The 67,766-nt window shown below is 31.7% G+C and overlaps 3 protein-coding genes across 3 annotated transcripts; 1 reads left to right on the top strand and 2 right to left on the bottom strand.

The window, feature by feature from the left end:
• Nucleotides 1-7,498: 7,498 nt before the first annotated feature.
• Nucleotides 7,499-8,659, bottom strand: LOC139510440 (tripartite motif-containing protein 12A-like). The gene has a single exon (XM_071297023.1). It carries the CDS (start codon nt 8,657-8,659, stop codon nt 7,499-7,501), a length of 1,161 nt encoding a protein of 386 aa, XP_071153124.1.
• An 11,391-nt stretch (nt 8,660-20,050) lies between these two features.
• On the bottom strand, nt 20,051-26,861 carry LOC139511482 (uncharacterized). The gene is made up of 6 exons (XM_071298259.1): nt 26,541-26,861; nt 25,665-25,751; nt 23,627-24,426; nt 22,892-23,090; nt 22,131-22,250; nt 20,051-21,541 (listed from the first exon to the last, which is right to left on the bottom strand). Exons 1-6 carry the CDS (start codon nt 26,728-26,730, stop codon nt 20,760-20,762), a joined length of 2,178 nt encoding a protein of 725 aa, XP_071154360.1. The 5' UTR covers nt 26,731-26,861; the 3' UTR covers nt 20,051-20,759.
• A 12,965-nt stretch (nt 26,862-39,826) lies between these two features.
• On the top strand, nt 39,827-65,745 carry LOC139511495 (large neutral amino acids transporter small subunit 1-like). Its single transcript, XM_071298280.1, has 12 exons — nt 39,827-40,678; nt 44,121-44,246; nt 46,970-47,069; nt 50,473-50,517; nt 55,401-55,524; nt 55,990-56,093; nt 56,798-56,894; nt 57,247-57,396; nt 58,260-58,344; nt 59,585-59,677; nt 60,401-63,407; nt 63,747-65,745. Exons 1-11 carry the CDS (start codon nt 40,177-40,179, stop codon nt 60,496-60,498), a joined length of 1,524 nt encoding a protein of 507 aa, XP_071154381.1. The 5' UTR covers nt 39,827-40,176; the 3' UTR covers nt 60,499-63,407; nt 63,747-65,745.
• The last annotated feature ends 2,021 nt before the right edge of the window (nt 65,746-67,766 follow it).

The following is a 67,766-nucleotide window of genomic DNA, read 5'->3' as shown; positions in this document are numbered from 1 at the left end:
CATTAGACCTACAACGAATACGTTCTGACTACTGTCCACTGACAAACCTCTCTGATAAGTCATAGAACGATTCTTGAATGCCCAGAGTTCCTGTCCTGTCATACTACAGCAGTGTACTGTACTATTGTGAAAGTTTGTATAGTATATCCTGTCTATGCTTGTTGATAAATAAAGCACATGTGTAACATCGATATCAATTATAGTATATATCTTCCCTTCTAAGCCCATAATCACAAATGCCTTGATGGTCTACAATAACACACACTTTCTGGTCCTGATAAGATATTCCCCAGCAGTCGTCACTACATTCTACCTTCTTCCTCTCATTTTCTTTATTAGTGTTTATAATCTCCAAATATTTAGATACTTCATATGAAACAACAATACGGTCGGTATCAACTGCTGCAAGATCGAAAGGTCTGTGATCAACTAGAATGTCACGAATATGTTTACCATTGTTATTATATTCCATTAACATGCTTCCAGTATAGTCTGCAAATAAAATTCTGTAGTCTGATAAAATGATGCAGCCAGTTATTGGGACTACACATCCTTTGATATAAAACTTTTTGAACCATGCATTTGCTTTCTCGATGGAGATAACATCAGAAGAGGAACATGATTTATGTTCAGAAGCAATACAGGTTACACAAACTGCCATTTCGTGCTCCTTACAGTAAAGATCTAGCTTTTTACCATGAATCTCACAGTTCATTTTTATTGTAATGTCCTCAGATTTACGATAATCTTCCATCGAAATCATCGTGTGCTGTCTCAAAACTTTCATAGATTTGTGAGATTTCTCACATTCTTCACAAAATCCTTCTTCACAATTGGTACACCATAATTTTGCGTTATTTGTCTTGCCATCAAATTTACACGGTCCACACTGTACGTTCAATAAAGATGTCATACTTTTATTCTCTCCCCCTGTTAAAATATAAATTCAACAAATTAAAAGATGATGTTACTTAACTTAAGAAATGGTTATATCGGAATTGTTTGTAATTATATCTAAACTCAGAATTTATAAGAATTATCAAAACCATTAATTATTCACCTTACAACTACCAAATACATAAACGACCATCCTAAAAGATTATGTTTTGTTTTAACAGATACGCGTACAAATAATTAAGGGAGCAAACAGCAATTTCTCATACAATTTACTAAACTCACAGCATAATTTGAAATGCAAAAACAAATCGAAAACGAATTCTTCTTTGCTAAACACACTAAACGCATATATAAAATATGACTTAACCTATACTTCAATGTATGAAAAAAATTTGCCAGCTAATACCGTTGAAAAGAAAAATGCATGCATCATTCGTAAATATAGCTCAACATGCAGACTTCTTATACGTTCAGGTATTTCACATCCAATTTTTTATGGAAATATTCTTTATAAAGCACAAAAATGTCAGTATTCACCTCAGAAACTAACAAAACCTTTAAATAGACTTATCAAGAAGGGATATAGTTACGATACTGTTGTCAGGTCACTAAAGATTGCTTATTTTGGCGTTAATATTGATTCACTTATAGGGTCTTTGCATCGGAACTAAACACATTTATTAAAAAAAACAGTTGTTGGCATGACACGGGTTATGTTCTTCTCATATATGTTATGATGGTATGATACTAAACCCCTAACGGGAAGGATTGTGCCTGATATTCATATGATGAAATCATAATCTTTCAATCAGTTTAATTGAAGTCTGGAGCTGGCATGTCAGTTAACTGCTAGTAGTCTGTTTTTATTTATGTATTATTGTCATTTTGTTTATTTTCTTTGGTTACATCTTCTGACATCAGACTTGGACTTCTCTTGAATTGAATTTTAAATGTGCGTATTGTTATGCATTTGCTTTTCTACATTGGCTAGAGGTATAGGTGGAGGGTTGAAATCTCATAAACATGTTTAACCCCGCCGCATTTTTGCGCCTGTCCCAAGTCAGGAGCCTCTGGCCTTTGTTAGTCTTGTATTTTTTTAATTTTAGTTTCTTGTGTACAATTCGGAAATTAGTATGGCGTTCATTATCACTGAACTAGTATATATTTGTTTAGGAGGCCAGCTGAAGGACGCCTCCGGGTGCGGGAATGTCTCGCTACATTGAAGACCTGTTAGTGACCTTCTGCTGTTGTTTTTTCTATGGTCGGGTTGTTGTCTCTTTGACACATTCCCCATTTCCATTCTCAATTTTATAATTTGTTACATAATATATTATGTTTTATTGTTTTCATATCTTGTTTTATTTTTTGTATAGTGTGAAGACGCTTTTCGAATTTTTTTCAAGACATTTAGGTGAACTTTCCTTTGTTTTTTTTATGCCCCACCTACGATAGTAGAGGGGCATTGTGTTTTCTGGTATGTGGGTTCGTCCGTCCGTCCGTTTGTTCGTTATTCTATCTCTCTCGAGTTGAAGTTCAATCAACTTGAAACTTAGTACACATGTTCCCTTTAATATGATCTTTCTAATTTTAATTCCAAATTAGAGATCTGTTCCAAATTTCACGGTCCACTGAACATAGAAAATGAAAGTGCGAATGGGGCATCCGTGTACTTGGGACACATTCTTTGTATTTGTATTTGCCCCCCCCCCCTTTCTTAAGCATATAAAACACACATTCTCAACAGGAACACCAGTTACAGTCCCTTCCATTTGAGATGAACATTGTGAATACAATATAACTTTACCACATTAAAATTATCGATGAGAATTGTTATAGAATGTAAAACAAAAGAAATTCTTTATAGAAAAGATGAAAGTCAGATGGACCTTGATCTAGGCATAATTGTGGTCATGAGAAACGGACATTATGGTTTGTTACTATAGTTTTCTGTTAACCATCGGATCCACAAATGTTATCGGAATAATTAAAGACAAAAAAGACATTTTGGGGCCCATTATAGCTGGCTGTTAGGTATGAGTCAATGCTCCGTTTTGAATGTCATACTTTGACCTATAATTGATTACTTTTTATTCATTAAGACTTAGTTGGAAAGTTGTCTCATTGGCACTCAAACCACATCTTTCTATTTATATCAAGTACAGATGAGCACCATTGCACGTACTTGTGTAAGAAGACTTTCATTTTGCACACCCAATGTTGATGATTGTAATGAATCATTAATGATATAACGGGAAAGAAATCTACTAGCAACAACTTAACGTTGACAGCTGAACCATGCCGAGGTCAAGCAAACCCTGTCAGAAAAACATGTTCACCAACTACTATAATTTTCCTAATACTGTTAAAAAGATTTGCAGTTTCAGTGAAAATGGAACCATGAAAAGAGGGCCACGAACATGGAAGTACAAATGATAGACAGAAGTTTAAGACTATAATGCTATAATTCATATGATTCAATATTTGGGGGGACATATACTCAGGCATCGATACTTGAAGACCCTTCAAACTATGCTGATGAAATAATCAAACTTAATTTTAGATGACACATTTTCTGATGATAAACATTGTAGTACTTACTACCCTAAACAAGCAGAAGAGAAAAAAAAATACTAGTACCTTGTTCGTCGGTAGTTTGTCGCCTGAATTTCATGTGAGGTTTGCTAAGTTGACAGATAAATCATTCATACTATATTCCTCTGTTGCTGAGAAACGAATACAGTGGAATAAAGATCGATAGATATAAATCGATGTTTTGGACCTTATTAACGCGTGTTACACTACAATGTTATACCAATAACATTAAATCGATTTGGTCACAGGTACTCGGTTAGCATATTTTGTTAATGTTTTTTTTATTGTATTTTCTATCTATTTGCATTTAAGAATTGAATGCTTCTTTTTGTAACTTCATTGGGGTGTAAAAGCGTTGACCGAAGTACATTTTGTATGAAGCGAGGAAGCGCTTCATTCTAAAAATGTGCGCACGGTCAACGCTTTTACAACCCTATGAAGTTACAAAAAGATGCATTCAATACTTATAATTACATTTTTTAGCTAGGATAATTAAAACACGAATTTTTAAAATGTTTAAATTTAATTCTCCTGTGCACTTTATTGTGGGACCTCGTGTTATCATGGATGAGAAGTTTTATTGAGTGATACAATTGCTTACAGAATAACACGTGATGTGCAGTTAGCCACTCAGAATAACGTATTGTAATGAAACATACATCTAATGTAATTATTACTTTATAAACGTATTTGACGATGACATCAATATTTCTTTGTTTTCAAGCAATGTGCAGTTAACTATCCATATCCGTACACTGACAAATCCTATTCGTTCATTTTGAAATGTGAAAGCAGCGGTTAAATTCGAAACATTAAAACTAGTAATATTTGTTTAATAGATGGAAGTGTGATTCGAGCTGTTTCCTTATAATAAGACGATAACTATTCAACTCATGCTTTTAAAAATTTTAGTATGTTGCTTCTTTAGTTTAATATAAAGTTTTGTCCCTTTTGCCATTCGAGAGATATCCTTTATTGGTTAGAAAATTACTTGTTTTTATGCAATAACTTTGGAAATAATGGATTTATCTTGTTTAAATTGTACTATGGTGATCGTGCTAACAAAAATGTAAAATCACAAAAATACTGAACTCCGTGGAAAATTCAAAGGTCGACAACATCGAACGAATGGACAAAAACTGTCATATTCCTGACTTGGTAAAGGCATTTTCTTAAGTAGACAATAGTGGATTAAATAAATTAGACGTATTGATAGGTATTGAAGATATTGAAGATTTTCACTTTTTTTCGTTTGAAACCCGTATCTATTGCACATTACTGATTAGAATTGACATTTTATGACGATCAAATGTGAAACGTGGTAAGTCCGTTGCCGAAACCCGATTAATGCTGAAACGCCGGGAAAAAAACTATAAGACCGTTACCATTCTACACTGTTGTACCGCTTTAAAGTAGCGGGTACGTAATAATTTTGCATGTGACTAGATTATAAGAGCTACCAATACCGATGCAGTACGTTATTTTCATACTCAACAAGATGCATGTATAACAAGTAAAATAACCGAAAAAATAAAAGGTAATAATGTATAGAATGCACGTAACATCGAGAAACAAAAATTGTTTTATTATTTCTGTCTTAAGAACTTAAAAGAAGTGATATTTTGCTGCTTCTACACTAGGAGGGTAGTTTATAATGACTTCATGGTTCAGCTAGCAAGCAAGCTAACCAAAGATATTACCTTTGCCTACACACTCAATGGAATCGGCTTTAAATAATATCAATTTAATACTGTAATAAGACATTTGAGCATTGTTTTTTTCGGCTCCAATTTTTTTGGGGTATAAATTAATAATAAAACAACTAAAGCGTTGTTGCTTTCCAGATATGCACATTAATAATTAGTGGTTAATGTTTAACTGTACGTATTGCTGTTAGTGTGTGAATGCTTCATTGGCTAGGGGCATAGCAGGGGGGTTGATATCTCACAATATATCTATAATGGCTGTGGGTTTTTTTCTGAGTTTTTGGTATTTAAGCATGAAATGATGAATGACAAATGTGTTTTATTTTCATTGCTTACTTCAATTCCTTATGATTTATTGAAAACAGTCTAAACAGTACTATGAACGGCATGCGCATGGAGAGTTTACCTTTGAATATCTTTATCAGGAAAGTGTAAAGCGGAATATTGTAAAACCACCGATGTAGATGAACAGAAACAGTTCAAGAGTCATATGACACAAACATACTTTAAAATAACAGCCAAATCCATCTATAATTGTTCCTAGTGCGTTTCTCTGACTGTTTATGACGCCCTAATAAAAAATCCATTGCCGGTGATCTGATTGATGCTTTAGTCAGGAGGACATGATTTATTTTTTTTGTTGTGAGTCTAACTTTTAATAACTAAGAATACTTTATATAAGTTCCTTTTATCTATTGTTTTGAATTATCTGTATTCCTTGTCTGTTGAGTTAAGTGATTACCAAATGATTCTTTTTCCAGTTCGTTGTTATATGGTGTTCATAAACGCTAAACATCATTTTGATCCTGAAACTAAAGAGGACCTCTGAGTTTGAAAGCACGATCAAAATGTTCTCGATAATACAAAAACAAAGGTGACCACATACTGACAGTCAAAAATACAAATTACAATTCTCCAAAGAGGTTTCATAATTTATTCATTTTTTAAATGACAGTATATGTGATAAGCATGCAAGCTTTTGAAATAGCTATTGACAATCAGATGAAAGGATAATTTAAATTTAACTGAATTCATTTGATACTATATTATATATGTGCATCATGCTTTTGAAAGAAGTAAGAACTTTAAAATATACTAGTATCATTTTCTAATATTTTGGTTTTATACCCGAAATTAAAATACAAGATACGATAATAATTACTATCTCAAATTTCTGTTTTAAATGAGAAATAATAATGTTTCAAGCATAAGCTGACAACTACTGATAAATCAAATGGTGTTTGTAAAATACTTTCAATGAGTCATGAATATAAATCTTTGAGCTCTGATGTAGTGCAAAACTTGGAAGAACAAAATAAAAAATAGAAGTCAATCTTTTAATTTTATATGTATACCGGTTGTTAGTGCTAATTTAGTATCATCTTGCGAACCATTTTGGATGGTGTAATATTCATAGAGTCATAGTCTAACTCTTAGTAACCTCATGAAATTTTATGACATTGTAACTTGTACATCAAAGGAACAGAATATACAAAACTTGTTGAATTTAACGTTTCCGGTCAAAGGGTTTAGACAAATGCAAGTAAATATTCTCATCAAACAAATAGAAGCGTCAAAAAAAGGATATTCGATACGGTTAAATCATTATCGCATTTGTCCCCAACAAGTAATGCAAAGAGATGAAATGCGTATTCACATGCATGCTAAATTGGAATCAATATTTTAAGTGTTTTGTATATGAATTGTAAAACCTTACATGATTTCTCATTTTTGAAATCAGATTAAACTGTTCAATCGTTAAGAGTACGAGTCATTTCCAAAACCATAAGAATTTCAATCTGTTTTGTTTTTATGACACTTGATATATTGCAACGCTCCCTTTTTTATATCCCAAACATACAATCTTCTTTTCCTTGCAGTAATACACTGCTCCTGGTTTATCAAGTTCATCCTGATCAGTGAGCAAGACCTTACTACCTTTCCCGTCATGGTGTATCAGAGTCAGGTTGTTAGACGATTCACATGAAACAAATACGTTCTGCTCATAGTCTACTGATATACCTCTTGGCTGGGAAATAGACTGATCCTTAAAGACCCAAATTTCTTGTCCATGTATACTACAGCAGTGTACTGTGTTGTTTCCTTGATCTGTATAGTATATCCTATCGTTTGTCGTTGCTATATAATACACACTTGAAAGATTGGTATCAATTGTATTGAATTTTTCCCCATTCAAGTCCATAACCACTATGCCTCTGGTCCTGGTAAGATATTCCCCAGCAGTAACTACCACATGGTACCTTCTTTCTTTCATTATCATTATTTCTATTGATAATCTCCAATTATTGAAATGACCCATAAGTACCAGCAATACGGTCGGTTGCTACAGCTGTAAGATCGTATGGTTCATCAGAGACAGGAATTTCACGAATGTTGTTCCCATCGATATTGTATTCTATTAGTTTACCACTTCCAAAATAGTCTGCAATTATGATTCTGTTGTCCGGTAGTACAATGCAACCCGTAATTGATTTGGTTGGTTGTTTTAAATCAAACTTCTGTTTCAGCTGCAAACTGATATTACAAATATCTTGCAGTGTTCCATGTATCTGTATCTGAGCCTGATCGACCTTTGCGTCTTTTAATTCTAGACCAGCCTTTGTTTCAGTAACTTTGATTACTCCAAAACGCTTAACCTCTTTCAGTAAGGAGTTAATCATGGGATGTATCTCTATTGCTATTCTGTTATTCGTAGAATCTTTTATCTCTTCTTTAAGTGAACCCATTTTTTCAAGTATTTTTATGTTCAACTGATGCGTTCCAAGAAACACTTTTAAGTCAGACTTAAACCGTTTCATTTGCAGTGTCTGCTCTCTAATATTTACTATTTCTTTCTCTATTTGCTTCAATCTATTAAGAATTTTAGTGTATTTAAATGTACAATTTACATGCTTGGATGTCAAATCTAGAAGCAGATTTCTTTCGAGTTCATCCAGGTATGTATTTAGACACATTCGCGTGTCTTTAATCATTTTTCTAATTGCTTGTTCCTCTTTGTCCATAGTTTTCAATGCCATTTTTCGGTCGTTTATGCAATCCTTGGCATTTTCCAAAGATTTTGAAATTGTCTCTTCCAAGTCTGAGAGAGCAATTGATTTTTTTGCGTGTTGAGATGCTTCGTCGATGGAGATGACATCTGAAGAGGCACACGATTTGTGTTCAGATGAAATACAGATGACGCATACCGGAGTGTCGTGCTTTTTGCAGTATAGATCTAGCCTTTTACCATGAATCCCACAGTTCAAATTTACTGCGATATCATGTATTTGAAAATAGTCCTCAATCGAAATCATCTTATGATTTCTAGAAACGTTCATAGATTTATGAGATTTCTCACATTCTTCACAAAAGCCTTCTTCGCAGATGGCACACCATTTCTTTGCGTTCTTTTTCGTATCATCATATCCACAAGGACCACACTTTGTATTCAATTTAGAAACCATACTGCCATCCTATTCAAGTATATGATATTCTTTTAAATATAACAGTCATTGAAATTGCTTTAATAAGATACGGAGGCCAAAGAACGTTTTCCAGAAGTTTGGAAGTATTCAGTAAAGAATTAAATCCAAATTTCTGATATTATTTATAAAAATTTTGCCAAAATTAGCTGACAGAAGTTAGTTTTTCAAATGAGAAAATTAAACTGTAGTGTTATGCTTTGCCTTCGTAAAACGTAATTGCATTTAAATCGTGTATCCTCTGTTTAATTTTCAACATGTTGTTTGGGTTCTTGTCGAAATTGAGATTAAACATTCTGTAAACATAACTTTCATGTTTGAAAACATCAGCTTTTTCATGAAATATTTTTCTGCCATTTGAATGCATCATAATTGGCAAAAGAAAAGGCAATTTCAATTCTGCATAATTTAGTTAAGGATTATTATGTTGATAAAAAAAAGATAGAAAGTAACTGCTTCACAACTAGATGATGAAAACAAAAAGTTGTTCTCTAGTGTTGAATGCAAACATTTGTGCAAAATAGCAATGTGTCACAATATCACTTTCACTCCTTTATGGGTGGATTTTACATAGATAAAATATAAAATGTAAAAGCAATGAAAGAGGTTGTGAAATTTGATATATGATTTTTTGTGCTTCTATGTTAAACATTTAGTTGTTTTTTATTGTGATTAACATTATAACACCATGTTGGCTGCTATACCCCTATCTTTGACATTTATATCTATTGTGTCTGGGTTTTTTTCACGCATCGTTGTCAATATAAGGGAATTTGGTGCGACTGTCATACAAGTAAGAGGTTTAGCTAGCTATAAAACCAGATACAATCCACCATTTTCTACAAAAGAAAATGGCTGCACCAAGTCGCCTATATGGCAGTTGTGGACCATTCGGTTGATGTGTTTGAGCGTTTGGTTTTACAATTTGATTAGGGACTTTCCGTAACTTTTGTCGTAATTTTTTGTTTTCAATCGATCCTCATTGTTAATTTCTAGATGAAAGTCAAGATACGACGCCGACTGAACTCTATCTGTTGTATCTTTTATCTCTAGCTCGATGGGACAAATTCGTTCAACATATTCACCAAATTTTGAATTATTTAGTGAGAGAACATATAGCAGAAAGTAAAGTTAAAGGATACTGCTAACTTTTTTCTTTCTTCTTAAGAAGTTCCTGTATAAAATCAGCCTCATATAAGAATAAAACAAAAGCCGGCAAGAGGAGGTGCATAGTTGGTTCCCATGGGAATGCCGATTATTGACTCTAAATGGTGTAGTTCCTAAAAACAAAATACTACATTTACGATATAAGTTAGCATACACACTAATTCTAAGTTTCAATATACAGGCGATGTCATCTTACGAATTCAAAGTTCTATAAATATGTAGATCAAAAGTAAAATCACAAGAATACTATCCTCCGGAAACATTTCAAAACGGAAAGTCCCTAATCTAATGGCAAAAATAAATGATAAAACAAACGAATGAACAACAACTGTCATATTCCTGACTTGGTAAAAGCATTTTCAATTGTAGAAAATGGTTGTTTGAACCTAGTTTTATAGCGGTAAAGCTGTCACTTGTACGACAGTCGCATCAAATTCCATTATATTTACAACTATGCGTGAACAAAACACACATAATAGGTAAAATTGTCAAAATAGGGGTACAGCAGTCATCACTGTGTCATAATCCTAAATATATACCATCTAAATTGAAATATAGGATCTTGCATCAATTTAAAACATAGGAGTAAGGGATCAATATGGTGAATATCATTGGGAAAACAAACAAAGACTCGATATTATCATTGAGAGTGGCAATGTAAAACACTTGTTTTCTATGGGCTATGAATTTACCTGTTTAACTCACTGTTTTTTCTATGAATTTACAATTTGAAAGTAATGCTGGTCAATTTTGAACTTTCCATTTATGTAGCAAAAAGTAAAATCACAAAAATACTGAACTTAGAGGAAAATATAATCGGAAAGTTTATAATCACATGGCAAAACCAAATCAAAGCAACATATTCCAATTCTAGCAATCAAAGGATATGCCTTTTGTATGCAATTATAGGCAACCGTCAGCCTTCAAAAAGGTGAAAACGGCTATAAAAAGGTCACGACATGAATTAATGTGAAATGATTTAAACTAGGTTAATAACGGTCTTATTTAGCAAAAAATCAATCTATAAAAACAAATATCACGAAAATGAAGCAATGTTTTTTTTGTGCTGACATGAATTATCATTGATATTGTTATATTTATAAATTAACTGTTTACAAAATTTTGAATTTTTTGAAATAATAAGGCTTTTCTACCTCAGGCATAGATTACCGTAGCTGTATTTGGCAACACTTTTAGGAATTTTGGATCTCAATGCTCTTCAACTTTGTACTTTATTTGGCTTTTTTAACTTTTTAGAATTCGAGCGTCTCTGGTGGGTCTTTTGTGGACGAGGCGCGCGTCTGGCGTATATTCAAAATTTAGTCCTGGTATCTATGATGAGTTTATTTATAACAAAGTGAACGTTTCATTTGTATTAAATTCGCACAATATTCCATTATATTGACAACATTGTGTGAACAAAAGTAACAATTATAAAAAAAGGATTACAGCGGCTCGGTAATTATACATGTCGCCATTGTGTTATTGTGCTATGGTGATTTTTCATATTCTTGTATTTCATTTTTGCTTATGTGCTTTGTCTTATTGCCATTTTGTTCATCTTTGTTGACATATTTGTTTGTTTCTACAGTAAAAAAGATTTTCACAAACTATTTTTAAACTATTGAGGCATGCAAAAAGGATATTACAAAACAGTAAAGGTTAATAGTTTACAAATACAAATAAAACAACACTTTTTTCCATCGAAACTCTTAACTGATATATAAAACTCTATGTAAAGCACATGTATTGTAAAGAAGGAATTTTCTTGCAGACATTGTGATCAATGTAATATTGCATAGACCATTCCAACGACAAGATTCATCTTGAATAAATATTAGAAAAAAGAAAAAGGAATATATTGACTTTTATTCGACTGTCATACAACATGTACAAGTGAGATATTTAGCCAGCTATAAAACCAGGTTTATTTAATAATTTTCTACATAAGAAGATGCATGTACCAAGTCAGAAATATGACGGTTATCCATTGGTTTGATGTGATTGAGCTTTCGGTTTTGCCCTTAGATTATGGACTTTCCGTTTTGAACTTTAATCGTAGTTTGGTATTTTTTGTAATTTTACTTGTTAACAGTATGAATATATTTACCCTCCATCGTATTTTTTCATTTAACATCTAGTACAACTTACAATTGATGGTTCACATCTTTCTAAGCACAAGTATCTAGACACACTTCTTCCAAACAAACCATCTGGCCATAAATTAGCATCTTGTCTTTTGTCAAAGGTTCTGTCAATCTACAACATAAAATTGAGAATTATAATGGGGTACACATGTCAAAGAGACAACAACCCGACCAAAAAGCAAACAACAGCCGAAAACCACCAATGAGACTTGAACACAGCGAAAAAAATCCGCACTCGGAGGTGGTCCTCAGCTTGCCCCTCAAATCATTGTGTATTAATTCAGGTGAAAATGGACGTCACACTAAAATCAAAAACATGAAATGAACTAAAATTAAAACACATACAATACTTACTCATGCCATAGGCTCCTGACTTGGGACAGGCGCAAAAATGCGACGGGGTTAAACATGTTTTGTGCGATCTTTACCCTCTCCCCATGCCTGTAGCCAATGTAGAATAAAGAAACACATAGAAATAAGCACAATAAAGCTCAGTTTTAAAGATGTCGGAATAGATAACAAAAAAATGACATGATACATAAATCAACAAAGAACTACTAGCAGTTACTGACATGCCAGCTCTAGACCTAAAATAAACTGATTGAAAGATTATGTCGTCATCATATGAAAATCAAGTACAATGCCATCCGCTAGGGGTTTCGTATCTCACAACCATAAAATATATTAGAAGAACATAACCCATATAATGCCAGCAAATGGTTTTAGGATAAATGTGTTTATTTCCATTGCAAAGACCCTATGGGTGAATCAATATTAACAGATCATTGTCACAAAACAAACAGACTCAATCAAACAAAATACCACACTTATTCACTTTGATAATATAACCAATGTGGCATAGCTCTTCAGTAAATAATGAATTCTCTATTGTGAATACAAAAACATCTATTTATGATAGAAATTTTGGCCTAGCAATGTTCAGGATACAACAACTAACGATGAACTATGTATTGTCTCCAACAGTATCATTAGACTTTTATTTAGTGCTTTGTTCTTGTTCGTCTCGGATGCAGGATTTCTCGCCATGATGATGACCCATTAGCGACCTTGTGCTGTTGTATGTTTTGTAGTTCTAAAATATCGTCCTGGAATCCGGGCCCGTCAAGACACCACATGGGCCCATAGCTGAAACGCATACTGTTTGTGGCATATATGTGGATATGATTGTAATCAAATTCTTCCATAGATTTTATATATCCAGTATATAAAATGTTAAATTATATTTTCTTTTGGGTGTATCCATGGCTACAATCTGCATGTATTTGTTATAAAATATTGCAAAAAGGTGGAAAAGATGTCACATATTTCCCCTAAATTTGGCCAAAAGTAGAATTTTAATCGCTTGAAGTCATACTTTTTCTGAAACTGTTTACATTTATCTGTCAATAAATCCAATGAAAATCATATGTCTTTGATCTCTTTTTTTGCAGAATTGCGTCAAAAACTTCGTGTAGAAAAAAAGTGTTTGTAAACGTTTCAGAAATTTCTGAACAGATGGCTAGTCTAGTTATGAAATACGGAGAGTTAAACAGAAAATAACCCATAAAACATGCCGGTAGGCAATAGTCTTGATGTTCTAATAAACCATATATGAAGGCTAAACTAGTACTCAGCTGTTTATAACTGAATTTTATTACACAATTACTTTCATATTTGAAATATCCACCGGGGCCAAAATGCAAAACCAAACTCCTAACTGTGTATTGCTACATAAAGGCGAAATGTACGTTATTGTGTGTTTATTTGTATGTATATGTAATGTTCTGTGCAATAAGAAATCGTAGACTACAATTGAATGTGGAAATTCAACTTAATAGACTATATATATGAAGGACTCTAAAGTACGATGGGGACGCTAAAGTACGATGGTCACGCTAAAGTGCGATGGTCTACGCTAAAGTATGTGGTTCCATACGCTAAAGTGCGATGGTCCGGGAAAATATAGACGTAAAAACGTAGTTCGATAATGACGTTAACAGTTGTTTATACAAACTAAAAATGAGCATACCGGTAAATATATTAGGAATATTTGATTAACAATTTTTACACCATATGTCCATGACTTACGAGTAATTGATTAAATTTAACCGTTCTTTGTCGGCTGAATCACAATGTTTAATTTTTTTTTTCGAGTGCTAGAAAAAGGATTTGTATCCTACAGTCGGCCATTTTACTATATAAATACAAAACTGTATACGCATAATTGTCCTGCTTCTATTTGAAACGAACGGATACATTCGAATCATTGTTTATTTGGCAGTTTACTTTGTGATCCCCGTTAAAATGCCGTCGATTTTAATGAAAAGTAACGTCGGTATAATAGAGATACATGTTATCATGCGTTAACTATAAATTGTCTTCTAAAACATAAGTTCGTACTGTATATTGTAGAAAAATATGCAAAAGGAGAAAGCTCGGCGAACATCGCATTTCTCTCGTATTTAGATTTAAGCTTATGTACATATTCCGACAATGAACGAATTAGGGATTTTTAATTTTCAGACAAATGTAATAGGGGGTAGGTTGTAACATTAGAGTGAACGTCAATCTACTCCAATTATCCAGATATGCAATACGCTCCGAATTTTTAAAAATTCATTTTACATGAAATATAATATTAGCAAAACATAAATTACCTTTATAGCAAATTATTACTTGGTCGGACTTGTTAATTTAGAAACAATTACTTCCGCCTACCGGTAAATTGTAAAGCCTATCAAATATGTTATACCTTAGCATACTATAGCATAATAGCTTTTTCAAAAAGTCTTTTTAAACCTCGATGTTTTAATACTTCGAATCTTATCCTTTGGACCATCACATTTTAGCGTGATACACCATCGTACTTTAGCGAACAAACAACCAACGCACTTTAGCGTGAGACACCATCGTACTTCAGCGAAGACCATCGCACTTTAGCGTGACCATCGCACTTAAGAGTACCATCGCACTTTAGAGTCCTACATGTATAAAGAATTAATATTTTCGGTGATACAACTATTTCCAAACTAAAAGAAAAAAATAAAGAGTTGGTATCACTTTGTTTCAGTAAAAAAAGAATGGCGAAGTAGATAAAAGTATCTTGTCTTGGGGAGGGATAAATCCTACTTTGTAAAGAATAAGCCAGATTCAAACAAAAATTTGGCCTATAACTCAGAATTCATATTAGAAAAACAACACGCATGAAAAATTAAAAATAGTTCAAAAACATGGTAAATTAAGACCATGAGATGTGATTTCAGCTTCCCAATTGAAGAATTTCCATTTCTATGTTGCAATTAACATTCCCGCAGCTCCTGCATACGGAATGTTTATCTCCAAATTTATACGATATTCCAGGGCTTGTGTTTCCTATCATAATTTCCTCGATAGATGGTTGCCAAGAATCATAATGGTGAAGTTGAAATCATCCCTACAGTCGCCATCACGAGTTGGTTGGCCGTTGTTGAATATCCGTTTCACATATGCGGCGATGTTTTAATGTGGTAACTTCAATCCTGTCCCCTTTTCATGAATGTGACCAACCGAATTGGACTTGTGACCGGGTTTGTACTTACATGAGAAACATCTGATTATCGTTCCGGAACATCTGAGATCCCACCCAGTTGTTTACGGGGTTAGTTTTGCTCATTCTATTGTTGAAATTTGTCTGTTTGGCAATCATACCCTAACTTTTTATTCTTATACCTAATCTTGTGATGTAGAAATCTTGGATTCATACGAAGTTTACCATCGAATTGTTTAAATTTTACATTAAAAAAAATTAACCTGCAAATTTAAATTCATCTCGACAGATGATAGAGCTGTATAAGTAAAAGAGGAAATATTACTTTGTCCGTCAATGTAATTTACCGTTGAAATCTAGCATTTGACAATCGTGGGCGACCTTTGACATTTATGATTAGTTATTTATCAGTGATGGTTGATCGTGTATCAAAAAACAAAACACTTCAACCGAGTGATAATAACTTTTTGAATATCTTGTGTACTGAACTGCATAACCACTCGGTGTGTAGCTTTTTTTCTCTCTCTTAACAGTCAGATAAGTTTGATATTTCAATTCAGAAACACGATTTCGTGTTTCAACATGAAAGTTCGCTATATGAATGTTATTTTGGTGTTTGATTATATCTAAGCACTTGTTTTACTAAATTGGAATATTTTTTTTATTTTTTTAAATTTCAACTTCAATAAACAGCTGAACATCATTTGTAAAGAATTTATCAATGAACATAACACTTGATAAACTGTATCAGGACAAAGCGCTGTTACAGCATGAAAAAATAGGAACGTCGACGGAGTTGGATTCTAAATTTCTAAATATGTTTACTTGGACTAATGATGGTTTCCTTTTAGAAATTGTCATTTGGATGGGCGTTTTTATATATGTTTATTAATAAGGAAATATAAGTGAAGTATTTTATAAATCATGCCAAGACCGAAGCGCTGAATTGTAATTTGGTGATATCTAGGGGACTAACAGTTCATCAACATTTATCATCCCACTGTTAGCAAATGACAATAAACGCGACAGTAGTTTCCCGATGTGTTAAAATTTCGAAGATCGATTAGAAATAGACAATTCAAGGTATCTGAAAAAAACTGAAGGAATACTATGAACTCCAGAAGTATTAATTTTCACAAGATTATGTATAATGCAACGTTTCCTGTCTTATATTCTAAACAAACAATGTTCTTTTCTTTACTGAAATAGACGGCTGTGGGATTATTTAATTCGTCACGATTAGTAAGTAAGACTTTACTGTCTTTCCGTTACGTTTTATCAGTGTCAATTGTCGGACAATCCACCAACAACCAATGCGTTCTGATAACTGTCCACTGATATACCCCTCGGACTAGTGGAAATAGAAAAATCCTTGATTGCCCAGATTTCTTGTCTGTCAAGCTACAGCAATGAACTGTACTTTTTCTCCAGTTTGTAAATTATATCCTATCTCCTCTTGTTGTTATAAACACAACTGAAAAATCGATTACGAGTATATCTAATGTCTGCAGATTCAAGTCAATTATCATCATGTGATGCCTTTTGCCTCTACAACCACATACAGTTTCTGGTCTTGGTTCGACAGCATTTGTGTCTACATTGTACCTTCTTTCTTTCACTATTTTCAACAGCGTTGATTGATTTCAATGCATCTAGATGATCTATACCTTATAGCAATCAGTCGCATCAAATTCCGTTATATTTACAACGATGCGTGAACAAAACAGACAAAATAGGTAAAATAGTCAAAATATGGGTACACAAGTATTGTTTCCAGAATCGTAACTGTTCAATACTTGATTCAGAAAGTTAAATATGAGAATACCAAGACACAGATATGTTCACGTCTATAGTTGAACGTTTAGTCATTAAATACACTAAATATCCAATAACTAAATACTAGCATGAAGATAGTAACCGACCTACAACAGATGAAACTTTTTTCAAATACAAACTTTACGCCCAGTTAAACAAGATATAATGTCATCAATAAGATGTATCATCTTATTTATTCTGTTATCTGGTATTTTGTAAAAGCCATTTTCAGTATCAATAAATGTTCCTAACCAAACCAAACGTTTAGTAGGTTCCCACAATGACTTTTCAGCCTAAGGTACAATTTTGGATAAATATTAATGCTTATGATTATATAAATGATACTATAAGAGATGGTTATAAGATACAACTTTGTTCTATTCCTCCGTCCATGTATTTATATAACAATACGCCAAGTTAAACAAGATATAATGTCAGATTGTATCATTTATTCTGTTATATTGTATTTTGTAAAAGCCATTTTCTGTATCAATAAATGTTCATAACTAAATCAAACGTTTAGTAGGTTCCCACAATGAATTTTCAGCCTTAGGTACAAATCCACTTTTAACTAAATCTAGCTTAAGGAGGCTCGAGGGTATAAAATTTAAATTACAGTTTTTCCTTATAATTTGTTGATTGAAACCTCTTAACATATGGATGAAAAAAATGCAAAAAAAATAGGGGGTCACCGACCATCTAAGCGAGTTACCGACTGCTAAAAAAATAGGGTTTTCCCTCATAAATCGATCAATTTTTACAAAGACTAATAGGGGATTTTGCACCTCCTTTACCTTAATCTTTAAGTATAGAGAGAACTAAATTACAGATTTGTATAATACTTTCCATTCTAAGAGAGTTGATATTAAAGTACAAAAAAAGCCTAAAAAAATTGGGGGTCACCGACCTTTTAAGAGAGATAGATCACCAAAAGTGTGAAACCATGGCAACCAAAAATGGTAATTTTTGAAAAAAAATCAACTTTCTTCCGTTTTTTTGGCTTTACCAGCATAGAAATAAGATCTGTTTATGGTTTACAGTACACATGATTGATATGCAGGTTAACATCTAGTTTAAGGTCATTTGATAAATTCTTAAGGTTAAAGGTGAAGGCTATAAGGTACATAAAAATGCTAAATTTATGCTATTTTTGAAAGTTTTGATAAAACTTTAATAAGATCATTCGCTAAGTTAAATCTAAATTACAGATTTGTATTACTACTTTCCATTCTAAGAGAGTTGGTATTGAAGTACAAAAAAAGCAAAAAAAAATTGGGGGTCACCGACCTTTTAAGAGAGATAGATCACCAATAGTGTGAAACCATGGAAACCAAAAATGGTAATTTTTGAAAAAAAAATCAACTTTTCTTCCGTTTTTTTGGCTTTACCTGTATAGAAATAAAATCTGTTTATGGTTTACAGTACACATGATTGATATGCAGCCTATCATCTAGTTTAAGGTCATTTGATAAATTCTTAAGGTCAAAGGTGAAGACTATAAGGTACAAAAAATGTATATAGAAGTGCTAAATTTATGCTATTTTTTAAAGTTTTGATAAAACTTTAATAAGATCATTCGCTAAATTAAATCTAAATTACAGATTTGTATTATACTTTCCATTCTGAAGAGAGTTGGTATTGAAGTATAGAAAAGGCAAACAAAATTGGGGGTCAGAGATAGATCACCAAAAGTGTGAAACCATGGCAACCAAAAATGGTAATTTTTGAAGAAAAAAACATTTTTCATTCATTTTTTTGGCTTTACCTGTATAGAAATAAAATATGTTTATTGTTTGCAGTACACATGATTGATATGCAGGCCAACATCGAGTTTTAGGTCATTTGTTAAATTCGTAAGGTCAAAGGTTAAGGCTATAAGGTACATAGAAGTGCTAAATCTATGTTATTTTTGAAAGTTTTGTTAAAACTTTAATGAGATCATTCGCTAAGTTAAACCTAAATTACAAATTTCTATTATACTTTCCATTTTGAGAGAGTTGGTGTTGAAGTTCAGAAAAATATAGTCATTCTGTTACTGATAATAAGATAGATTTTAAATTTACAAAAAATCTTAAATTTTTTTCAAGTAGTCACTGAACTATAAAAATGAGGTCAAAGACATATGACATATGACTGAAAGAAACTTCGTAACGTGAGACATTCATATACAAATTATGAAGCATCCAGGACTTTCACCTCCTTAAATATAAAGCTTTTCATGAGTTAGCTAACGCTGCCTTCGCCAGATCACTATCCCTATGTTGAGCGCAGACTTGACAAAAAATATTCCTCCACTTTTCCTTCAAGTTTGACATGAGATAACTCTAATAATGCTAACCTCATTATAGTTCAATGAAAAAATAAAATAGGTGCATAATGCATTATGTCTCCTTGAAAACTTCCTGACTTGCATGTCACACTTTTTTTTTTATTAAAGAGTTAATGCATATGGTTTAGATTAAGATGTTGTTTGTGTCTGTCCCAAGTCAGGAGACATTTAGTTCAGTGTTTGTGGTATGTTGCTGTATATACAATGACATGTATCTTTATTTTCATGTATTGTTCTGTACATGAATCAGGCCTCTGGTGATTATACATGTTATAAGTATCAATGGTCCAGGCCGAATCTTTATACATGTATATCATATCCTATCCACATTTGTGATAGGGCATAATGCATTATAATCTTAGTTTCTACATAAAATACAAATAAACAACTTGCAGTATAGGTGTCATTTATAATTATAACCATTTATTTGTGGACATACTTATGGTCCCATACATTTACAGATCCATATATAATGTTACATTTAATCCAAAACCAATTAACTAATGACATTGTTTAAAAGTATGGTTTGATTAATGACACTTCTGATTCATATAATAAGACATTTGGACTATTATACTAACTGGACTAGAAACCATAACATCAAGCAGTGTAATAAACGAAGCAACATCATGGTCATTAGAACTAGATTTTACAATATAGATCAAAATTTAAATTGACATTGTTTTTAATGTAAACTAGTGATATTGGTGGCTCTTTCTTTTAATTGTCAATAAAATAACACCACTTGTTCAATACCTTGATGGGAAAATAAACAAATGTACTATGTATTGTTTCAATCCCTACAGAATGTCTTGAGAGGAAGATTTTCATTAAGATTAATCAATGAACCATTTACATTCAGACAGGATGGCTATCTTTCTTTAACAATTGCAACTAATATCGGTCAACACTTAAAAAAGTCATTTATTGATAGAAATAAATTCATCTGGAAAGTTCTAAAATTCTGTGTATAAAGCAGGAGATTATACAAAAACTATTTACAGACAAGTCATGATTGGTGATGAAAATTGCCAAAAAGGTTAGCTGAAAAGATATACATGTAATATATAAGTCAATATAATTACAAAGAATTATCAACTAGCTTTCAGGTGTTAGGAAGTCAAATATTTTGCGAATGACCTTCATACAATTTGTGACTCGAACATTTCCTCTGTCAGTTTTTTCAGACAATAAAGCTTTTAATCCTTCTAGACCCATTCTCTCAATAGACAGTTTCAGATGAGAAAGCTTTAAGTTGGATTTTGATGCCTTCAAAGCAGTGGCTCGTGATACTGCTTTACAAGCAATGGCTTCATTGTAAGACTTCAAATTGTCTTGCTGGACTATACAGTCATAAGGATGACTTACAGGAAATACAAATGCATCCAGATTGTTTAAGGCTTTTGAGGTTAATAATTTAAACAATGCTCTAGTGTCATCAACTGCATTGTGTGCACAATAGTTTTCACCGAGAATATGTGACACCAATGAAGTTTGAGAATATGATGGTAATCCTGGCATTATCTTCTTAAATAGCTCCAGAGTGTCTACAAACCCACATACATGAGATGAAAACTCATTCCACATTTGATTTGCCTTTAAAGAATAATACAAAACATGGCAGTCGAATCGTTTGATGTTGTGTCCTACTAGAATTGGCTTTGATGGATATTTGGAAAGAAATGTTATAAAATCAGTGAGAACTTCATGTGGTAACTTGTACGAAACAGGTTGTAAATCATAAAACATCTGATTAGCAGAAACGGTAATTTTTGTTATTTCGGAGGCCTGTATTGAGATTGGTTGGTTTGGAAAGATGTAACTGCTAAATTCATTATTGCTTGAAGTTGCAGCAATCTGTATAACATCTGATGTTCTATCTGGAAGAAAAATATTTAAATATTTCTCAATTTATACAAAATGTGTCACCTGCTAATTTTATAGTTTTAGCAATTGACGTATTAACCTTATCACCAAAATGAATTGACAAGTGTGCACACCCTGAAATGTCTCGTCTTCTTTACTAATCATTGATATTATGTTGATAGTTCTAAGTATAAAGCTTAATTACAACTGTCACATAAACTTAACATTAACCAAGATAACTAAACAAAGACCAATAAACCATAAAAATGAGGTTAAGGTTAGATTACCCATGCCAGGCAGACATGTACAGCTAACAAGTTCCATACAACCAATATAGTTGACATATTACTTATAGTTTAAGAAAAATAGACCAAAGCACAAACACTGTGCAATGAACCGTGAAAATGAGGTCACATAAAATAAAACCTGCGTGATTGACATACAGATCATAAAATATTTCCATACACCAAATATAGTTGACCCTATATGGCATATAGTATTAGATAAAAAGACCAAAAATCAAATACTTTACTTTGACCACTGAATTAAAAAAATTTTTAATTTTAAATGTTAAACTTGTTTTATATTTTTAAAAGGACTTACATAGGCTTGTAGTTTCTAAATCAAAGACTACCAGTGGAGCTGTAGAAATATCTATCGGTATACATAAAGATGCATTCATTGGAGCAGGGATTTCTTCATCTAACTGCTCATTGTCCATTCCTATAACACATTAAGTTTTGTAAAGACAAAATTGCAGATTTTAATTGTTACATACATGTATGGTATAAAATGTTTTTGTACATATGTTTGAGTGCATAACTTTGCATCAATTTAACAGATAAATAAACAGGCTCTCCCCTTAATAGACAACTGTATTGTATTTGAAGATCTTTACCTAATGGATAATTTTTTTCCCAATGTCATGCTTTGGTTATTGAGATATATACATTTGCAAGCAAAATTCTACATTTGCAAGCAAAATCTACATTTTATCCATATTTCTAGTTTAAGCCATGGCAACCATCTTGGTAAGCTGGCCGGGTCATTAAACACATTTTTTTAACTAGATACCCCAATAATGATTACGTCTGGTTGAATTTGACCCAGTAGTTGCAGAGGAGAAGATTTTTGTAAAAGTTAACAGATGATGGACAACAATCAAGACAGATGAAGGAAGCTAAATGCAAAGTGATGAGAAAAGCTCACTTGGCCCTTTGGGCAAATTGAGCAAAAGATGAATATCTTAAATTGAAACTGTGTCAGAAGAGCAATACATTACGCCATTTTTATGAGGGCTTGGATAAAATTTAAAAAAAGGGCAGGATAGAAGTTCTGATTAAAGAAAATGCAATGCGATTTACCTATTTCACTTTCATAAGTTCTTCCTTCTCTCATTTCAACTCCGGTACTTTTCACTAATCTTTCTTTTTTTAGATTGATTCTTCTTTTTTTGTGTTGCTTTGTTTTGGCTCTTTCAGATTTTTCATCCCTCTTTCCATTCAATCGTATAGCCCTCTTGATAGTCTCATTCCCTGGTGACAATCCAGCTGCTTCACTCACCTTAAAATATAAATAAAAAACAAAATGTATAAATAAGATATGAGTATCGTCCTAAAAGTTATTTAAGAATTGACTGTTTCTTTTTGTTTAAAATTTTAAGTTTGATGTAAAAGCATTGATCAAGGCACATGTTATATTTAGTTAGGTTTGTTAACACATACCCCATTTCAATTTTAAATTTTATTTCTTAAAATAACATTTCACCTTTGAAATATACTGGTTGTATAGTGAGATAACAGATCTCCCTTAACTTGTTTTTAAACATTAGGGAGCCATTATTGAATTTCAGTTGGGGGAGGGGGTATAACTGTTGTGGGAGTAAAACAAAATATTTTCGCACTAAGTTATTGCATTGAGTCTACATGTATGATGCAAATAATATTTTTTTCAAAATTAAAAACTATCGGTGGAAATTTTGATACAGAATATTTTTTGTCATTTGATTGAACAGAATATTTTTTTTCATCAATATACATCAAAATAACTTTATTATGGAAAAAAACATAAAAGTGTAATTAGCAAATAATTAATATTACCTTTGACACATAACCATATCCCTCATTCTTTTGTAAAACTGCGGCACTGACACGATAATTTAAACTGGAGGAGCCCGAATAATGTTTATTCTTTGCTGCCTTGGTCGAGACCGTATGGTTAAAGCTCTCATTTGCTTGGGAACTGGCAAGTTTTGATAGTTTCTTTGATTGGCTCTCTATTTTTCCCAGAAACAATTTCTCCAGATCAGCTCTGAGACTTTCAGATTTCAAGTCCTTTCCGAAAGGTAAATTTGTGTGCCTGTATGACGCTCTGTCTTTTAAAAAACCACACCATTTTATATCACAGTTTTCGTGTTTCCCATACATATGATCAATCATCCCTCTTACTCCTTTTTCTATTTTTTCTGGAGAACCTTGATTTTGTGCCAACATGTATGAATAGTTCTTGGTAATTGAATTGATAACCATTGGTGTCAACTCTTTTTGCTTTGGTTTAAGAGCGTAAAGCTTTTTGGTGACATTTATGATGATATGATTTCTGTCGCTTGTTTTTACCATTGTCGAATTTGGTAGTAGTTTTTTTACCCGGTCAAACCCAACCGAATCGTCATCACCTGCCAGTTCATTTATATTGATATCTTGTTCATGTACATCTTTCACTAACTGAACTACCATGTCTGGTTCCATGCCTTTTGCTGTTCCTGACCAGTTTTTCTTACAGTTGTGGGGTAACGGTGGTCCTCCCTTCTTTTGTGCATTCCGACATATACGGCAACCAGCAATTCTGAGGGTGTGATGCACAATTTTCCCTGTTTTTTCCCCTATCAGTGAGGCCACACCTGAAAAGTGAAATACATACATGTATGCTAATGCAAGTAAGTGTAAAAATTTTAATATGGAGTTATCATATAGCTATACTACTCATTTAAAATGATTGTTTAATTTTTTTTATATGGTTTGCATATCTATAAATACTTGACTTGGATAAGTCAATTCAAATTTTTCTCTTGGTTTAAAATTAGATAATTCATGTTTCCGAAACTCATTTCATAATCTGTTTATGCATGCTACACATGCTTGCAGGGATCCTATGTTTTTCAGCAAATTGAGATTGAATAACAAATAATAATTACCAGCTATGCAGGGCACAGCTTGATACTTAAGTTAATGTCCGAACACTAAGTGATTCCCATTATAATTAAACAAATTTTTCAAAGAAAAGGGGGGGGGGGGGGGGGGGGGGCGCCCTGAAAAAAACCTATAAATCTCCCTCTCAGGATTCACAAATATTTGGCTGAAGAATTATCAGGATTATGGGGGCTCGCAGGTCTAAATCATTTTTTATATTTAATATAAGATTTTGCTAATTTTTTCTATAAATGAACTTTATTTTATACCTAATAAAAAAATGAAATAAAAAAGAGGGGTCACCGATCATTTACGCTCACAATCTGCCTTCGAAAGAAACATACATTTTGTAAATGTCCTTTTTTCTGTTGAACTAATAGGAGGAGAAAAAGATGTAATGTCGAAATAAAAAAAGAACCTAAGTACAGAAATCGCTTAAATTTTACAATTATTTAGTTTATGTATATAGCTTATTTGAAAACAACAATAAAAAATATAGGTCACCGATGAGTAAAAAAAAAGATATTTCAATTTTCATGCCAAAAAATTGCATTTTTGCACCAAAGGGAGATAATTTCGAGCTTTTTCAATGATATCTTCCTTTAAAAAGTCAGCTGGGGCCAACACAAATTAATTTTTTGGAATGATTTTTGTGCCATATGATAAAGTAACAACTACTTAAGGTAATTTATAAAATTTGTTAAGAAAATTAAATGTTTAATTTTTTTCTGAATATCTTATACCCGCGAGCACAGTTTTTGTCTGAATTTGGTGTCCATACTTTTCAAATCTGTTCTAAGATGGGCATTTTATAACTATATACGAATGTATATGGAGCATGATTTTTTTCTTTCTATTTTAATATTTGTATATTTGTACCATTTCTTTAATTATATTACCTGCACATTTTTTGGGTCCTATTATAAGTCCAATATGATTTTATATTTACCTGACAAACTATTATAAGCCCTTCCGGAACCTTTTTTTTGCCAACATGTGTCTGTGGATGCATTAATACCTGCTTGTTCATTACCCTCTGTAAAAAAATATTAGATTTGTAGTGCAGTACCTGGAAGTCATGTATTTAAAATCAGATATCCAGCCCTAAAGACATAAACCAAAAGGTAAAACTTAAGCATTAAAAATATACCAAATTGGCTCCAGTGTTGTAGAGCCAAATTGTCCTTTAATTTATACATCAGGACTTAAGCTGAGAATTATCACTGATTTAATATGAAATGTTTTCATAGAAATAAACCTAAACACAAAACTTAACCACAAAATTAAGGTATTAAAGTGATTGTGGCACCTTCATCTTATCGTTAGCTATTTATTCAGTCATTTCATATATACTGAGCCAAAAAAGTTTATATACAATAAAAGAAAAGTTCCTAACTGATTATCTATAAAATATATAAATATAATTGTTTTTTATCCTGCAATTAGCAAACTAATGTACAAATTACAGGTATAAAAGTATATTTTTGCCTAACCAGTTCGTTTTAGGGTCTTCTTCATGGTCCACATTTCAACTAAATGTATGTCAATTTTTTTTAAATGTAGTTTTTGAGTTTTTTCAGGATTTACACAATATATGTACATAGATGGAAAATATATTATTTATTTATACTTGCTAGGAAACAGGAGAACAGCTTGGCAGTTTAACACATACATGTATTGTAGGCATTAACATATACATGTCAATATATAAAATGACATTGGTAAAAGTTGTAAGCCATTGTATCTACAATGAACATGTATATGCAAATGACAGGATCTGGACTATTATTTTTACAAAATTATTGTATTAAATTTTCATTCAAACCTGCATCAATGGTCATGGACTGGAAAGCTTCATCGAGTAAAAACTTCCTTTCTGAAGCATTTGCCTGATACTCCATTATATCCCCAACCTCATTTTCTCTTGATTTTAGGGACTTGTGGTGAGGATAATGCACATTCATGGCAGCAAGTAAATTGTTCAGCTGTGTTTCACCAATACCTGCATGAATCATACCTGTTAATATAAAAAAAAAATACAAAAATATAAAATAACAAGCAATTTAAAACACCAGCAAAATTGTAAGAGTACATATAGCTTAATTTATACCATATTTAGACCATATGTTTATGTACATGTAGGAAATTGAAAAGTAAGCAAAATTAATTTTGTGACAATGCAAAATAGGGAATTATTATGTCTGACCAGGATGAAATTGTATTTTTCAAATTATCACACTACATGCAGCTGATTTTAGTTCTGGTGTGCTAATATTATATACAATAAATCTTGCAAATTCAAAATTTAAGAGGATTTCCATGCTGACAATTAAGATTGACATGTGCATAAAGATACTCTGACATTACCATTATCAAAAAGTGAACTCTTATTCAGTTTCTTGTTGGCTGGCATTAAAAACAGAGGACATTATCAAGTTCACTACCTCATCATTTGCCCTACCCTATTCATTTAATGTGCAATACATGTACTGTGTACCCAATTTTTTTTTTAATAATTCTTGTATATGAATACTATCAAATGACTATTTTGGTTATTAAATTAAATTTCCTCAATTTTACAGTTGATATTTTACTTTAATGCATCATGTAGCATTTTGAAATTAAACAAAAAACAAATATGCTCTTTAAATTTGAATTGTCAGAACTTCAGATAAGGGATCGTTCAATATTTATCAGATGGATGGGCCGGTGCAAAATGGGGCGGGGCAAGAACTTTTTTTAATATATATAGTGGATGGGCTAGAACTTATTTTATTGGAAAAAATGCTCTCAATTTTATCGGTGTGTAGGAAATTTCTTTTGAAGGCACAAAAAACATAAGGGACATGGTCTCAACAATAATTTTCAGTTTGGGCTAAATCCAGATAGTCATCTTTTAATTTTTTTATAACTTTTTCAAATCAACATGAATTTTCATGAATCTCTACAATAATTTCATTTATATATTGATCTTACAGAATACCAGGTTGTTTGGTAGTTAAGTGAATTGCTGTCATTCTATGGATTGAATAAATAGGTTAAAAAAAAAGCAAATTTTACTGTTTTGGCTAAATCCAGATAGTCATCTTTTAATTTTTTTATAACTTTTTCAAATCAGCATGGATTTTCATAAAACTCCATAGCTATTTCATTATATATTGATCTTACAGAATACCAGGTTGTTTTGGTAGTTTGGTGAATTGCTGTCATTCTATGGATTGAATAAATAAGTTAAAAAAAATCAAATTTTACAGTTTTGGCTATATCCAGATAGTCATCTTTAATTTTTTTCATAACTTTTCCAAATCAAGTGTCATTTTCATTAAACTCTACAATTGCTTCATTTATATATTGATCTTACAGAATACCAGGTTGTTTGGTAGTTTGGTGTAATGCTGTCATTCTATGGATTTAAAAGAAAGGTTAAAAAAGCTAAAAATTTCAGTTTAGGCTATATCCAGATAGTCATCTTTAATTTGTTTATATCTGTTTCAAATTAACATGGATTTCCATAAAACTCCATAGCTATTTCATTATATATTGATCTTACAGAATACCAGGTTGTTTGGTAGTTTGGTGAATTGGTGTCATTCTTATGGATTTAATAAAAAGATTAAAAAAAGCTTAAATTTTCAGTTTAGGCTAAATCATTGGATAGTCATCTTTAAACTTATTTATAACTTTTTTAAATCAATTTAGATCTTCATATAACTCTACAGCTATCTCATTTATATAATAATCTTACAGAATGCCAGGTTGTTTGGTGTTTAACATTAATACAATCAAATTTACGGAATTAATTAATTGGTGAAAAAGGGTGCATCAAAGTCAAAAACATGTCTGCCTAAATTAATTAAAAAGACCATAATTTCTTTTTTGAAAAGTAGATTACATAAAGGGACATAATGACAATTCTAATGCAACAACGTTTGTAACGTTCATTTTGATTGGATAACGTCACTTTCTTACATGGCATCAATTGACAATTGATGCTATGGGACGTACGCGCAAGCGCAGACGGCATATGATAGATTTTAAATACATGTTTTAACGTTGTTTTCTGTCAGTTTGTATTTTAAAATACAACGCGTCGCCAGTAAACTTTATTTGCGACCATCAAATGATTCAAATCCCCAATTGATGCCGTCAGAGCTTAAAATACAATACAGTTATCTCCTAATGGTATTTGATCTATACTTAACATGCGGTGTTATTAAGACAATAATTAGTAATTCAGCATGTGATAATAGTTTTACTAGTCCAAGAGTTATTGTCTCTTAGTTTAGATTATTTCCTTTATTTTTTAAAATCAATATTGTATCTGAGGATGCAAATATAAAATCAAATATATACATGTATACTCATACTGGTTTTTAAAAAAAACAATAAAATGTATGGTTCTGATACACACATGAATATTTATTATATATAAATGGAATTAACAAGCACATTTTAAATTTTGTATTTACACCAAAGTCTATTTTTTGATTTCAAGACATAAATTTGCAAACTTACAAATAGAAAAAGAAATTTAATATTTTTTGATTGTTTTAAGCTTTAGATGGGCAAGGACTTTTTTTACAGATTTTTTGAGATGGGCAAGGATTTTTTTTCAGAATTTAAAAGGATGGGCAATCACTTTTTTAATGAATCAATATTAAGAATGCAAAGGCCCATCCATCTGATAAATATTGAACGGTCCCTAAGATGTCTTAAAATAACATTAAGTTTCATGTAATGTATCAACCTGTGGCCACTAATAATTCTAATATGGCTAAGCCAGTCTTGGAATTAAGTATTTTCTGGACTTTTCATAGTTTATTACAAACATATATTTATAAATGTATAAATAATCTGCCTCACCAAGTTTGTGTGTTTGTAACATGTTTTCTGCTTTTTATTGATCTGATGAGATATAAAAATAAGCCCTTTTCAACTGTCAGCTTATTCTATTTTGTTCATAAATTGTGCTGAATATGTACAACACTGTCCTAAGAAGGGCACCAGCAAAAAATTTAACCCCTCCATATTCTGTATGCTCTTGTGCCAAGTAAGGTGTCTGTGATTCAGTGCTTCAATTTGATTTAATGCTGTGTAACATATATTTATTTTTCATTTATTGCTAAGATTAAACATTTCATAAAATTGTAAGTTTTTTTGTTTGAATTGTTTTACAATTATCATTTGGGGCATTTATAGCGTACTAAATTATAATCCTGGTACCTTTGATAACTATTTACACCACTTGGTCGCTGTCACTGCTGGTGAAGGTTTCGTCCCCATGGGTATCACCAGCCCAGTAGTCAATACTTCTGTGTTGACATGAATATCAATAATGTGGTCATTTTTATAAATTTCCTGTTAACAAAACTTTGAAGTTATCGAAAAACTAAGGATGTTCTTATCTAAGGCATAGATTACCTTAGCCGTATTTGGCACAATTTTTTTGGAATTTTGGAACCTCAATTCTCTTCAACTTTTTACTTGTTTGGCTTTATAAATATTTTGATATGAGCGTCACTGATGAGTCTTATGTAGACGAAACGTGCGTCTGGTGAACTAAATTATAATCCTGGTACCTTTGATAACTATTACCTTCAGATTGCCACTTCTTTACCAGCGACCTAGTCAGTTTAGTAAAAAGAAAACAATCTGTACTCAAACCAAATGACAAAATAAGTAATTTGAAAAATGTAGGACATCCATTAAAGATCCCGGAAAACCTAAGTATTATGTGTGTGGTTCAAATATATCAACATGGTGATAAGCTGAGTGAAAATCAAACTTAAACATGGAATAATTCAATCTAATATGCTGTTGAGCAGTCATCATATCCTCAAATTCAACGTTCTGTTTCAATAAATGTTTATTTACCGCTCTCAAATAAAGTATCAAACGTTTCTTTAAATTAGATTAAACTGATACAGTAACAGGATAATATCAGTACCATCTTGCTCATAATCGTAATAATCATGTGTAAGTTTGAGCATACACATTTCCTAAAGAACTAATGTCAAAGTTATACTCATCTTTTACAAAGCTAGTTTATTTTGTGTGATGCTCCTGTCTTGTTGTTTTGGAAGGGGAAGTTTGCTCTCCGGTGCTTGTAGGACCCACAGTTGAAGCATGGTCCCCGTGGAAATTTCCGAGCGTACTGGTACCGGTCATGGGCATGAAGGAAATCTCCATACCTAGGCGGATGGTCCCCTCAAAGGGGCTGTGTGGATTGAAGCTAGGGCTAGCGGTTGCAGGAATCTGCTGCTGTTTAGCTGCTGGTTTGCTCTTTGTTGTTTTCTTCTTCTTATGTCCCTGTCTTCATCCCTCATAATCTTGGACTCGCTAGCAATTGGGTTTGCCTCATACTTGCGAGTGGTCTCCCATCCTCCATCAGAGGTATCCGCGATCTATATCAGCTTATTTCTATATTTAAGCCTCTCTGTACAGGATAATGGATGCAACAATGTCTCTAGCATAGTCAACTTTGCCATTGTCAATAGCCCCCCGAAAAATTGGGTTTAATCCTCAAGGTTTTCTGTACTACAATTAAACTGAATTGTGTTACCTTCAGAACGCCATTTGTACTGGGAGTCCGACTTCAACTTCTTGACTAGAAACTTCATACTTTGGTTTGTGCCATGGATTTTGTCGCGCAAACTGTATCTTTTCACTAATTTTGGTGTCCACAAGCGCATCGATACCAGCTTTTGAAATTTACTGCGCCTAGAAGTGTCCGTAAAGATATTTCTTCATGGGGTGTATCTGAATCCATATTTGCTATTTACTGGGAAACACGTCTAATCGAGTCGGCCCTGTTGGTTATATCCCACGAAGCCCGGGAATACAAATAACGGTCTATGGGCAGACAACTAGAAGAAATTAATTTCATCAATCTAATTCAGTTCCTTCAAACGGTTGAAATTACACTTTTTTATAAATTCATGCAGAGACATATATACACTGTGTATATATGTCTCTGATTCATGTAACAGTGTATATAAAGTGCAATCCAGACTGCAGTTAGTTCATTTTCATTGTCGTATACGAGTATGTCTATAATTGTAGAATAAAGGATGATGGGTGAAATTGCGTTTACTTACTTTTTTAAAATACAAAATAATTGATTTGTATGTATGTTTTAACACAATTTCATCAGAATACATATTTTTATATATAATAACAGGATTAAAGTCCACATTAAGTGTATTTAAAGCAGCTGAATCTAAAATATTGATTACTGAATGTGATCAATTTTAATTATAAATGCAATGAATTATCACTGTAAGTGCTTTAATTTCTGATGTGGAATTTTTGGAGTTGCGATTAATTTTCATTGTTGTTTTATATGATAATTCAACATGCAACAACTGAAAATAGTCTTTTAATAACTTATTTACGAAATATTATTGATGATATTTACAATTTGATATGCAAGCTAGTCGTAGATGCTTTCTTGAATATACACGGGTATAACCAACGAATGGTTGATACCGGACTTTGTGCGTTGCGTACCGTTCGTCGATTTTTTTCTGTACGTTTGTTGTATGTTTTTTTTTGTATAGTTCTGTACCATTCTTTAGTAAAACATCAAACCTATAATTTGATGTTTCTATTGAAATACCTATCTTATAATTTTTTTTGTTAGCAAGAATTTTCAACTACCTAAATTGCTTTACATTTCTGACATTTCCTATTTTAGATTAAAACAACATTAATGTTGTATTCGTTTGACGTGAAACATAACGAACTAGGACAAGAGAATCCCACTCATCGCGCCTGGTTGCAATCAGGTTTCTAAGAAATAAAGTTTTTTTTATCTGAAGTCAAATGTCAAGCTAACGCGAAGGTCGGTGTGATGTGCGTCACATCGTCTCAATGTCATTGTGATTCACGTTCATATCATGCATGTTCAAATACCTTTGGTGAGTTTGGTATCAGTGTATCATGGATCCGAAAATATTTTTGGAATAGAGCATTCAGAAATAAAATGTAGTTTTATTACTCGCTTGAAAAAAGCATTGAAAATTTGTCAGGCGTTTCATACACATTTCTACGCTTTTGCAGCACAACGAACAGAACAGAAAGAGTTTACAACGAACGGTACTAAGAAAGCAAAAAAAAACATGCAAAGAGATTAAATCGTATGGTGCCAAAATTTGGAGGTCCGTTTTTCGTTTAAATTTGAGAAAATAAAATAAAACAACAGCGGCTAATTTCCTTATACTGGTAGTTTAGATGTGAAGTTGGCTTGATTACTTTGTTTGTATAAATGTTTACATTATAAGCATTGTAATTTAGATTGAGCATTCATTTGTACAAATAAAACAAGCAAGACAATCAAAGCTTTAAACTACCATCATTAGGAAGCATCTACAATATTCAGTTGTTTAAATCTTCAATATGAAATGTTAGAAATGTCAAATAGTTTTAGTAGTTACAAATACTCGCCAACAAAAAAACAGCAAATTAAATGTTCTCGATGTTTTACTAACAAACGATACAGAACTATGACAAAACACGCAACGAACAAATACAGAAACAAACCAACAAAGGAACTAGCTGTCAGATAATTGCGAGTACTCTCAGATCTGTTCATTGTGTTGTTTTTTTTTTGTCGAAATGTATAAGTACCGGGCCACGTCCACTTGTATGTTTGTCCATTTGATGAGTTAAGCCTTTTTCAACTGATTTTTATAGTTCGTTCTTATGTTGTACTGTTATACCACTGTCCCAGGTCAGGGGGAGGGTTGGGATCCCGCTAACATGTTAAACCCCGCCACATTATTCATGTATGTGCCTGTCCCAAGTCAGGAGCCTTTAATTCAGTGGTTGTCGTTTGTTTATGTGTTACATATTTGTTTTTCGTTCATTATTTATTACATAAATAAAGCCGTTAGTTTTCTCGTTTGAATTGTTTTACATTGTCTTATCGGGTCCTTTATAGCTGACTATGCGGTATGGGCTTTGATCATTGTTGAAGGCCGTACGGTGACCTATAGTTGTTAATGTCTGTGTCATTTTGGTCTTTTATGGATAGTTGTCTCATTGGCAATCATACCACATCTTCTTTTTTATATATTGATTATGTAGGTAATCACTGAAGCATGACTGTAGCAGGCCCCCCTCTTAAGGAATATATGAAAAGTAAAATCCCAAAAATACCTAATCAAATGGCAAAATCAAATAATAAAACACATCAAACGAACGTACAACTGTCATATTCCTGACTTGGTACATGCATTTTCAAATGTAGAAAATGGTTGACTTCACCTGGTTTTATAGCGCTTAACCTCTCGCTTGTATGACAGTCGCATCAAATTTCGTTATATTTACAACGATGCGTGAACAAAACAGACATAATAGGTAAAATAGTCAAAATATGGGTACACTAATATACAGTTTCCAGAATCGTATCTGTTCAATACTTGATTCAGAAAGTTAAATATGAAAATACCAAGACACAGATATGTTCACGTCTATAGTTAAACGTTTATCGAAAAATTAAGGATGTCCTTATATTTTTTGGAATTTTGGAACCTCAATTCTCTTCAACTTTTTACTTGTTTGGCTTTATAAATATTTTGATATGAGCATCACTGATGAGTCTTGTGTAGACGAAACGCGCAGTTGGTGAACAACTAAATATAATCCTGGTACCTTTGATAACTATTACCTTCAGATTGCCACTTCTTTACCAGCGACCTAGTCGGTTTGGTAAAAAAATAACAAGCTGTACTCAAACCAAATGGCAAAATAAGAAATTTGAAAAATGTAGGACATCCTTTAAAGACTCTGGAAAACCTAATTATTATGTGTGTGGTTCAAATATATCAACATGGTGATAAGCTGAGTGAAAATCAAACTTAACCATGAAATAATTCAATTTAATATGCTGTTGAGCAGTCATCATATCCTCAAATTTAACGCTCTGTTTCAATAAATGTTTATTTACCGCTCTCAAATAAAGTGTCAAACGTTTCTTTAAATTAGATTAAACTGATACAGTAACAGGATTAACAACAAAAGCTCGCTTGTCACACTGAACTATTAAACCTCTATGTAATAAATCTTGAATAGCTGTATGTACAAAATCGGAATTTTTTAAAGCTGATAAATTGTTATATAAATACGTAGATGGTTGAAAAGAATAAAATGGTGTCTTATAATCGTCTCTTATAGTATCAATAATATAGTCATAAGCATCAATATTTATCCAAAATTGGATATTTTCCTTCGATAATATCAGTACCATCTTGCTAATAATCGTAATAACCATTAGTAAGTTTGAGCATACACATTTCCTAAAGAACTAATGTCAAAGTTATACTCATCTTTTACAAAGCTAGTTTATTTTGTGTGATGCTGCTGTCTTGTTGTTTTGGAAGGGGAAGTTTGCTCTCCAGTGCTTGTAGAACCCACAGTTGAAGCATGGTCCCCGTGGAAATTTCCCAGCGTACTGGTACCGGTCATGGGCATACAGGAAATCTCCATACCTAGGCGGATGGTCCCCTCAAACGGGCTGTTGTGGATTGAAGCTAGAGCTAGCGGTTGCAGGAATCTGCTGCTGTTTAGCTGCTGGTTTGCTCTTTGTTGTTTTCTTCTTCTCATGGCCCTGTCTTCATCCCTCATAATCTTGGACTCATCTTCTGAATCGCTAGCAATTGGGTTTGCCTCATACTTGCGAGTGGTCTCCCATCCTCCATCAGAGGTATCCGCGATCTATATGAGCTTATTTCTATATTTAAGCCTCTCTGTACAGGATAATGGATGCAACAATGTCTCTAGTATAGTCAACTTTGCCAGTGTCAATAGCCCCCCGAAAAATTGGGTTTAATCCTCAAGGTTTTCTGTACTACAATTAAACTGAATTTTGTTACCTTCAGAACGCCATTTGTCCTGGGAGTCCGACTTCTAATTCTTGACTAGAAACTTCATACTTTGGTTTGTGTCATGGATTTTGTCGCGCAAACTGTATCTTTTCACTAATTTTGGTGTCCACAAGCACATCGATACCAGCTTTTGAAATTTACTGCGCCTAGAACTGTCCGCAAAGATATTTCTTCATGGGGTGTATCTGAATCCATATTTGCTATTAACCGGGAAACACGTCTATAATCGAGTCGGCCCTGTTGGTTATATCCCACGAAGCGCGGGAATACAAATAACGGTCTATGGGCAGACAACTATAAGAAATTATTTTCATCAATCTAATTCAGTTCCTTCAAACGGTTGAAATTACATTTTTTTATAAATTCATGCAGAGACATATATACACTGTGTATATATGTCTCTGATTCATGTAACAGTGTATATAAAGTGCAATCCAGACTGCAGTTAGTTCATTTTCATTGTCGTATACGAGTATGTCTATAATTGTAGAATAAAGGATGATAGGGGAAATTGCGTTTACTTACTTTTTTTAAAATACAAAATAATTGATTTGTATGTATGTTTTAACACAATTTCAACAGAATACATATTTTTATATATAATAACAGGATTAAAGTCCACATTAAGTGTATTTAAAGCAGCTGAATCTAAAATATTAATTACTGAATGTGATCAATTTTAATTATAAATGCAATGAATTATCACTGTAAGTGCTTTCATTTCTGATGTGGAATTTTTGGAGTTGCGATTAATTTTCATTGTTGTTTTATATGATAATTCAACATGCAATAACTGAAAATAGTCTTTTAATAACTTATTTACGAAATTTTATTGATGATATTTACAGTTTGATATGCAAGCTAGTCGTAGATGCTTTCTTGAATATACACGGGTATAACCAACGAATGGTTGATACCGGACTTTGTGCGTTGCGTACTGTTCGTCGATTTGTTTTCTGTACGTTTGTTGTATGTTGTTTTTTTGTATAGTTCTATACCATTCTTTAGTAAAACATCAAACCTATAATTTGATGTTTCTTTTGAAATACCTATCTTATAATTTTTTTTTGTTAGCAAGAATTTTCAACTACCTAAATTTTAATGTTGTTTCGTTTGACGTGAAACATAACGAATTAGGACAAGAGAATCCCACTCATCGCGCCTGGTTGCAATCAGGTTTCTAAGAAATACAGTATTTTTATCTGAAGTCAAATGTCAAGCTCACGCGGAGGTCGCCACGGTGTGATATGCGTCACATCGTCTTAATGTCATTGTGATTCACGTTCATATCATGCATGTTCAAATACCTTTGGTGAGTTTGGTATCAGTGTATCATGGATCCGAAAATATTTTTGGAATAGAGCATTCAGAAATAAAATGTAGTTTTATTACTCGCTTGAAAAAAGCATTGACAATTTGTCATGCGTTTCATACACATTTCTACGCTTTTGCAGCACAACGAACAGAACAGAAAGAGTTTACAACGAACGGTACTTATAAGAAAGCAAAAAAACATGCAAAGAGATTAAATCGTATAGTGCCAAAATTTGGAGGTCCGTTTTTCGTTTAAATTTGAGCAAATAAAATTAAGCAACAGTGGCTAATTTCCTAATACTGGTAGTTTTAAATGTGAAGTTGGCTTGATTACTTTGTTTGTATAAATGTTTACATTATAAGCATTTTAATTTAGATTGAGCATTCATTTGTACAAATAAAACAAGCAAGACAATCAAAACTTTAAACTACCAGCATTAGGAAGTATCTACAATATTCAGGTTGTTTAAATCTTCAATATGAAATGTTAGAAATGTCAAATAATTTTAGTAGTTACAAATACTTGCCAACAAAAAAAAACAACAAATTAAATGACTCGATGTTTTACTAACAAACGATACAGACCTATGACAAAACACGCAACGAACAAATACAGAAACAAACCAACAAAGGGTAAACAACGCAGGACGTCCGGAATCAACCATACGTTGGTTATACCTTTGTATATTCAAGTAAGACTCTATACTGTTGTTAATTCTATAGATACTGCGGACCCACATTAGGCGATTTAGCAAAGGTCATTTGTAGTCATTTTCTAGCTTATTTATTTTAAAATTTCTGAAGCCTAGACATTTCTTCATGTTGTTATTCAGCAAAGTTCAACAAAAGTTCAGAAATCTGTTTCACGAGGGATACATTTCAATTGCAAAAAATACACGAGGTTTATAATTATTTTAATCGGAAGGAATGTTTTGTTTTTGCCTGGACTAAAACAGGAAATATATATAAGAGTCAGTTTTCTTGGAGGAACAAATTACATCAGACTTTTAATGATATATTCGTGTAAGGGGTGAAAAGCATGTCATGCAGACCATATCCAGAAATCAACGCCACTTTGCTTATTTGAATATTATACTAAAGAAATCGGATACGGGTCACGGAAATTACATTAAAATGATAGGGAATTTTGAAAAAATGTCTGTTTGAATTTTAATTTAAGTGATAGACAGGTTGCCGGGGCAGAAAATGAATATACACAACAATATACACCATTTAAACGAAACATAATGACTGTTGTTGCAAAAATACAGGTTCCTGAGCTATTTTAAAAATCGAAGCGAGAGGCTTTTAACATTGCAGTGTAAAATACAGGCTAAAATGGCTGAAACGTCAAATTTGCAAACTTCGTGTTGAAAATTGGCTTACAAGGTCATTACAAAAACAGGTTGCCGGGGTGAAATATGAAACTTGAATTTCCAAAGAATAAGCAAGTCCAAATCTTGTATGTGTAGTCATTGAACTCTAGGTTCCCACGTAAAATTAAAATGTCACTATTTCAAGAAGAATAAACTCACGAAAGCACGAAAAAATCACTAAATTCGCGTTCATTGTTTTGATTTTGACCGCCTGACAACTTTACGGATATATCAAAGTGATTGTAAATAAGGACTCTGTGACGGGCAACTTATAATATCCGTGTTTTAAAGATTTTAATGATATCAAGCCTATCAAGCCAGTCCAGTTCAAAGTACTATCACGTGGTACAATTCTCATTTACATATTATGAATATTAATTAGCAAAACCACTACTAATTTCTGGCTATGCAGTACGTGGTTGCAAGGAGCAGGGTCTTCTTTGCTATGCTTTCTGTTTTTTGTCAAAATGTAAGTAGTTGCAAGAATGTCTAGGCCGTATCAGCCGACATAGCTGATGACATTTAATTTAATTTTTAAATATTTTTTAACTATGTTTTAATTTTTTCGACTTTTCATTTTGTATGAAAACAAGGCTCCGTGTTGAAGATCGTGTTGAAGATCGTACTATTTACTTTTATAGATTTGACTTGGATGGAGAGTTGTCTTCAAAATAAGTAAATAAAACGTTGAACTTATTCTGACGTCAAGAACACATTGAAAAACATTTAGTATGATCAGAAGCATTGGTACATAATACTTCTTACATAAAATGTTCAAAATTAATAAAAACTGTAGTTAGCCTTCCAATTGATATTTTATCGTGTGTTTTTCTATGTTGTAATGTTTCAGAAAAAGGGATAAGGTTTGGTACCATTAAAATGTTTAATCCCGCTGCAAATGTTTGCACCTGTCCTAAGTTAGGAATCTGATGTACAGTAGTTGTCGTATGTTTATGTAATTTATACGTGTTTCTCGTTATTTTATATAGATTAGACCGTTGGTTTTCAAGTCCCGTTGAAATGGTTTTACACTAGTAATTTTGGGGCCCTTTATAGCTTGTTGTTCGGTGTGAGCCAAGGCACCATGTTGAAGGCCGTACATTGACCTATAATGGTTTACTTTTATAGATTATTTGGATGGAGAGTTGCCGTGTCTCATTGACACTCATACCACAGCTTCCTATATCTATATACATACCTGAATTGTCAATTATTAAAATCATTTATTTATGGCGGGGTGTGCCATAGAATGGTAGATAACTATACAAAGACTTTATTATTATATGTGTACTTGCTAATTATTGTTTTCTTTGTACATAGTCTAAAATAATAATGTCATAAATATGCCGTCTATTATTAATGGAAATAAAACATCTTTTTCTGTATACACAAAAGCAACTAAAATTAAATAAATCTTAATTGGGGCCGTTTGTTCGCCTTTGTATGGTACACTAACGATATTAACAATCAAACAAATCTTGTTTACAAACAAAGACATGTGCTTTCAAAAAGAAAATAGGGATACGCATGCGTCTACGCATGTCAATTATAACTTAGCTACTACCAGTTCTTTCTGGTGGAGCAGTGTGTAGTAATATAATATGACGTGAAAATAGGACACAGAAACAATAAGATTAAGAACTTGCAATATTTTTGCCATATCTTATTTTACAACAGTTGGATTATTGAACGAAGTGAATACTACAGTACTTTGATTTTAGAAATTTAAGCGTGAGATTTTCATTCATAACTCGACCACGTGGTATCTTCGTAGTGTGTTTTTCCCTGTTTCCATAAGAGGAACTAGGTCTTGCGTCATCTTAAAAGAAATTCTTGAACACAGGACATATTTTCATTATATACACGTGTTATAGAACCTGCAATCATGCCATCGAAGGATAAATACGATGTTGTCGGACAGAACGAGAAAAATGCTAAAGATGCTAATAGTTCCAATTCAAGTATACCAAAGGATGAAGTCAAGTTACAACAAAAAATCAGTTTGTTGAATGGTGTAACTGTAATCGTAGGGAGTATCATAGGATCTGGTATATTTGTCAGCCCTAAAGGAGTTCTTGAAGGGGCTGGCAGTGTAGGCTTGTCTATAATAGTATGGGTTGGCTGTGGTTTATTTTCCATGGTTGGGGCATACTGTTATGCTGAACTTGGAACCTCTATAACAAGATCTGGAGCAGATTATGCCTATATATTTGAAGCATTTGGACCATTTCTAGCATTTCTTAGATTATGGGTTGAATGTATGATTGTGAGACCATGTTCACAAGCAATTGTAGCTATGACTTTTTCCTATTACATCATTGAACCATTGTTTCCAGATTGTGAGCAGCCAGACAATGCCATAAGACTTCTTGCAGCAATTTGTATATGTAAGTTATAAATGTAAATGTATTAGTATTGGATCTCCTGTAGATGGTGATCGCAATACTGGTATATTGCGATCACCAACTACAGGAGATCCAAGGTATTCATAAAATATAGAATGGAAATGGATATATGTGTCAAAGAGACAACAACTCAACCATAGCGAAGAAAACAGCTGAATGCCATAAAAGGGTCTTCAAAGTAGCAAAACCTGGGGCATGCATCAGCTGGCCCCTACATTTAAAAATAAAATGTGTACTAATAAAATTCCAATGAGACACTCTCCACAAGAAACCAAAATAACACAGAAATGAACAACTATAGGTCACTCATTGTATGGCCTTCAACAATGAGCAAAGCCCATACCACATAGTCAGGCCCTGAAATGACTAGTCCAGTGAAAATGGATCATACATTTGAACTTAACTCCAAAACTTACAAATGAACTAAAATTAAAAATCATACAAGAACATGCATGAAATATTTGCCATTGGACGTTTAGCAACAATCAATTATACAAGACTAACAAAGGCCAGAGGCTCCTAATTTGGACAGGCGGCAAAATAATTGAATCACTGTTTTATGTCCAGTGGCAATTATTACATGTCTACATGTATTCAGGGTGAGCATGTGTTTTAAATGAGGTGAAGGCACAAATATAGCAGAAAAGTATCATAGCAAAACATTTAGATAGCCTTTCAAGATTTCAAAATAATTTGCAACAAAGTGTGACTAGAAACCTTCTTTGTATAACGCTGATGATTCTTAGCAGAATATTAAGTCATTTTAGTACTGAATTACTGTATTATGCAAACAGCTATAATCATGTACAAGTAATTTAACACGTGTCTTCAAAGTCTTCAAAATAAACTTTTGGAACCACATACATTTGTGTACCAACTGTCTGCTCTAGCCTCTATGTAAAAAAAAGTTATAGATACTGTAATTCTATTGGACGAACATGTACATGTAGTATAATATACATGTTTTTTTGCATGTTCAATAGTAATTATATAAGTTAACAAATCTGGGTCTATGGGCTATGACTAAATCTAGGTCTATGGGCTGTGGCTTAGCATGAAGACTTGTGTATAAATTTCTAATTTATAAATTAAGACTATAAGACCTGTGTCATACATGTATCTTAATACAAGTTATGGCAGCCTTGGCAGTTTAACCTATAAAGGTGAAATTCTTTTGATAAGGTTTATGTGGTAATCTGCTTAAATGTACATTTCTAAAAGTACAGACAGTTAAACATGGAAATGCAGGATGTGTCAAAGCGACAACAACCCGACCATAGAACAGACAACAGCCGAAGACCACCAACGGGTCTTCAATATACATATGTAGCAAGAAACTCCCGCATCTGGAGGCGTCCTTCAGCTGGCCTTAAACGAATATGCATACTTGTTCAGTGATAATGGACGTCATACTAAACTTCAAATTTTACACAGGAAACTAAAATTAAAAATCATACCATACTAACAAAGGGCAGAGGCTCCTGACTTGGGACAGGCGCAAAATTAAGAAGCTAGATTTCCATGTATCATGTATACACTGTACATGTACATGTATAACACAGAAAAAAATTGTACATATATATATATACCTGTTTCAAATAAGGAAAATTTTCCAAAGAGAATTGGGATTGTCCTGACAACAGTGTTAAATTTTTTTTATTGTGATGAAAGCATCCGATGTCTGTACAAGAAAATGTACATGTGACTAAATATTCGAATATTCTGAAATTGCTTTATATAGACATTTTGTACATGTACAATGTAGGTGAATGGCTTTATATATCTATAGACATGTACATGTACAATGTAGGTGAATGGCTTAACATATACATGTACAATGTACATTTGTTGGTGAATGGCTTTATACATATGTACATGTACATCATGCATGTACATCTCTCTAATGTAAGATATCAGCATTAAACTACATTCAGAGCTATTGTCAGAAATTATTGGGATGCACAATTCAATCAATGTTTTAGTATTGATTTTGTTGTTGAACTTGATGATGATCACATTGAAAGGACGTCTGAAGGTGACTTATGGAAGAGTCTGACAAACCACATGATCAACCTTTAAAATCAATATTTTATCAATTAACACTTTTTAATAGTTTCCTCATTCATAATTTATAATTTATGAAATTTCATGTATTTGATGATGGTTCTTTTAAGTCAATGGATTATAAAATATACATAATGTATTAAATCAATTCTCCTGTAAAGAAAATTATTACAACACGTGGGTTAGGATCAATGAAGGGAATTAATGGAAGATTAATTTAGAAACGCATAATGTGATGTAAACAACATCAGTGTATGTATGACGTAGAGAAGGGTTTGGCAGTCTGATGTAACATTTAAGTTTATCTGTGAAGCATGAGGTCTTTGTTACCAGTTCCATGCAGTTTTGTTTCTAATTAAGAAAATAAATTTGGTAGATCTTTACCTTTGATATTTATTACACATGTACAGAATAAACAAGTGAGGGTCAAGCAATAGAGGAACTTTTTAAAAATTATTCACATGATTAACTAACAAAAGAATCAATAATAAACAGGAACCAAATTAAATCTTAAAACTAAATAATTGACTGTGACCGTCATGGCATTTTGAATAAGTTCTACTTATATATACATGTTCTAAAGATTGCTTTATGAAAGTATTTATACAATGAAAATGAAACCATTGAAAATACATGTACATGAAATAGGACATAAAGGGCTATTATTTGAACTTGGGATTATTTTTAATTATGGAATTTGCTTGATTTCTGGTTATTGAAATTTTTAATAAATTCCATGTTTATTCTGTACTGAAATGTTCTGTGCTGCGCACAACACTTTCTATTACAAAGAAAATAGTATATTTTCAATAGAATGTACTGTGCCGCGCACAACACTATCTAACCAAAACACATTGTATGGAAAGTGTTATTAACCGCTGAAAAGATTATAGTACCAAAGAAACAATTTTTACATGGAATTTATTACAAGAAATTATGCAAATTCCATAATTAAAAATAATTCCAAGTTCAAATAATAGCCTGTTACATGTACATGTACAAATGTAGGATAGGTACATTTATATACATGTATTTGTACATTTAAACATTTTTTTAAATTGATACATGTACATGCAATGTACAACAAATTAAAGGTTCATACACACACGTAATAAACTTTTATGATTATCATATAAATAAACTTTTAAATATGATTACCACAGATACATGTACATGTACAAAAAATGTATGTGTGAAAATTTCACAAAACTTGGCTATTAAATGCTATTACCATTCTTGCATTAGTACATTTGATTAAGGTTTTATCTAAAATTCTATATGTGTAGTATGCAATTAAAAAAATCGTTCATTGACTACATTGTATTGGGTATACTAACATCATTTTCATTCTCTTTTACAGTGTTTCTCACATTTATCAACTGTGCAGATGTGAAGTGGGCGACTCGAGTCCAAGATATTTTTACATATGCTAAAGTTGGAGCATTGATACTGATTATAATAACAGGATTTGTACAGTTAGGAAGAGGTAAGAATTGAAGCAGTTAATTATATGTTGCATTAGCTATATATAGTCATAGAATGAAATAGCATTTTCAGGTCATTCATACATGTACATTTATGATATGGTCCAAATAATATTAAATTGTTATTAGTCGACATGATCAGCTGTTCCAATAGAACATATCACTTAATTGGACCAAACCAATTTTTACTGGCTTTTGTCCATTAACCAGCAACCTTGGAAATTACTGATGCTACATGTACACTTTTAATAAAAGTACAATGTAAACATTCAAAATGCAATCATAATCTAGTTTGAGGAATAAGCTAGTGACCTTGAACTCTGGCATGTTGTTCTCCTGGTAAACTCATTGAGCAGTCCTCAGTTCATTGACAGATGTTCTAAAAAGTCCTGGGATGGGATACTGAACTTGAACATAACATCTGAGATTCAATTAGCAACCCCCTTCAGGTTAAAGTTTTTGGTCAAGCTAGTCCAATCAAACCTTCATTGTTGAGAAAAGTTACTTTGACATAAAATGGACATTGCACGAAACAGCCTTTTATTATTATATTTGGTAGATAATTATATAAAGACAACAGGAAGTTATTATCTGCAAACTGCAGTATAAATATCTTCTGTTTTAGTAAAAGCACTTTTACTTCGTTTGTCTAAATTAAAGTCATATGACCAGTAACTTAATAAAAGTCTTGTAATTTTGATGTTATATTAGAATCCTGACCTTAAATTGACATTTGAACCATCATTTTAAACTCAACAATAAACCTAACACATTTACATGTATTTAAAACAGTAATTGAGCTTGCAGAAACAACTTTTCTACAAGAAGAGCATACAATTAAATGTACAAAACTGCAGTATAAGACAAATTCAGACAGACTACTTTCATAACTGTATCTGTATATATACATGTACATGTAAATAGAATTACAATAGCTTGTAATGCAGCTTATGCTTCACCTAATTTTTGGAATATTGGACTAGTTTTTGGCATACAAAATTCTATTAGAAGTGCTCTACATGTATATTTCTTCAGTATATACATTGTATATACTTGCAATACAAGGTCATTTGAGCAAAACAAATCTTATCAGTGGTACATGTATAAGTTCCTACAAATAGTTTCTATAAGAAGAGCACATATCGGTCAAGGTCAAATTTGTCTATTATCCATTCTTATGAAAAAGTGCTGTATACTGTAGTTAAGATCAGTCACCTTACATTTGTCAATGATCTACATGTACATGTATATGAACATTTGCATGTATATAGATATAAGAAGAAGTGATTTAAGTGTCAAGGAGACAGCTCTCTATTCAAGTCACAATTTATAAAAAGTATTAAACCCATATAGGTCAATGAACAGACTTCAACACAAAGCCTTGGCTCACACTGATCATCAAGCTATTAAGGGCCCCAAAAATGTTGTAGTATAAAATCATTCAAACAGGAAAACCAACAGTTTATTAACTTTAATCTATATTAAAAAACAAGAAACACTTATGAACCACATCAACAAACAACCCCTGTACAACAAGTTTCCATAATCTTGGACAAAAGGTCTTACCTGTGAACAGTGAGTAGTCTTAGAGACACACAAACTCACTTTAATATATTTTTTATACAAATGAAAGAATTTTCAGTAAACAGTTATTGAAATTATCACCAGGACAGACATAGTCCAAATTTTGGCTTGGTCTGTTATAGAAATATTAAGAGTATGCAGAGTTCACAAAAAGTTTATAAAAGTCCTATAAAATTTCAACCAGACCTAAAAACTGTCAATTTTATCCTGAAATAAAAATGATTACATATTTCATAGAAAAATAACTTTATTATTATTAGTTTTATTTTTCACAGCCACAGACAGATTAACAATACAGCAAAGGACCAGTTCTGTTCTTCTGATTGTTCTTATTTAAAGTCATTTTCACTATCCATTTAATCGTCTTAATTACTTTATCAGTATTTATTATCTCCATCAAAGAGTTCAATCGCCGATGGTTGTCTGGGGATAGCTACATGAACAAATTTAGCAGGCCAAGTGTAGATCAACATTTTGGTTTTTTCCTTAAGATTCAGTTTGTTTATAATGGGAAACCAGTTCTAGAAATTAGCAGCAGGTACATCTAATGGCCGATGTAAACACGTATTGGAATTAGTTGCGGTACAACTAATTACAATGTACCGATAAAAAAGGCACTCCAACGGCCGTTTTAACATCGGTCATCGAGACTGGCACTAGCTTTCAAAATACTGGTCCCAGCCTCATTTTAACTGACAGGACCGACCATTTTCACGAAGTCTGAGTATGGTCATAGAAAATGTCAGATCATGTCAGTGATGTACATATTTGATTGCATTTTAATGTATACATGTATGTACATGTATATAAAAGAAGTAACTGTGCTCATGTTAAAACTTAAATCAAAGTATACATACAATGTAGTAGTTGTAATTTCACAAACAGTCAAAATCGACTCTTAATGTTTAAATGTTTTTCTATGTGGCCAAGTGCAAATGCTACTAATTTTACATAAAAACATACCACTAGTAATTACTAGATAACTTTGTTTTGGGCATATATTCATAAAACATTTAGTATACATTTGGTAAATAACCTTGGTCCCCCCCTTTTCCCCTGATCCAGAAAACGATTGTGTCTTATATAGATTCAATGTTGTGTGGATAAAAAAATATTGGAAAACGTAACATTTATTTTTCAGGTGAACATGAAAACTTCCACAATCCTTTTGAGCACACAGAAACTAATATTGGTAAAATTGCCATGGCGTTCTATTCTGGGTTATTTGCCTACAATGGATGGTAAGTCAAAATCATTATCAATTTGAAATTATCTGAGGACAGGTCAGTGGATCAGGTCAATGTACTAGTGTATTCTAAAGAGTCAAAATAATGTGCAATCTTTATTACATTCATTCTCAATGAATATTTATACAGAAACAAATACAATTTTCTAACTGGAGGCTGATTATTTAAAACCAAGTTCATTAAACATGATATATTGGTTTTACAGTACACCTATGTGATGAACATTGTATTTTTGTTAATTGACCATATTGTTAACTCATGATCATTCCTACATGTATATCATGTATGTCTGACACCTGAACAGGTGCCAAATAAGGTATTGTTTGTAAACATCAACTAATAAAAGAACTGTTAGGTGTATTTAATGCTTTGTTTAATATATGATGTCCATCATAAAGTATTTTTAAACTTGGCATTGATCGGCAAAATTTAAAATTGCATCATTTGGTAGTTGTTAATCTAATGAAAGAAATTTTGTTGGTAAAAGAATGATGCAATAAAAATGACAGAAAATATATTTAGAATAAAAAAGACTGTTTTGGCAGGCCTACTTTATTTGGAATTATTTCTAATGTCTGAATGTCATAAAATAGTACATGTATTATAATACATGTACTATTTTATGACATTCAGACATAAGAAATAATTCCATAATTGAAGTCAAACAAATGCTTTCTTTAAGAGAAGACACAATAATAATGTTATTTAGAAATCTTTGTGAAAAAAATATGCCTTTCAAAATATACATCTGTATTAGCATGGTTATTTATTTATATAGTACTGTTTATTACATCATCATAAGAATGAGGAAATTATGTGGTATGATTGCCAATGAGGCGTTAATTTGTGGGAAGTAAGCAACTATGCTTATTACATCACGTACATCATATAATTTACTACCCTGTACTTTCGTAACTACAATAAAAGTAAATGATGGTTTTGAGAATTTCCTTTTATCCCTAATTTAGCTTTTCTGTCACACATTTTGCCCAATGTCACAGAATCAAAGTAAAAATTTAATGATCTTCAGACGATGATTTAATGATTAGACTTCTGAGGACTTGTCGGACTTGTTTATGATAATGGTCCATGTTTCGTTTTATAGTGCACTTTTTTGTGCATTATGACAGATTTCTTCACATAATTCAAACAAATTACAAACAAGTAGGTAATTCTTATACGTCTGAACGTATCATTTACAAAAATTGTTCAATACAAATAGCTTTATACTTGTATTACTTTATCATGTCATTGCATTCAACCAAGTACATTTATAATAGAGTCATCATAAATTCAGGCTAAAACAATAAATCTTGTACTAACAGGTTGTTTTGTCGTGTCAGGGCTGATAGGTACTTATTGCATAAGCTGTGGTTTTTTTTTTCAGAAACGGCAAGTTAATCACTTTAATTTCAGTGCTATTTTTAGGTTACTAAGTGAACATTAGTTTGTTTTTATGACTTTGGCTGACGATTGTTTTATATTTTATTGTCTCCTTGGCATTCTCTCTCTTCTTTTGTTTTGCATATCAACATCAAACAGTTCCTGTTCAAACAGGTTCTCAGGTCAGGGCTTTCGGTAATGACATTGTCTTGAGAGAAACAACACACCCCTTTCTGGTACTTGAACAAGATAACAGGCCAGGGCTTTTGTCGATTAATTACAGTGTCTTGAGAGGAACAGCAAACCCTTGCTGGTACTTAAACATGAGTGCATGTCTTGGTTCTAGTATATTTCAAATGATTGTATAGTCAGACATTTACCAAATGAAATACCAAATGTTGACAAAAATTTAGACATGTTCTAGGTCCTCTCAGAAGAGTATTGTTACTGCTCTCTTCCTTTTATTCTCCTGTTATACTATTAATTATATGATAGATTTCTAAACAATTATGCTAAACAATTCAAGGAATTGCAAGTATTTGAAAATTTGTTGCATTTTCACATCCTTCCTTTATCTGGGTCATTTTCACATTAAAATATGCATGCACATGTACTGGATTTGGGGACAATAGTATTGGGTCAGTACATACTGTATATTTATTGAGAGAGAAATATTGAGAAGGATTTATGAAATCAAATAAAATCAAAATATGTCATTGGATAAAGCACATATATAATAAAAATTACATTACATTATCCAAGTGTACAACATACATGAAAAATACAACATTACAAAACAAAATGCACAGCAAGAAAAAAATAAATGATTCCTAGAATTTAAAAGATATCAGGAAGTATTTTTTAAAAACCTTCTGAATAGAATAATACAGGTTACATACAATGATATAATAGTATATTATAATTGTGAAACTATTTAAATAGTAAGGTTATCTGGTTATAGAAAAGTGTATTGTTATTTACTCCTAATTGTGGTGTAATTTATGTTGTCGTAATATTATGTATGTTCGACAATGTTGGACTAAATACTTTTATTACCTACTCTGCTGTGTTTTATTTATTGTGTCGGATATTGTTGAATTTCCTATTTGGACATATTAAATGATATTTTGTATACAAATCAATTAATAAAGTTTCCAATTTATTTCCATTGCTAGTGTTCATAACAGTTGCTAAAAAAAATTATCCTCAGACAAGATTATTTAATGTGCACCCTATGTTTTTTCAGCTTGAATCATATGTCTTAAGACCGGTTAATTGATGTGTACCCTAGGGATTTTTTTCACTAAAAGCATTTATCTTTAGATGGGATTATTTGATATGCCAATTAAAAGGTTGTCTGCAGCTATTAACTTAAAGTGATCTTCCTATTTCACTCATGTAATCTTGATATAAAAGTATGGAAAGCCAATGGTTATAACTATTGGTTGTTGAACTCTAATGGTACATTGTTTCAGCCAATATATTTCCTCTTGTTTGAATTGTTATATAATTAGGTAATCAAGTAAAAGGTACACAGGAGTGGAGAATAATCATCAAGTTTTATTACACCAGTTTAAACAGCATTTATAACTTGCAAATATGATAGAAAAAAACAATCTGTTTTCATTGATTTTGCAACTTTTCCAATTTTGGTTACCATGCTTAATACAAATGAATATTATTAAATTTATCTTTCTCAAAATTTTTAACTTTTATTACCTTATACAAAATTGAGAATGAAAATGGTGAATGTGTGGAAGAGTTATCTATTCGACCAAAGAGCAAAAAATAGCTAAAAACCAATGGGGCTTCAACACAGCAAGAAAATCACACACACACAGGCGGGCTTCAGCTGGCCCCTTAACAACATTTGTACTAGTTCAGTGATAATGGACATCATACCAAACATTTTTTGCCAAACTCTGAAACATATAAATGGACTAAAATCTAAAAACATACAAGACTATATATATATGTTAAATGAATTTAATTGTAAATTTTTCTTTTATTACAGGAATTACCTGAACTTTGTAATTGAAGAATTGAAAGATCCCTACAAGTAAGTTTTATGTTTGATGAGAGGTCACAGGAATTCATCTTCTCTAGCCAAGGGTTAGCCAAGATACAGGAATAAGAAATTCATCTTCACTAGACAAGGGATATTAAAGAAAAAGGAGATTATAGATTATTAATGTTTTAACAACAAAATGACAACAATGTTAATGTAATGATTAGCAGTAACATCTGTTCTATTGTTTATTATACATGAATGAAATGTCAAAGTTCGTCTCATTCGCGTAATGTTGTGACATATGTTCATTGATTCTTATTGGTCTCGTACATGCATAGTCATACATTATACATCAGAAAATAAAATGGACTTTCGTTGAACTCTTAAAAGTTAATCTCTTCAAGGTCTCATCAAATCTGTTGGACCCAACATGCCTAGAAAACAATAAAAGAAAGAGATCCTTTTTATTCATAATTTGGAATTCCCTTACAATGACAAAATAAGCTAGTTTATACTAATAGTTGAAAGAGCCCACTCTTGTGTCAGACTAGGCTAGAATTAAAAACCTTTGAAAAATCTATAGCTTGAGTATTGAAATGTATTTTGATTGATAATGTATAGGACATGTAGGAGTAGGCTGATCAATTTTCATAAGTTATAAAAGTCAATATTAAAAAAAAATGTTTTATCGTAGCAATGAAACTTTTTGAAGCTCAAAAAGGTCTTTAAATTGTATTTAACTGAAATTATGAGGAAACTTTCAAAAGCGGCTGTGCTCTCTTGAATTTTGTCTTCATAGTGAAAAATATAAATCTTTTTCCCCTTGTGATACATGTATTATTTAATATGAGGCAGGCATAACCTGTGAATGGGGACGAAGTCTGTATGTATTATTTTTTTAATTCAAAATGTTGATGAAAGAAAACGAAATACCGTGCGTAACGTTCCCGATTTTGGTTCTGTGGTTAGGGAATTAGCTGTGACGTTCTTTAAGTGATGACGTCATATTCGATGTAAACAAAAGAAATGCTTTCATCAGGTAACGTTTTTTTCATATCAAACAATTATTAAAATTGAATTTGTATTGAGATCCAATGTTATATTTTACTAGACTGATAAATAAAAAAATTCAAAAACTCATGCAAACAAGACAGTTATCTGCGCAAATGCGGGGAAAACCGGAACAGGAAGTAGATCTGAAAAAAAAAGTTAACGATTTTGAGTTCATTAGTACAATGAAAAATTCGGGAAATTTTCCCGATTTTTTTTTTTTTTTTTTTTTATTGAATTTTCTACCGTAATTGGAGACTTCGTCCCCATATAAATTTAGTGAATGTTATCTTTAAACTTTTTAAAAAATTTGAAAAAGTGGCTGTCATTTACCATGTTTTCAATTCTAATTGAATTTCGGCTTTTTTGGTGAGAATCAAATCTCTTTCACCCATATATAGTACATGTATATTATATATGTATTAATAAGTTTAGTAATCTTAAAACTTTGATATTGATAAATTATACAAAATGGCTGTCATTTTACAATTCTACTTGAATTTGGACTTCTTGGTGAAAAATAAATCTTTATCATCTATTGATAATATTGATAAATGAAGTAATCTTAAAAGTTTTAATATTGATAAGACTGATCATCTTCTCCTTTAAATTGAATAAACAGGAAATCTACAGATATGATACAAGTACAATTAGATAACTATTTTGACTTCTTGACCTAGCCCCTGCTGTTTATTTTGTAAGAAGTGACCAGTCAGGTTATTTAGACAAAAAAATCAGGTGTCCAATTGTTTAGAAAATGTCCTGGATATATAAGGTCATGATCATCATGACTTTAATGACCATGAAAAGTTGAAAGGAAAGATCATCCATGACTTAAAATACTCCAAATGAAATTAAAATTTGAAATGTAGCAAAATCAATATGAAAATACTGTGCAGTGCAATGGGTTAAAATTGGCAGGATTACAGTTTTGATGATTACGAATTTGAATGAATATGAATAACCCGTTCTATTAACTTTTGTGGGTTATCAAACCAATTGGAAATTTCGCTCAAGACGTGCATATTATTAAATAACAATTATTGATTTGGTAAAATATTTTGTTACCCGGCTTGGCTCTCAGTTTAGTTAAGTTGTATGTTTTGGATACACCTTGAGGGTGTTAGCCAGAATGGATGTATCTGATTCTACCAATATATTATTCACAATATTGTCATGTAGAATGATAGTTTTCAATAATTTGGGACAGGAGGGGGGTCTTTCAGCAATTCGACCATGTGTTATTGAAAAGTATGATAAATGTAAGGTATCTAATTCATTTAACAACATCTTGGTGTGTTAGGTGAAGTATATGTCAATGGGCAAAAAACCAGTATTAATAGTATAGAAAAGTGGTGATTTTAATAGAGATGAGCTGTCAATGTCAACATCAAATTCCCCATGGGTGACTACAAAAACACATTAACATATTGCAAAATCTAGCCTTTAAAAGAAGTACATGTACAAAATGTATGCACTGTTATAAAGATGGGAATTTGTCATGGTATTACAATTTTAATGTATGAGCTTGAGGTTCACACAGAAATAAATGTAGGAATGGAAAACCAACAAATTGAAGAGTTTTAATATTAGTGTTTTTCAAACTGAGTTTCAAGAGACACTCAAACGGTATTCTATGCTATATTTTGATACCCATTTGTTATTTTTTAACCTTTTTTTTGCAGTTATTTGCTATTAAAAGAAGGTCACCATTGATAGGTTTTACTTTAAATAAAGATTTCTTCAATCCCCATTAAAAAAGTTTTTTTTTAAATTTGAATATTTTAATAATCACTGATTCAGATCTTTTCAAACAAATCCTAATACTTCCCAGGTCATGTGGGTGGACCATTTTATATGGCTTTCTGTTGAAAACCTCTTAACTATGCTTAAAGATCTGTTTAAATAGGTAAGAAGGAAATAAGGTCGATGGTTTTTCTCTTTTTATGAATTAATCCTTTCCTGTTTATTTCTTATACAGTTAATAAATAAAGGCAAAACAAATGTAGTAGTATTACTATACCATGTATACCCCACTGTTCAATTTGTTACATCTTAATAATTTTTTTTACATAAAATACAAATTTATTACAGCTTTAATAGAACAAATATTTCTAGGTGAACTGCATACAACATTTCTACTTTTAATTATCTATTTACAATAGTATTTTGATAAACATCATGAACATTGTTCCATGTAACTACCTTTCAACATGAATAACTTGGAATTCTTATATTTCTTATAGTTAAAAATAAAAAAATTAAAAAACAGTTCTTGGAAAAATGTGGAAAGGATAAAAGAATTTTAGGTTTCATGATCTGTTTTGTCAATCTGTTTGATAAAATTTGGCTGCATTTTTTCCAGGAACTATAAATCAAGTTTTTCCTGAAACTAAAGTGGTATTAAAGTTTTATTTGCTCAAGTAGTTGGGTTTTATTTTAAATTCTTTGCTTATCAATTTCTTGTTTTCAAAATATTTATATACATGTACTCTTACACTTAATGGCAGTTAAAGAAATTTTGCCACATTCAAACATATATATATATACTCCTTTCCTAAATACCAGGCTTGTTTAAAATATAATTTTAACATCATATTAAGTTGAGATTAGTAAATGATAGTCGTCCATGGATATAAAAAAATCCATTGTCTACAGGTTAATTGGTATTTTTTTTTAAATTTATATGCTGGACATTAGATATGTAGTATAATGTTATTAACTGGCTGTTTCTGTATTGGCCCTGTTATAGATTCAAGGTTAGCTGTATTGGACCCTAGGCTCAACTTTCTTCCGTATTGGCCCCGTTAGAAAAGCAATATTAACTCTTGATTTATATAGACAGGGCAAACTCATCAGTATTGTACATGCTGATTTATCCATATAGGGGCTGATTATATCATTTAATAATAATTGCCTTTTTAACCGGATTTTTGTGACAAAAATGTCGGTTATTGATTTGGGGATGTACGGCGGTCGGGCGGGCGGCAATCAAATGTTGTCCGTGCATTAACTCATGAACCGTTCAGCCAAAGCTTTTAAAATTTTAATATGTTGTTACTGACAACTAAATGAAGGTCAAGTTCAATAATGGCGATTTTGACTTTTACCGTTCATGAGTTATGGTTCTTGAAAGATTGAAAAATGGAGTTTTCAGTCGTGTCCGTGCATTTACGCATGAACTGTTCTACCAAAGCTTCCCAAATTTTAATATGTTGTTACTGATGACAAAATGGAGGTCAATTTCAATAATGACGATTTTGACCATTACCATTCAGGAGTTATGGTTCTTGAAAGATTGAAAAATGGAGTTTCCAGTTGTGTCCGTGCATTTACGCATGAACTGTTCTACCAAAGCTTCCTAAATTTTAATATGTTGTAACTGATGACAAAATAGAGGTCAAGTTAAATAATGACGATTTTGACTTTCACCGTTCAGGAGTTATGGTTCTTGAAAGATTGAAAAATGGTGTTTCCAGTCGTGTCTCTGCATTTTCTCATGAACCATTCAACCAAAGCTTTTGAAATTTTTATATGTTGTTACTGATGACAAAATAGAGGTCAAGTTCAATAATGACGATTTTGACTTTTACCGTTCAGGCGTTATGGTTCTTGAAAGATTAAAATAGCGTTTCCATTCACATTGTTGCATTTACTCATGAACCATTCAATCTAAGCTTTTCAAATTTTAATATATTGATACTGATGACAAAATGGGGGTCAAATTTGATATTGACGATTTTCACTTTCACCATTCATCAGTAATGGTTCTTGTGATATTGCCGGGACACAAATAAATATTAATAAATCCGGTTTGCTGTCGTTGTGACAGCCTCTTGTTGTTAATTTACATCTCTTAAAACAATATATTACTTTTACAGAAATTTACCAAAAGCCATCTGGATCTCTATTATCATGGTGATGACTGTGTACACTTTAGCCAACATTGCTTATTTCACCACTGTAACCAGAGTAGAAATCTTGAGTGGCAGTGCTGTGGCTGTGGTAAGTTTACACTCTAGCTAAATTATGAGAAGCAGTAGAAAGCTGTGGCAAATTAGCATTCTACCAAGATTATTAGTGGCAGTATAAGGGTATGGCAAATCAGCATTCTATCTAAGGTCATGAGTGACACTGCTGAGATTCTTTCTCACAATAACTTTTTAACCTGTCATCAGATTAGAGTTTATGAATGACAATCATGTTGACAATGATGTTGCTGCGGTATTGTTATTTCCTATTTTACAATTTATAGATTATTGCACCAAGATGTATTGAAATATTAAACAAATGATATGAAATTAAAAATAGAAATAGGGAACATGTCAAAGAGAATAAAGACACAACAACCCAACCAAAGAGCAGATAACAGCTGAAGGCCACCAATATACTTGTATGAATGAAATGGCGGATTGAAAAAAACAAACCCAGTAAAGACAACATAAATGTGATTTATTTTTCTTTTCACAGATGTTCTCCCAGAGGTTGTATGGTGTTATGTGGTGGATCATGCCAATCTTCGTATCACTCTCTACTTTTGGAGGTGTAAACGGTATCCTGTTTACCACTTCAAGGTTAGTCAAACACCCTGCTGACAGTTCTGGTATTAACAGTTTTAATTATTATTTATATCACGAACTTCCAAATAATGTGGATTCATAAATATTCGTTAGATACCAATTTTCGTAACTTTCGTCGGTACAGGAGAACCATGAATTTCAATATTTAACGAATTACAAATTTTCTCAAGGAATGTATGTAGACTTTGCCAAAACCATGAAATTAAATATCCACAAATATGCAAGTTTTCCTCAAACAAAGAAAATTGGTACCTACGAAATAAATATATCCACAGTACAAAGTTTAAACATGAAACAAAGGCTTTGTAACTCTTTTTAAAAAAGTAAAAGTTTGAATGTTAAACCAGATTAAAATTAGCATTGACTACATTTCTGATGTCATTCCAGCCACATGCTAAGATAATGAACTTTTATCATAAAGATCAAAGGGTTTAGTGATATATTTGATTCAGGTGAAGTGGAATTTGCACATGACAAAATATATTTTAAATTTTGCCACTGATGCATTGTAGGAGGATTTTTTACATGTATTTCAAAATATTCCAACAAATATCTCCTCTAATGAACATTATTTATTTGAATATGTGTCAAAAGCACAACTTATCTTATACCTTTTATATTTTGATAAATGCTTGCAAGTTTGTTAAGAAAATTTATAATAAAATAATATAACACTTTATATGTTATTTAATTTCCAGATTATTTTACGTTGGTGGTAGGGAGGGCCACATGCCACAAGTGTTAAGTTACGTGTCTGTGAAGAGATTGACTCCAATGCCAGCCTGTATATTTATGGTAAGTACATATATATCATAGTTCAATCAATTACAAATATAAGCAGTTACAGATTTCTATTCCATACCCTGATAACAGTGTCAAAAGCAGAATTTTGTCTGAATAGGTTTATTCAATTCTATATCCTTGTAGCACGATTAAATAAAATTGTTAATTAACAGTGATAAATTAAATCATTGACAAGTCAAAAAAAGGAAGATTTACTTCCCTTAGATCACATGTTGTCATGTAAAAAGTCCTCAAATCTTTTGGTTTTTACAGTGCATTTATCTTATGAGGGCTCTTGTTTTAGTCTGTTTTATACACAATATATACTGCCTGTATACTAAATGACCTTTTATTTTATTTACAGGGTATATTATCTCTATTTTACCTGTTGTCAACAGACATGTATGCCCTAATTAATTATGTGGGCTTTGTCAACTGGTTAGCTATAGGAATGTCCATTGTAGTGCTTCTGTACTTCAGAAAAACTAGACCAGACATGAAAAGACCTATAAAGGTAAGTCCCAACAATAACACTTGTGTTTAGTGGCTCAATAAAACATCACAAACATGTGGTATGATGGCCAATGAAACATATTGTTCGAGTTCTCTGTATGAAAATAATATGATACAGAATTGACATCCTTTGTAACATGGCACAATATACCACATATATAAAGTAAAAATATTTTTCAAAGTGCTATTGAACAACATTTACAGAATATAAACATACAATGTTACAATAAGTCAATGATATTTAGTATACAGTTATATTGATATCTTATACCGTATAGCGGGTTATTTTCATGGGGTGTAAATAATCGCTTATTTTTGCGGTTATAACAAAATCACAAAAATAAATTCCACCAATTTAAAAGGGCACATGCAAAGGTATTGTTAAAAGTTTTGAATCCCCCAAAATGATAACGCCAAAATTTTTTGTATACCTCATTCAATGAAACTGAATTTTGCACAATTTACACATATTAAAGTACTATTAATTTTGATTGCAACATTTGAATTTTACTATGAAAGTGACAAAAATTTCAACAGATGAGATATATCTCTGTACATTTGTCAACAGTTATTTTAAATGCAACTTTGGCCTTTTACTGTTAAAGAAAATGACAAAATTATAAACAGATGATACATTAATAGTTTATTTCTATATTTCATGTGAACTTTTTCTGGCCTATATTATATGTGTGTATGACTTTATTTTTAAGGTGAACTTCTTCTGGCCTTTAATATATGTGTGTATGACTTTATTTTCCAGGTGAACTTATTCTGGCCTATAATATATGTGTGTGTATGACTTTATTTTCCAGGTGAACTTATTCTGGCCTATAATATATGTGTGTGTATGACTTTATTTTCCAGGTGAACTTATTCTGGCCTATATTATATGTGGCTATGACTGTTTTCCTAGTTGCTTTACCATTCTATGCCTCACCAACAGAAACCAGTAAGTAATGTAAAGTGTAGATTTATATAGTGTTGCTTTGTAAAGTATAGATTGATATATTTATGATTAAAAAAAGAGAATTTATTTACATGAGACAACAATGATGTTGTAAGCACTGAGACATTACCACATATGAAAGGAACATGGCTTTTACTGCTTTAACATCTTAAATCTTGCTGGAAGGTCTTCAATGATGAGATGAAAAAGCTCAACCTTTACAATGAAATTTAAACCTGCCATTTGACATTTTTTACATACGCTACTTTTTGAAATAAATACATAGAAATGACAAACGTAAATTAATTCAAACAAGAAAAATAACAGCCCAATTTATTTTCCAAATAATAAAAGAAAAACAAACAGTTACACAGCAATAAATGACAACCACTGAATAACAGTATCCTGACTTGAGACATATAGATTCCTACACTGCAACAAGTGTATTACAATATTTTTCCACTCGAGACAGTTAAATTTTATTATTTAAAGCGTGAGGCTTGCAGAGCTTTTTAAATAATGAAATTTTAACTGTCAAGAGTGGAGAAATATCGTAATACATGAGTTATAGTGTCGGAATCTGTTTCTCTGATGATTTTTATCATTCTTTTTCAAAGATTTTCAGAAACTTGTGTTCTTTAGTTGCAACGTCATCAGGCAAGGTCACCTTTTTTCATGACATCACAATAGGAAAATTCGGAAGAAAACAAAACATTTTGACTTCATAATCAAATTTCGACTAATCATTTGCCGAGAACAGATTTTTCACTAGTGAGGAGAAATATTTTTCTCACACCAGTCAGGAAATATGAAAATAGCACAAAAATTAGAGAAAAGCACATACAGGCAGGGTTAAACTCATTTGACCATGTATATGTAGATATTTATATAGGATATTGATATAGGAATTAATAAAGGGAGATAATAAAACAGCAACCAAACAACATAAAAAAACTGAAAGACTTCTAGAGGTCAAAATATGGTTTTCCAACTAGCCAGTGACTGTACAATATGTCATGCTCTGAATCTTGAGAGTAAAAATCATTCTGTAAAAATGAACAGCATCTTCACCAAATGACAAGATTCTTTCAGATATTTAACTAAATTTTAATTAGATTTAATGTATATCCAGGTTCTTGTTGTCTTAATACCAACATTTTTTTGAAGTTTATATGTAGTCTTCTCTTTCATATTTATGAGTGTTTAGTTACATGTATTTTATTTTGTGAAATTTTACTTTCAGCCTATGGTGTTATAATGATCTGTACGGGTATTCCAGTTTATATCATATTTATTGCATGGGAAAATAAACCAAAGAGTTTAACTAATATAATAGGTAATTTTCTTATTAAATAGATGTGTAGAAATGGCGTATATGTGTCCCCCTTTGACAAAACATCAGGATTTTTCAAAAAAGCCTTTAAGATAATTTTTCTTATATTTTTTTTTCAAAGAAACGTGTTTGCAAGATAAGAATATATTGCTTTTGATGTGATCTTTAAATAGAAATATCATTATACTTCAAAATTTATACTTGATAAAGACCTGACCATAAACTGCAGAAAACATGGAAAGTTATGGCGGAAATGAGCACCCTGCTCTATAATCAGACATGACTGCATTGATATATAAAATGGGAGATTGCAGTTGATTCTTTAATTTTCATGTAATCAGCCTAAAAAGGGGGAACAACTCTAAAAACAAAAACATTACAAAATTAGGAAAGCAATAGTTTGACAGTCAATTATAATTTTGGAGCGAATAATGATAAGGAGACATTGTATCCTTGACAATTATCCAGCAGACAAATAATGCCAATATACAGGTCCCAATACAAACTTCCATCAACAAACAAAACCTATCATGTACATACCATATAAAAAAATACAACATACTCAGGAAAAACTGTTTGAAGATAGAAACTGCCCACTATTTTCACTGCAAATTCATAATCAATAGAATATACAAGTATCAGAATAGGGAAAAGAATTTAAAATTTTAAGAAAATTTGATAGGAAGATATATTATTATTGTTTATTTTGACGTGATCTCTTTTCAGACAAAACTACATTATTTCTACAGAAGGTACTGGTGATCATGCCAGAGGAAAATGTGATCAGTATAACAGAGGAAATGAAGCATGAACATGCTACTTAGACTAACAATTAGGAACTGTGTTCAAATTAGTCATTTACATCATTGACATACACAACAGCACATGTGCATTTTGCTTTTCCCACCGTGGGCAGCCCACCCGTGCCCACTCTAGCTATAATCTCGTTTTTTGTAAAAATATTGATTACAAATGCTTATCTGCTTTTTTCAAATGATTGTACTTGCAAGTCTTTAGATTAAACAAAAGAAATTGCATGCCCACTCCTATGGATGGGCAGAGTGGACAAGGTAAAAATTTTGCCAACCCAGTGCCCACTCCCATGTTGGGCCGGTGGACAAAGCAAAATCCACCCGAGCTGTAGTGTAGCTTATTTTGTTGATTTACTTTATGTAAAGTATTTCATATTCAGGTTGAAGAAATGTTTTCAATCCAGTTATGTAGGGATATGTGAAAATACTTTTAGGGGGTTTATTTTTTTAGGATTTTTATTCACTTGCCTAATATTTATGATTTTTCAACATATTGTTCAGTGTGTTCAAGTAAATATAAACATAGAATTATAAAGCATTTATGTAGCTTAACTATTTTTTCAACCATTTTATGAATCAGTTAATTGTGATTGAATGGAGAAGGGAAACAGGGAATTGAAATCCTGATTATAGATTTCTTTGAAGAAAGCGGTTAAAAGGGACATAAAAAAGAACTATACATGTAATTTCTTTTATCAACAGAAATTATTTTATTTTTAAAATTTGATGCTCACACTGTGTAAAACTACAGATTAGTGCAGTGTTATGCAGCAGTGCTTCCTAAAAATCACTGTTCAAATCATTCCATTACTTCTGTGTTTACAGCCATCTTTTTTAAAAATATTGTTTAGCTGTATATTTATGGATAATTTATTGAAACATTGTAATGTTATATATGTTTTTATTAATAATTTATATTAGTGTATTTTTATTTTAAAAAAATTACCATGGAACTTACATTTGATCTATCAGACTATCTGGTATTCATCAGTTGGTGTTGTTTTGTTTTAAATTTTTTTTTTTTATCTTTATGAATAAATAGATCATAGATACCAGGATTAAAACTTTGTATACCAGACATTCACTTCATCTACAAAAAACTCAATAGTGACACTTGAATAAAAAAGTTAAAAAGGTTGCATAAAAAACAAAGTTTTATATTGTTATCACTGATATTTATTAATGAATAATTGTATCCCTAATATAATATCATTTCAACATGTTATTTAACTGTTTACGGTGACACAAATATTACAGGTTCCTTTTAGTATCCTTGTGAAGAAAACTTGTTATAGTTATATTGTTGTTGGATGTTATCAAATGCACTTGTTATGTACATAACTTTATTATTAGTTTTGGGGAAAAGCCAGTTAACAGAAATGTTTATTTTTAGATCTGCTTCATTTCATATTTATTTCATTACCAAAATGTTGGGTCTGCTTCAATTTATTTTAATTCATTGCCAAAATCAGATTTTTCACAGCCAGTCATTATATCTTTTGCATTTATTTAGTTCAAGTGTTCTTTTGTTATTTGTCTGTTCCCATAGATTGTCTGTGTCCATTCTATGAATGTGAATCAGTCGTTCTTTTGGCATTAATAAAATAACGAGAAATTGAGAAATCAAATCAAACATCCACTGATAAGATTTCCTGTCTTTATAAGTTTTGTTTTTAGTTTGAGATGATAGAAAGTCTTACCCAGGACTGAATAAGAAAATTATTTGGTCTGCTGTAACTCCTCGTAATTCAAGAGGTTTTTGCCTCATACCAATCAATACCATACAATTATATTCAAGTTTATTGCTGTATAACCTGTTTTAAATGTCCAACCTTATCTAATGCAAATGGGGGCCTCAAATTGTATTGGTCAACTAAATTGAATTGAACATTTGACTTTTTAACACTTCTTTGAAGTTATTCATGGGTCAGACAAATTATTTTGTAAGCACAACAAGGACAGACATGCTTCCGATATGGTCCCCTATATGCCTTTTTCCATTATATATATATATAGGTTTACTTGTTTACATTGCCAGAATTGCGCTGTCTTGTTTATTCCTTGTGAATGGGTTTGTTTTACTGCTCATTATATATTTTAGCTTGTTTACTTTTGTTTTATGTTAAGCCTGGGATTGTTTTTTTGTTTACCTACAAATCTCACTGATCCTTTTTTTAATGATTTTAGAATCTTATAAAGTGCCGATTTTATCCTTTTGTTTTGTTTGTATTTTATATATTTGTTTGTTTGTTTTTTGCCTGTTTGTTTTGTTTAATGCTGTGCAATTGAATAAGAAATTCATTGGTTTGCGTATTTCATAATTCAAGATCTCATTTTAGATAAAAGTAGAGTTACCGTACATCTACTGGTCAAGGTTTACTGTACTTGACATATCATTGCTGAATGTGGCTAATATGGGAGAGCTTAGAAAACGTGTCAAGTTGTATGAATGATTGGGAGAGTAAGCATGGGTAGATGATTAATTTCATGGTTTCTGTTAATTCTGAAATGTGTTATCTGCAGGAGATCAGTTTATGCATAATAAGTAAAATCCTGAAAAACAATCTTTATAAATTATGAGTGTTAAACTGATTATTTTTGACTTGGTTCCGTCAAGATAGTTGTTTATTTGTTGTTTATTTGTTGCCATGCATAAAATTGTCTCATTTTTCAGATTTTAAAGCTTAAACTGTTATTATTAAAAGGTAAATCATTTTACTATGTCCTATATAATGTCAACTCTACATTGTTACTGCTATGTATTACAATTTTAAAAAATATATTTTTAAACATAATTTTTTTCACATAGAAGATACATTTGTAAATATAACTTGATCTAGAGTTGTCCTTTCTTGGATGAATTAAGAGTAAAATGATTATTTCAGGTTTATAGTCCTGATCTCACTGCCACACTTATATTAGTTAATAACAGGCTAGTATTTGAACTTGGAAATATTTTTAATTATGGAATTCGCATAATTTCTTGTGTTTAAATTTTTTTTCATAAATTCCATGTTTATTTTGTATTATGATCTTTTGAGCGGTTAATAACACTTTCCATACAATATATTTTGGTAAGATAGTGTTGTGCGCAGCACAGTACATTCTATTGAAAATATACTATTTTCTTTGTAATAGAAAGTGTTGTGCGCAGCACAGAACATTTCAATACAGAATAATCATGGAATTTATTAAAAATTTCAATAACAAGAAATCAAGCAAATTCCATAGTTAAAAATAATTCCAAGTTCAAATAATAGACTGTTAAATGGTACTTTTACATCTATTTTAATTTATGATTGATTTTAGAAGTAATTTGTTATTTTTAGTCATTGTTATTCATTAGTTAAGTAGCCTTCCTTTAGTTTGTTATTTTAGAATGTGAGTTTCCAAAATATATTTTATTCCTGTGTAAATGCAAGTTAATATTGCAAATTAAGATAATATTGTGAATTTTAACATTTTAACTGATCATGTATTTCTCACTGCTTCAATTACACAAATAAATTCTTTCCATAGGTAACCCTAACAATTGTGTTTCAAGAAATAAGAGACTAATACTAATTTCATGATTTTATTGTATTTTTAACATGCCTTTTTCATGACTATATGTGTTCATTGTTTGGATTTTAAACATAGCTCAACAGCTTGTTTAATATTTTATCATTTATTGTCACTGTAATTCATGAATGAGGGCATTATTATTTTAAAACGTGAAATATTTTGAGCATTTATGGTTTACTTTTTTTAATCAAGGCAGCAGTTTGCACAATTAACACCAAGCACTATGACCTGGGTCCTTTGATTTTATTTGGAAAAGAGACCTCAACTGTCATATACATATACATAAAATGAAATATTATAAAAGACTGATTAGTCAAAAAAGTCCCAAAAAATGTGAAGAGACAGCTTATTTACTGAATCACTTCTGTAGTTGTTTTAAATAAGATGGGGATAAATAGTTTTGTAATGATTTGATTGATTAATGTGTTTTTCAGATTTCAACAGTGATTTCATTTTATCATAATTTTTTTCAACCAACTATAGGAAAACAAGGTAAATTAACATATATGGCAAAATAAGAAAAAGGATTCAGATTATAGATAGTGTAAAAAATATTACACAAACTGGAGATGTTATAAAATGTTCTGAAATGACCGCAGTTCCTGCTCCACTAATGGAACAGGACATCTATTGTATTAATTTAATTACTAAGAAGTACTGTCAAGTAAAGTGTTCCAGGGACACCATTTTGATAGAAAAACAGCATTCCCTTATGTTTTAGGATAATTATAGAAATCCTGTGACAATAAAGCGGTTTTATTCTTGAAGCATTTGATATTTCACTGATTTGATGCATTTGGATCCTACATGTTTTGTTTTTTTATATAATGCATTGTAAAAAAAACTTGCATTACCAGGATCTTCATTCTAAATATCACATAGATTAAACATTTGCTGTGCTTAGTTTTAAGTTTGCAGTTGAATATTTTGAAATATGTAAACATGATTTTTTGAAAGTTCTGTATAATACACTTTGATTAATTATATATTTGTAATCTAATTGACATAAAAAAATGTTTTTTGTTCTAATATTAAAATGTTTTCCTAGTTAACCACATAATTGCTTAAGAGATCAAAATGTTAGTAAAATTCCATAGACTTCAGATTTATTTATCAATTTTTTGAAACAAAACGAATTAATTAATTTAGATTTAGCATTGTAGTAAAAAAAAAAGTTACTTTGAAAGAATTTATTGAGGTGAATATTTGGCCTGCTCATAAATAATAACATTTGTGAGTTTAACTAGGTAAAAAAATTGACTGCTTAAAAACTCAGCAAAAACTTTTACTGCTTAAAAAACTAGTTTGTCTGTAATGTATTCTTAAGACAACATGACATGGGTTTGTTCTCTTTTGTTTTCCTCGGCTCTCACCAATGTATAAGGCTTTTTAACAAGTACAACATTTTTAAAAATATTTATAGTACATGTATTGTGCTAGATGATATTACTGAATTGAACAGTATAGTTCACAGACCTTGAATTCAAATTAAAAAGACTATATATCAAAAAAGAAAAGTTCACAACTTAAAACTGGTTGATTGATTACATATTAATTTTTTTTTTATAGATAACTATTTTTGTAAATAACTATGAATGAAGTTTCTATTTATTGAGTGATTGTGCTGTGTATGAATCAATTATCATCATAACAATATCATTGCTGTCTATATATAGAATAAAGATATCAGTCAAAGTTTAGAGTTGGTGTTCTTCATTTTGATTACTTGACAATATAATGGTAGTGTCATATATGAAGCAGGAAATACTTGCCCTTCCAGAGGACCCGATATAGCTCTGGTTTTAGTCGAGCCGGCGACATTTGTTGCAGAAAGCTCGACGTAGGGATAGTGATCTGGTGTTAACGTGAACTTACTTCTTTTAAACTTTATATTCTAGAAGATGAGAAGACCTGGAAGCTTCATACTTTGTATATAGATGCCTAATGTTACAAAGTTTCTGTCTGTCACATGTCCATTCTCCTTGACCTCATTTTCATGGTTGAGTGACAACCTAAACAAAAAAGGTTAAGATTTTTTGTGATGTTAATTTCTCTCCTAGTACGAGTAATAGGATAACCATATTTGGTTTGTGTGTACCTTGCAAGGTCCTCATGGCCGTCAGACAGTTTTCACTTGACCTCAACCTCATTTCATGGATCAGTGAACAAGGTTAAGTTTTTGTGGTCAATTCCATATCCTAGATACTATAAGCTATAGAACTAGCAAATTTGGTGTATGGAATTATTTCAAGGTGTCATCTGACCTTGACCTCATTTTTATGGTTCAGTTATAGTTCAGATTTTGTGTTTTGATCTGTTTTTCTCATACTGTATGCAATAGGTCCACTATATTTAGTGTACGGATTGATTGTAAGGTGTGTGTCCAACTGGTAGGTGTCTTCTGACCTTGACCTAATTTTCATGATTCAGTGATCAGAGTAACGTTTGAAAAAAATGATGGACCAATAAGGATATACAAATGTTTATACAATCAATGTCAATTAAACAAAACTTAAGAAGGTGAGACATTTCAGCATTCTTATAAGATATTATAAATGAAGCTCTTAAGACGAAAGTTTTAGTTTACATTGTTTGTTGTATTGATACAGATTTATACTGGTCTGTATACCTGTCTTTATATTGTCATCTGGATTTATATTCACTGGTCTCATTGTCCCATATGAAAAGATGTGGTGTGATTGCCAATGAGACACCTCCTGACAAGAGACCAAATGACACAGAAATTAACAACTATAGGGCCTATCCCGCAGAGTCAGCTATAAAAGACATAGTCCTATAATAAAAGACTCTGCAAGTTCATATCATTTCATTCAACACAGTTTTTTTTATCGAATATTTTTTTTTTTACTATGAATGTTGAATCTAAGGTTCAAAATTGATAGTAAAAAATATATCCGATAAAAAAACGTTGAATGTAAATGATATGAACCTGCAGAGTCTTATATTATAGGACTATAAAAGACCCTGAAATGACAAATGTAAAACAATTCAAACAAAAAAACGTACACCCTAATTTATGTTCAAAATAATGCACAAAAAAAACCACAGCAACAAACACAACCACTAAATTACAGGTTCATGACTTTAAGAGCTCAAATAAACAATTTGAAAATTAGAATTGACTGCTACTCCTGTTAGCACACACAATTTAGAGGCAAGAGCAAAGACTGGTTAAATTGGAGTCAAACATGATAAATCGGAAAGGTTGACATTCTTCTTGATGACTGTTACTTTGTGAACTAGCAAAGTAAAATCTGGCTCATCTATTAGTCTATTACAAAACCTTTACATAGCACGATCTCTCATGAAGATCTTCTTTATAATTGTCACTTGACTTTATTTGTATTATTAATACAACTTAAAATTCATAATACCCCCTCATAATAGAAGGCAGACAATAAAAATAAATACTAACTAGCTCACCTATCCAAAAGGGTCATGTGAGCTTGTCACTTGTATCAAAGTCTTCTATTGTCCGTCAACTATTATAATTGCAAGTTACAATTGGAACCAAAGATGACAAACACTCATTCTTGCAGAGTCTAGCTAACAAAGGAGGGACGAAAGATACCAGAGGGACAGTCAAACTTATAAATCGAAAATAAACTGACAACGCCATGGCTAAAAATGAAAAAGACAAACAGACAATCATAGTACACATGACACAACATAGAAAAACTAAAGAATAAGCAACA

Source organism: Mytilus edulis, chromosome 2 (assembly GCF_963676685.1).
Source record: "Mytilus edulis chromosome 2, xbMytEdul2.2, whole genome shotgun sequence".
In the NCBI taxonomy this organism is placed as follows: domain Eukaryota; kingdom Metazoa; phylum Mollusca; class Bivalvia; order Mytilida; family Mytilidae; genus Mytilus; species Mytilus edulis.
This window is presented reverse-complemented; position numbering and strand designations above follow the sequence as displayed.

Bases quoted from the DNA above. Each gene is read 5' to 3' on its own strand.
- LOC139511482 (XM_071298259.1), bottom strand. From the start codon at position 26,730: ATGATTCATGCAGGTATTGGTGAAACACAGCTGAACAATTTACTTGCT. The intron at 23,091-23,626 runs GTAATATTAATT...TTATATTTTAAG, and splicing joins GATATGGTTATGTGTCAAAG to GTGAGTGAAGCAGCTGGATT. The intron at 22,251-22,891 runs GTAAATCGCATT...AATGTGTTATAG, and splicing joins AACTTATGAAAGTGAAATAG to GAATGGACAATGAGCAGTTA.
- LOC139510440 (XM_071297023.1), bottom strand. From the start codon at position 8,659: ATGGTTTCTAAATTGAATACAAAGTGTGGTCCTTGTGGATATGATGAT.
- LOC139511495 (XM_071298280.1), top strand. From the start codon at position 40,177: ATGCCATCGAAGGATAAATACGATGTTGTCGGACAGAACGAGAAAAAT. The intron at 44,247-46,969 runs GTAAGAATTGAA...TTTATTTTTCAG, and splicing joins ATTTGTACAGTTAGGAAGAG to GTGAACATGAAAACTTCCAC. The intron at 50,518-55,400 runs GTAAGTTTTATG...TTACTTTTACAG, and splicing joins GAATTGAAAGATCCCTACAA to AAATTTACCAAAAGCCATCT.